At 35.9% G+C, this 72,089-nt stretch overlaps 1 long non-coding RNA gene across 1 annotated transcript; it reads right to left on the minus strand.

Moving 5' to 3' along the window:
* Positions 1-13,103: 13,103 nt before the first annotated feature.
* On the minus strand, positions 13,104-35,641 carry LOC114671070 (uncharacterized). Its single transcript, XR_013400691.1, has 3 exons — positions 35,545-35,641; positions 27,269-27,433; positions 13,104-14,322 (listed from the first exon to the last, which is right to left on the minus strand). It is a non-coding gene; the product is annotated as an uncharacterized LOC114671070 (long non-coding RNA).
* Between the last annotated feature and the right edge of the window lie 36,448 nt (positions 35,642-72,089).

Genomic DNA, 72,089 nt, shown 5'->3' on the forward strand with positions numbered 1-72,089 from the left:
GTTGGCCAGAGGCCTTCCTCAGTCCACTGCCATGTGGCCTCCCCAAAAGGAAGCTCAGCTCTTGAAAAATGACTTCCATCAGATTAGGCAAGTGAGAGAGCAACAAAGGACACAACTTAGTTTCTAAATAATCCAATTCTGAGAATATCCCATGCCATATTCTCACTAGAAACAAGTTGCTAGGTCTAGCCCACACTCAAGGAGAGGAGGTTACACAAATGTGAGAATACTGGAGGCAGATGTCAATCACTGGCAGCCATCTTACAGTCTGCCTACCACACTTGCTATTGTAAGCTTCTACCCCTAGGGAAATATAAGCATACAGAGAAAATAAGAACAATCTGAGGAGTTCAACGGAAGAGAAAGCCAACAAACTGAAGAGCTTATATCACAAGAAAAGCAATAGATCAGAGAAAACAAGGATTTAAAATAAACTTAATATCTTTAAATGACTAAGAGTAGACATTGGTAAATATGAAGCAGGAAACAAACATTTATAAAAATGATCAATTGGTTTGGAAAAATATGAGATTTGAAAGAATCCAATATATGGGATTTATATCAAAATGGATACAGCTGAAAATGAATGTATAGGCTTCACGAATTGATGGGCATACCTATCCAAATGGCATTATGGAATGACAGAAATGGAAAATATAAGAGAAGACTTGATAGGTTAAAAAAGTATTCATACTTGAATAATAGGAATCACAGGAGGAAAAATGTATAAATAGATGGAAATAAGTGTTTGAAGAAACAATGAATAAGAATTTCCCTGAATTATTTCTAAAAATGTAATTCAAGTGTTTCCTCAGTCCTCCTAGTGATCCATAAAACATTTAGAACTCTGTCATTAACTGAAACTAGCTAAAGAGAATTTTGTTCTTAGTAAACAAATGCTGGATAACATTATGATAACTGCCAGTAGAATACAAGATAATACATAACTTTAAGATTAGCATAAGAAGAGTTAATCTACCCAATGAAAGGCAGAAAATGAGAAAAAGATTGAAAATAGAAAACACAAAATAAAAGAAACATAGCACTCTTTAAATAACAGTAAATATGATGAATATAAACTTGTATCATTATGAAGAGCTGTGTAGCAATATTAAGTGAAAAGAATTGTGCATGCACCTTGTCACTAGCAGTCCTACTTCTTGGAATATATCCCAAATAAATTTTCACATTGAGTGACAGAGAAGCATGTGTAACTGTATGGTTTGTGGTTCTAAAGATATGGAAATATGTGGTGACTGTAATTTTAGCACAATGAATTAGATTCTTGGAACCAAAGAACTAGATTTTCCAAGAGCAACATGGATATATCTTTACAAGGGAGTAGAATTTTTAAAAAAGTAGACCTGAAGAGTAATACCTATATTGATGCAAATTAAAAAGAACTCATGGATAAAAGTAGACATATACAACTACCTTATATAGCAGTCAGAAAATATAAGCTAGCAATACTTGAAGTATCATGTTGTCATGGTTATCTGTTGCTGAGTAGCAAACTACCCCCAAAGCTTAGTGACTTAAAACAACGATTTATTATCTCACAGTTTTGTGGGTTAGGGATTTGGGAAGGACCCCCCTAGATGATGCCTTTACTCAACATAGTATTAAATGGGGTCACTACCTGGTATTTAATAGTGGAAAGGTTGGTCTGCAGCACACAAGACAGCTTCACTCACATGCCTGGTGCCTTGGCAGAGATGGCTACAAGATTAGACCCAACTGGGGCTGTCAACTGGAATGCCTACATGTGACCTCCCCAGCATTGCCATTTCAGGTTAGGTAAACTTCTTACGTAAATGGTATTTCAGGACTCCCAGAGAGGACAATCTAAGGCAGTAGAAAATGCCAGTTTCTTAAGGCCCAGGTTCTGAAACACACACAGTGTCATTTCTGCCATATTCTATTAGCCAAAGCTCTCACAGAGCCCACCCAGAACTGAGGTGTGGAACTTGCATCTATCTCTTTGTGGGAGAAGTGTCCATGAATTTGTGGCCACTTTTGATCTGCCACACATCAGCTAAGACACACAATGTTGATTAAGGAAGAGAGAAGGTCTGTATTACAAAAACTTCCCCAGCGTATGTGTGTTTCAATATGTCCAAGGCCACATATTAGATGCACTAGGGTGGAAGCCTATAAATATGAAGGAAAAATATTGAGGTTAGAGGACACAGAAGAAAATAAGATAATATAAAGCTAGAGGGGCTTGTATATATCAATTATAATACCAATGATAATATATTCTATGGATTTCAGAGCGTTCATGTGGAGGGAAAGAAAAAAATAAGAAAAAAAAGCATGGTAATTCCTTTCTTAAATCAGTTAGTGGACTATATCTTTGGACTCTGCCACTCTAGCACTCATTAATTTAATTGCATTTAAAATTATGTTCTTTTATAAATTTATTTATATACTTAAATTTGTTGTTATGAGAATTTTCCTTAGTATCTTTGAAGATAATGTGATCTCTCTTATCATATTCATTTTTCCTTTTGAAAATTTGAATCACTTAGAAGGCAGAGGAAGTGTGGGGGATGAATGTGTGTATATGTGTGTGAGAGCTGTGCATGAATGTGTGTATAGTGTGTGTTGGAGCTGTGGCAGTATTTATTATTTCTTCCTCCTTAATTGTAGACTTGGCATAAAAATTTGCCAAGACTTCTTCGGGGTGAGGCTCTACCAGCTGTTGAAAGACAAGAAAATCCTCCTATTTCTAATTTGATTTTCACATAATGTTTTGGCATTTGGCTACTAAATTCAATGCTTCTCACTTCCCTACCTCCAAAGTAGTAACTCTTGTATTTCAAAAATAAATTTTAAGGCTCCAAATGTTAAATGTGAAGAAGTTTATCAAGCAAGAAACATTAATTTCTATTGTTTGGATGTTGTTCATATCTAAGAAAAAAATCATAACTATATAGACCATCTTTAAGTATTTTAAATTTAACAGTGAACAACACAGTAAGTGAATATCTGAATAGAATTTGTTCATCAATAATTTATCAGTTATTTCTGACTCAGTCCCGTAAGCACCTGAAAATAAGGGAAATGAGATTGCTCAGAGTCAAGCAGTTAGAAACACATCAGGAGGATATGAAGACACTGCAAAGAAGAAAAAATGACTTATACATCTGCAAAATTTGACAATTATTGAAGACGTTAGCATAGTAAAAAGGACATGTCAACTGGGAGCTGGTCAGGTACAAAAGCATAGAAAAAGGAGACTCTCAAAGGCACACATTAGCACATAATGAAAGAGAAACACAAAAATTAATGATGAATAGGACGTATTTAACACACATATACTTGACGACTAAAATCTATGACATACGGTTTAAAAATCTTAGTCATGGTTGGACGCAGTGGCTCATGTCTGTAATCTCAGCACTTTGGGAGGCCGAGGTGGGCGGATCACAAGGTCAAGAGATCAAGACCGTCATGGTCAGCATGGTGAAACTCCGTCTCTACTAACAATATAAAAATTAGCCGGACATGACTGGCGCGTGACTGTAGTCCCAGCTACGCGGGAAGCTGAGGCAGGAGAATCGCTTGAACCGGGAGGTGGAGGTTGCAGTGAGCCGAGATCGCCCATTGCACTCCAGCCTGGTAACACAGTGAGACTCCGTCTCAAAAACAAAAACAAACACAAAAACAAAAACAAACAAACAAAATCTTAATTATGTTTTAAGACAAAAATAATGAAACCATGGATGTGTAGAGTTAGGAAGAACTCCAAGGGCATCTCGTCTACCTTCTCCTTCATACATCATAATAATTTCTTTTCGGAAGTATCCAAAATATTTTTTTAGCACCTTCAATTTTTGCCTCATAAGTTAACCATTCCCCCCGGGATCCAAGGTACCAATGTGCCGTCGATTCTGTTAGTTAATTCTGGCCCACTGTAAAAGTAGCACACACAAAACCAATATATATTAACTAGTTAGATGAATTGTTTTCTAAAATAAATGGGACAATGGTTCATGTAAATAAATATTGAAAATGGGAATTATTTGCAGACACTAATCTAGAGTTCTGGATTTGGATAGCACCCCGGGGAGAATGGATGCATTCTCTACCGCTGACTCTAGATAATTTAGGGCTTCATTCCCTGGGCTAATAGTGGTGGCAGTTACTTCAGACTGAGTATAGGAAGGCACTGGTGTTGATGAAAAGTGAAGGATTTATCACATCATAAAAAGCTATATCAGCCTACTTATCACTTGTTTGCCATTACTTTTGTGAGAAACATGGTGCTACTTGTTTTTCATAACTATCTCATCCAGTTTCTGTAATATGCCTTGGGGATATCTCAATTTTACAATTAGACAGCCTTGGAGATGTCGAGGAACTTGTCCATATTTGTCATATGGAACTTGAATTTGAACACAGTTCTACTGTTTCCAAATGTCAGGGAACACATTGGTTCTCCTGTCAGCATTCTCATTCTCAGGCTCCTATCACTAATGTTAGCCTCTCCCCTTATTCTCCACCTGCATGCCTTCCCTACTCGCACAATCTCCTGCCTCTTTTCTTGTTATAAGGTCTATTACAATTCGTGTTAATTTTTTTAAGTCATGTATTCATTGTATATCCACTGTAAAAAAAATTAGTAAATACAGAAAAACAAAAAACTGCCAATAAAGTAAAACAAAGAGAAATGCTTGAATCGTAATTCTACTACCCAGAAATAATCATTATTGGCATTTGCAATATTTATGTGACATGGAGTTACTCCTATTTTACTGAACATATTAATAAGGGATATTATATTATAAAACTGCTTTTTATCTTGCATTTTATCATCTTTCCATTTCTGCAAGCAGACATCTTCATTATTATGCATATTTGGATTTTTAAAAGCTGTTACGTTAATTGAATTTTATATCAAGTGCCCCTTAATTTACTACTTTTAAAAATTATTTGTTTCTGAGTATAGAATATTTGCTCATTACAAAAAAATAATTAATTATAATAAATATAACATATCTCAATGAAAGGCTTACTTACAGTTTGGTGAATATATATCTAATTCTTTATTCGTTTCTTTCAGGTGAAAGAGAAACCACAGCTTGGTGATAACTATACAAAGATATGAGGCAGAAGGATATAAAAAAACTTGGAGAATATGCCAGTATCCAGAATTCACTTAATTTTTATTCCAGCACAAAAAACAGAAGACTGTGAATTTTAGTTGGAGGGTAATGGGGAAGTGAAAATTCTGCTTTATTATAGATCTTATGATTGCTTTGATAGAATTTATCATTTTTTTTTTACCACTTATCTACCAAAATGATGGGACATTCTTAAAGCATGCCTTTAACTTATCTTCGTATCCTTTTTACGTAGTATATTTGGAAATAAATAAATAACAGTAGTAATTAATATTAATATGTAGCCATCTTCTTTCTTGAAAAATAAAATAATGGACACAAATATCACACAGTAAAAAAATGATCTGACTTCCAAGAATTAAAAATTTTTAAAACAGAGAGAGACACAAATACACATTCAAACACAGGGAAGAGTAAGCAACATGAGAATAATGCTTCAAAATATTCCTTCCCTAAGAAACACATATTCTCCAGAGAGAAGAAAAACAGTTCAATTGAGAAATGTTTTAAATCAAGCTATGCAAGAAGTCAGTGTTCTGATATTAAAAAATCTACAGAGGAGCCAGACTGAATTGGTTGACTTAGGCAGTCCTTTACTATCTTTAAATAAGATTTTAAAAAATTGAAAACTATCTAAATAAATACACCTCTTATTAAATGCAAAGCAATCTTTTCTGAGCCTTGAGTTTAACACAATCAAATAAGTCATTAAAGTTTTGTTTCATGTTTTGTGAAACCAAAATAGTACAACATCGACATTAATGAGAGCACTCTCCTTAGCAGAGAAGTTCAGGCATATTTATTTACTATATATCAAGATGTTTATCCATAACAAACATTAATCTGCTTATTTAGCTCATTAAGAAAAATATAATTTGATTTTTATCCTGCATACATTAAGATTGTTTCTCCCACTTTTTTCAGATGATGAAAGATGTTTACTGGCTGGATGAACAAGATGAATTTTCCATTGTTATGCTTTATAGTTACAATTTTATGATTAGAGAAAGAAAAAGAAACACAAAAATACCCAAAACACTAGATCTTGCAGAACTCAAAGGGGAAACAGCAGAACTCTTCAAAGCCAGGAACAGAAAAATTTTAGAACAAAATGCTAAAATAAATTGTAAGCAATTTAAAAAGTATTGTAAATATTTACAAATTATTTATAAAATAGTGCTTTTTTGCTGGTAAGGAGAGTTACATTTAGCAGTTTTTTATTCCTCCTCTCTCTGATCTACATGACTACACATACCAAAGATACCTGCAGCTTGCAAAAAAACCTTTTATGAGTAGTTCTGCTTAAAATATTACTTCAAGTTGTACAAAATACAATTTTAAATTTGGAATACACAGTATTCTATGGAACAATGCTGTCATTAAATACTCTGAGAAAAAAAGGATTGCATGGTCAATTTTTCAGAAAATGCTACATGTATTTTACTCTTAGAGATTTACTATTGGATTTTTCTTATTAAGGTTTCAAAAAATCTGGCAGCAAAGATTCCCATAAATCTGGCAATAAAGACTTTGTATAACCTAACATTTTTCAAATTTGTTTAAACAGGAAGCCCTTTTTAAATTTAACATCTTGTAGAACTACTGTTTAAGGAAAAAATAATATATTTGAGAAAATGCTACTGTAGATCCATAATATTCACATCAATTACAACTCTAGACCTTTGAGAATTCCCAAATTTATAAAACCCAGAAATTAAACTAAGAAACAGATGTTTGGAGATTAACTAGGCTCGCTAAGTTACTTGCTTTTTCAAAACCAAGATCACAACCCATAAGATTCATTCATGCTAGATTCCCTCATTATGATATTTTTATTTCTACAGATGTTTATATCTCAACATATGGCAATAATATCTTTGTTCTCATTATAATTGACTATTATGGATTTTTTATGGTCACTGATAAGTAGTTGAAACACAAATGATAAATCTATGATGGTTAAAAATTCAAGATATAGTATAGTGTCTAATTAGCTCTATGACCTAGTTATTTAACATCTCCGTGACTCAGTTTCCACATCTACAATTTGGGATAATGGTAGTTCCTACCTTGTAGAGTTTTTATAATATGTAAATGGATTGATGCTTGTTAAGTTATTGGAACAGTCCCTGTCATAGAGTAAGCACTGCTTAAGTGTTGCTAAATTAAATATACAATGTTTTCTCCATCAGTCTTATGCCATAACATAGATGTCATAGATTTGGATTTTGTTGACTGTGAATAGCCATCCTCTCTCCCCACGTGTTGTATGAAGATGGAAAGGAAAAGAAAGAGAGAAAGAAAGAATACTTGTTCTGCCTACTATAGCAAACACATCAATTGCTCCATATCCACAAATTTGAGAGAGTTTTTTATTTTTCACATTTGTTAAATTTGGTTTGTTTGTTTAAATGCAGGTTATCTTGGGACCACATACATCAGAAAGTAAAGTTGGAATTCTTAGGTGCCATTTAGATTACTAGAATCAGAATCTGAACGTATGAGGGTGTTGTTCAGAAATGTCTGCTTCTTCCAGACTGTTCAGGTTTACTCCATCAGTTTTCCCAAGTAACACAAATCTGAAAACAAGTGGCTTAACTAAGGAACCTTTCCTCTGGTCATGAGAAGTCTCAGATGGACAGTGTAGGGCTGGTAGGCAGAGCTACTCCATGTTATCTCAGGGCTGCAGTCTCCTTGCGTCTTTCTGCTCGACACTTCTGAGAGTGTGCTTGTTGCTATATGGTCACAGGGCATTGTTCTTCCTCTGGGCATCGTGTTTATATCACATGCAGGAAGAACAGAAGGCCAAAGCACAAAGGGCAAAAGGTTCAGTCCAGGTGAGCCTCCTCCTTTTTTAAGGAGTTTGCTGGGAAGCCTCACTATACAACTACCAATTATAATTCATTAACCAAGCCTGGGGCACATTGCCACTGTTCACCCTTATCTGTAAGGAAGGACAGGAATTGCCGTCTTGTAGCTGGGCACATTTGTATGCCCAACAAAACTGAAGTAGGCTCTTTGGCATACTCTATTTCAAGTTTTAAGAAACTTTGCTTGCTCAAGCCTCCACTCCTTTGTACAGTTCATTTGGATAAGACTGCCTTTTCCCACTTAACTATTTCATGTGCTTCTACTCCTTCAACATTCAGTGCAAGTTATTTACTTATCTGAAAAGTATTCCCATCCGACCCTGGGCAGACTCAATCTCCTTCCCTTATTTCATATTGTATTACCCTATTATAGCATTATCATATGTATGACTCAGTAGGCAGATCTCTTTGAAGGCCAATATAGATGGTTTATGTCTAGAGGCCAACTATAGCAGTGGACTCAGTCATTGCTTAATAAATGTTTATGGAATGAATGAATGAATAAATGAACATGTAAAAATTAGAATGAACAACTAAGCACATAAATGAAAAGTGGAACCATTACTCTTTTGGATAAAATAGTTATCCAAAAGGTAACTATGAGACTTAGACTCTGCTATTCATTTCTAATCATCACTTCAGAGAAATATCTGCCACAGATTTGGGAAACTATTATATTATGAAATTAAACAAAAGTAAGGAGGAAGATAGTACAGAAAACACTTGGTATACAAAAGTACGTGAGCTCCTCTGGTTGAGGACCCATATTTACTATTTCTGTTGCTTTATCCATGAAAGGCTTGGTTCAAAGCAGCTTTTTAAGAAATACTGAATGAATATTGTATTAAAAAGAAAAGAGAGAGTACGAAAGAATTAGCAGGCTGTCTTTATCTGGTAAAATTCCAAGCAGTATACTATTAATGTCATGGTTGTGAGTAAATAATCTTAAGGTACAATAGATAAGTAATAAACTGTAGTAATAATTATTGCTCAGAACGATGTTATGTAGGAAGCTGGTATTTTTAACTTATTTTAAGATATGTGGGGTATCTGCGATGATCATTGATGCTTAAGCTTTGCATTTTTATAGCCATACATATAATATATGACTGTAGAATTGTAAGAAATAATTTTATAAATACATACTATTAGGATCTAATTATGAAAGCCAATGCCTTCACTCAGGAGTATATTTTGTGAGAAATTTTTTCCATCAATGAAAAAGAAGAGGTATTCCATTGACTTTGTATATAATCAAGATATTTATTTTTTAAATAACATTATGGTGTTAATTTGCGCTGTTAAATCTGGTTTGGGGCAGGAGGATGCTGGGACTTGGTCTCCTTGTAAGACAATTGCAATGAAAGGCTGGCTTTATGTGCAGGGAGGTTACGTTCTCTTTAAACACATCCAGGCCCCAGACCTGGGGACTCCAGCTCCTAGAGTGCCTAGTCCACTGCTAAACCAGGAAGAAGGAGTATAGATAGAGAAAAAAAAGCTTACTTTATTTTTCTCCTGTTCAGAGGTTAATAGAGAAAAGAAAATGGTAGTCAGAAGTAGAAAATCAAGGTTTCCTTTCTTTCTTGAATAGAAATCAAAGAAAAAGGCAGGTCCTAGAAGTTGAGGGAAACAGTAAGGCAGTGTGACTTTCCCTGTAACCTACATAGGTATACTGGAACAGAGCCAGGTTGTGATGGCCTTGTAATGACATGGGATTGTGGCTCCCACTTTCCTCAGGTTTAAAACTTCTGACCCACCATGTATCACCATGTATCACAAGTTCCATGGATCACAGATGATGAATCAAGGACCAAGGTGACCAGGCAAGAAAGGCTGAGGGTAAACAGCCAGGCCAGTAAACCAAGTGGAGAACCCAGTAGACTCAGTTTCCAGCATTGGCCATGTGTGTTCACTGGGCCAAGAGGACCATGGAAGGGGACAAAGGAAGAGGCAGAGAACATCACATCCAAGTACTGCTATTTTATACCACCTATAAACCCCTCACCTCCCATCTCCTCTTTTAAGAGGACACTAGCTAATGAAGTATATCAGGTAACCAATCAAGAGACAGAACACTCCTTCAGTGCACTGTTTACATTTTTGAATCACATTAAGTACACCAGTTTGAATCCTTAATCCCCCTCCCCGAATTAATCAGCAAGAGGGCTTCAGGAGGAATATTACTCATGGCCTCTGAAGATCTATGTTGTAGTGGGAATTACATTTGCATTACATTTGAATTAAATTCACCATCCCCTCCACCCTAAACATACAGGTTTACATAAGGCATCACATTCAAGCTTAAAGATAGAAATATATAAAAGCACAGGGAACAACACCAGATTTACATTTTACCAGGAATAATCCTGGTCAGGAAATTTTTGTATATGAATCCATTATGCATAAGAAAGAAAACTCTGTGGCCATCTGAGAATGATTCTGCTGAATTGGGTAAAGACTTTGAAGACTCAGAACAGTAATACCTCACATCTTGGAATGTATTTGTTTCACTTAGTAAGGGGAGGATACCATTACTTTATGATTTATAGGGTAGATACTTGTGAAATGAAAACAGATGCTTAATTTTTTTGTCTTCTTTTGCTTTTTAGAACTGGTCAAGGGCAAATTAGGCAGGAGTGGAATAAGAAGAGATTCAGGCATCTGTGATGTCAGCTACTGGGTAGGCTGAGGTGGGAAGACTGATTGAGTCTGGGAGGTGGAGGTCGCAGTGAGCTGAAATTACCCCACTGCACTTCAGCGTGGGCAACAGAGCCACAGCCCGTCTCAAAAAAAGAGAAGAGATTTTGATGGGAAAGACACATCTCTCATCATATATTCAAAACACCTGTATGTGAATGACATATGACACCCCTATTCTGTCTCCTCAAGGAATTAACAATCTAGTTTAAAGAGAAATTGTTTAAGAAAATAAACCTGAAATCATGGTAGCAAAAGAAAACAGGAACTCAAAAGCTTAGTGGCTTGTCAAAGATTCAATGTAAGGTTATTAAGAAGTTCAAAGAAGGGTTCAGTATCAGGGAAGGCTCTAAAGATTATACAGTAACTAGATTAGGAAAAAATAAAATAAAAGGGCATGGTATAGATGTGGATAATCAGTACTTGCAAAAGCAATAATAAATAAATAAAAAGGAAGGAAGGAAGGAAGGAAGGAAGGAAGGAAGGAAGGAAGGAAGGAAGAGTATTTATGGAAAATCCTGAAAATCCAGTGCTGTAGTTGAGAACAGGAGAAAATAACAACAGGTAGGTAGAGGCAGATCAAGCTGGTCCTAAAGAGCCAGAAAGAAAAGTTTATTTATTTATTTATTTTTACTTTTTTTGAGACAGGGTCTCATTCTGTTGCCCAGGCTGGAGTGCAGTGGTGCAATCCTGGTTCACCACAGCTTTGACATCCTGAGCTCAAGCGATCCTCCCGCCTCAGCCTCTCAAGTAGCTGGGACTACAAGTACACACCACCATACCTGGCTAATTAAAAAAAATTTTTTTTGGTAAAGACAAGATCTCACTAGATTGCCCAGGCTAGTCTCAAACTTTTGGACTCAAGTAGTCCCCCCACCTTGGCCTCCCAACGTGCTGGGATTACCGGTGTGAGCCAAATGCGCCCAGCTGAAAAGTTCATTGTTTTAGGGAAAAATATAGAAGACCCATTGTAGGTTCTTTAACAAGAGAGTAACACTCAAAATAGAGTTTTAGGTACATTTTCCTGTGTCAGGATGAAATGAAAGGAGAGGGACGGATGACTAGCAAGAAAGAACAGAGGGTGCAATTGAACTCAGTGTGGGGACTGATACAGAAGCGATGAGAGAAAAAGGAGAAAAATTCAGATAATTTAAAAAAGGAATTGACAGAATACAATGACGGAGAAATCAAATAGCGTAACTGTTAGTCCTGTTTCCCTAGGATCATCCAATTTATATCTGTTGTCCCAGAAGAATTATTGATAACACTCCTTTCACTTGGATGATAAATTATTTAGTCATCTTATATGTATTGGAGAATACTTTCAGCTCAGGCAGCTGTGATGATGGAACTGCCTTGAAGTGCCTCCAACAAATATACAGAAGATAGGCATTCAGAATGAAGTAGAATTTCATTGTAGACCTGATTAGGGGGAAGAGTAGCAGGGTTTCAGTGTAAGTGCCCAACAGACAGTTGAAAAAAATGACAAGCAGATGAACATTCCAGAAACTGTGATTTTGCAGTCATCTGCATCTTTTGTAAAAGCCAGTTTGTACCGATCTCTACATTTTGATTCTGAATATGAGGCAATGAATCAAACAAGGGCATTGATGACATGCAGCACATTCTACCAAAGTCAGTATACCATCAGAAACCTGGAGAAGAAGTGGAAGACTACCATTCAGGGGAAATTTTCAATAAAGGTCCAACTGAAGGAGTCCGAAGCTTTCTTCAGCCTATCATTCCAGCCCATTTTCCACTATTCTCCCTCATAAATGTTTGATTATATCCAGATTGATATAGTCACTGCCTGGTATTACTGGTGGATTCCGCCTCCTCCTTGCCCTGGAGTCTTACTGTAACCTCCCTCCACGTCTCCCTCTCCCCTTCTGAAAACCCATCCCTTCCTTCTCCCTCTGCCCATTTCCACCTTCTACTTTAATGCCACTTAATTTCTCATTTCCCCATGAAGCCTTCTTGACCACACCAACACACATGCACTCTGTAGCCTATGACCTCATAGCATTTAATGTCTTTACTACTAATTAGATTTTAATTTAATCATACATTTGCACCTTGACATCCATTTTCTGTGGTTTTATATGTCCTATAACTCCTTATTCAACCACTCGATTATTTAACTGTTAATGCACGTATTATCTAATCTCCTTAAGGTTATATGCCCTTTGAAGGGGGGCTGCTATTTTTCTCTGTATCGTATAACTCTTGACTTGGTGCTAGTCCTTATTTCTCAAAAACAAAACAAAATATTTTAATGCTTTTTATTTATGAGTGAATTCAAATCCTATTACTAATGCATTTTCAGAATATTACTTTAACATTTATTATAAACTATGTCAATTGTATCCTTTTTCATACTAATAAGAATCACAACAATATCAAGAAGTTATGGTGTTTGGAGACATTTAATACAACATATAAATTCCTTCACTTGTTTGGAAGACTTTTTTTAACTGGAAATATAATATTAGTAGTTTTTATATTAAACATCATACTTGCTTAATCTGCTCTTTAATGTCATATAATACAATGTAATGAAGTAAACAGAAAATATTCAGTTTCTAAATTTAGAGTTTGTATTTCACCAAATTAATAAGGATACCAATGAATTCACACACCCAAGGTGGCAACAGCACTGAGTCAGGGTGTTATTTCCTCCCCTATTCTTTGTGAACATATTGATGGTGCTTATCACTTAATCATCAGACAAATGCAAGATCTTTTGTCTGTCTCCGGAGTCTACTGCTGCAACAAATGAATTTACCACTAGCAGCCTCATAAGTTCTTACACAGAATAACACCTCTTTGTAATAACACAGGAAATGTGAAAAAGGATTGCTACCAGCTTTACAGAGAAATTCTGCTTTAAGGTGAACGTTTATAATGAATGAAATGGCAGGATTTGGACCACAGTATGTCTGACATGTGTGATTTAGAAATTTATTACAAAGGATTCCATTGAATTTTCAAAGGAACTTCTCAAATTCTGAATGTAGGTGTTTCTTGCATCATCTGTTTAATCTAAGCTTCAGAATATAGACGGTCATGGGAGTCAGCCAGTGTAGATAAATAAAGAAATTAAACTTCATAAGCTTCATCAACAGCAGCTTCCATAGGAGTAGGTGTAATTTACTGAACATCCATCCATCTTTACTTCCAGAAACATGAGTAATGTCCTTCGGGTTTTAATTTGCACTTAGTCTATATGTTAAAAAGCTTGTGTAAGTAGCTAGAAATTAAATGAGCAGACATGTATGCTTTAAATTCAAATAGTGGCATGGGAAAATATTTTTACTATAATAAATGCATCTCTGATGTCTGCAGGGGAAATTGAATAGTATTTTATTGACTAAGATCAAACAATCCCTAATTACCACCCAGAGGCACAAAGTAAAATTCCAGCAAGTAGAGGCAGCATTAGGTTGCATCACACAGGCAGGCACTATTCTGGTATATGCCCAGGCATTTCCTTGAGGAGTTAACATAAGGTTTACCAGAAAGTCCATCTCACCAAGGCATTGTATGGCGAGGTCTCAGTTGCTTTTCTCTGCCCTCTGTGAGTTTGTTTTTTGTTACAGTTGAGGTCTTCAATCAATCTCAAACAACTGGAAAACAGAAAATGAAAATAGGCAGGTCTGGTTAATTGAAAGGCATAGTTTTTTTTTCTTTCCAACTTTTTATGAAATATTTGTAAAATCTGTCAATCCATTATCTACATTCATAACTACAATATTACAACTACAAATGAATCTTTTTTTTTTTTTTTTTTTTTTTGAGACGGAGTCTCGCTCTGTTGCCCAGGCTGGAGTGCAGTGGCGCGATCTCGGCTCACTGCAAGCTCCGCCTCCCGGGTTCACGCCATTCTCCTGCCTCAGCCTCCCGAGTAGCTGGGACTACAGGCGCCCACAACCGCGCCCGGCTAATTTTTTGTATTTTTAGTAGAGACGGGGTTTCACCGTGGTCTCGATCTCCTGACCTTGTGATCCGCCCGCCTCGGCCTCCCAAAGTGCTGGAATTACAGGCGTGAGCCACCGCGCCCGGCCCAAATGAATCTTTTTAGCATGATTCTTACGTTCTGAACATATAATCTATCAAAGTGACCTCATTCCCTGGTGGATTAACTATACAAGTCTTACTCCAAGACAGACGGGGCTTCCTTCAGGATCTGACTCTAGCCTACATTTCCTGTGACTCCTCACAGCAGGCTCTAAGCTCTAGCCTTATAAATTATCTTCATTTGCTGAGTATTTTGTGTCTTTCTCATCCTTGTGGCTTTTCCCATAGTCAGAGTGGTTTTTCAGACTACAAATTTCATGATTCCACTTCTCTCTCTTTTTCAATCCTACAATGCCTTCATTGATGTTGCCCCCAAAGTCTTCCATGAACTGGCCCCACTTGTCTCTCTAGTGCCAGCTTCAGTAACGTTCATCCCCATTGTTTATGTTCAACCCAAGATCATCTTTATATGCAGCAGATCACACCTCAGAGCATTAGACATGGCATGGCCTTTGCCTCTTTATATTCTTCGCTCTCAATATGAATAACGTGTGTCCTGGATTTAGTTGAAGCTTTGTCATTAAGTGACCAAAGAAAAAATGGTAAACTCTCTGAGATTTAGTTTCTTTATTTATAAAACAAGGAGGGGGTCAGTGATGATTTCTGAAATTTCTTCTTGGTACTTAAGAATTGTAATTAAAATAGAAAATGTAAAAAGTGTAAGATATAAGACCAATGCAAAATATGTGGTGAACTTAAGCTTTCACAAATAAATTTCTAATAGTACTTGGTTTAATTTTAAAATGCTTTTTCTCCTAAAAGAAAATTTGGAAATATATTAATTAGTTGGAATTTGAGGATTCACTAAACAAAAAAAATGTCAGATAGCAAAACTCCCTCAATTTAGTACAATTCATATACACTGAAATTCTGGACTAACCCCCTGGATTAAAAAAAATAATAAGGACTCCTAGTTTATAGTTTGGCATGTAAAAACTTAGAAGTTTCCACTCCTTCCTAACAACAAATAAGAGGCTGAAAAAAAATGAAAAATCAATAACCTTTCTTAGATTCATAGAGAAGTAAGGTTACAGGTCAAACTGCTACCCGAACACATATAGAGAATCACAACTTACCTGAGCAGAAACTAATGAAGAAAACCTAAAGTATAATTGATGAATTGCCAGAAGTTTCATGTGGATGGGTCTGAGAGCTAACGGCTTCTGGGGGACTCAGTCTTAGGAAAGACCTCATGCTTTTATGGGTTTTACTTCCTAGATCCTTATCAAGTTCTCACAGTGATTACAGGAGAAAAGATTCCTTTGTGCTTGTGACAGAGGAAAGGGAAGGAACTTTTTTGAAATATACCAGTACATTCTGTTCTTAATAAGTTCTGTCCCCAGGGGAAACCATTTAACTAGTTGCTGAAAATTAAAATTGCTAGAGTTTTATCAGAAACTAACTGACCTGGGGAAAGAGGTGTACCCAACCCTATCTGGTCTTCCATGTAGAAGAAGGAAAACACCCAACTTCAGCTCAGTCTAGTTATGTTGTCCCATCTGAGTTGAGGGGATGTGACTGAGAAGCATGTGTGAAGTTCACAGCCCAGAGACATAGGCTTAGTAAAGACTGAGACCTATTCATAAGATTACAAAACACTTATTTTCCCCCACACCTTACCACCACATTCATAAAGGCCTATTTATAGCAGTTTCTTTTACTCAAGGCATCATGTTCAGCTATCAAGAAAAAATTACAAGGCATACTAAAGGCAAAAACTACAGTTTGCAGAGACAGACCAAGAATCAAAATCAGACTTAAGATATGGCAGGAATGTTGCAATTATCAGACTGAGAATTTAAAACCACTTTTATTAATATGTTAAGGGCTGTAGTGAATGAAGTAGACAGCATGCAAGAATAGATGGGCAATATAAGTAGAGAAATAGGGATTTTCTAAGGAAGAACCCCCAAAATGCTAGAGATCAACAAAAACAAAAACAAACAAACAAACAAAAAACAACAACAGAAATGAATAATTCCTTCAATGGCTTTAGTAGACTGGACAAAGCTAAGGAAAGAGTCTCTGAGCTTGAGAACATGTCAACAGACATCTAACTGAAAAGCAAAGAGAACAAAGACTGGAAAAGAAAGAAAGGACGTAATATCCAAAAACTGTAGAACAATTCCAGAAGCATAAATACACATAATGGGGATATCAGGAGGAGAATAAAGATAAAGAAAAACAGAGGAAATACTTGAAACAATAATGATTGAGGATTTCCCCCAAATTAATGTCTGACACTAAATCACAAATCCAGGAAGTACAGAGAACACTGGGCAGGATGAATGTGAAAAAATCTCTATACCTAGGCATATCATCTTCAAACTACAGAAAATCAAAGATAAAATTTTGAAAGAAGTTGGGGGGTTGGGTAGGGGTGGAACAACAACAACAACATGAGAAGACAGAGGTGAAAAATCTCACCTTATCTATAGAGGAGAAAAATAAGAATTTCATTTGCATCTGAATTCTCCCTAGAAACAAGAAAAGCAGGCCGGGTGTGGTGGCTGACAGCTGTAATCCCAGCACTTTGGGAGACCGAGGTGGGTAGATCACCTGATATCAGGAGTCCAAGACTAGCCTGGCCAACATAGCAAAAACCCATGTCTACTAAAAAAAAACAAAAAACAATTAGTTGGGCATGGTTGTGTGCACCTGTGATCCCAGCTACTCAGGAGGCTGAGACAGGAGAATCATTTGAACACAGGAGGTGGAGATTTCAGTGAGCCGAGATCACACCATTTCACTCCAGCCTGGGTGACAAGAGCAAAATTCCATCTCAAAAGAAAACAAAGAAGAAAGAAAGAAAAAAAGAAACAAGGAAAACAAGAAGAGAGAACAGTGAAATATTTAAAGTTTTGGGAGATTAAAAACCCCACTGACCTATCGACCTATAATCTTATACCCTGTAAAACTGTCCTCTAAAAATGAGCGAGAAATGAAGACTTCCTCAGCAAAACAAAAATTAGAATTTGTTGTGCCTTACAAGAAATGTTTTAAAAAGCTCTTCAGCAAGAAGAAAAGCGATGTAGGTCACAAACTTGGATCTACATGAGGAAGAGCATTGGAGAAGGAATAAGTGAAGGTAAAATAAAAAAACCTCTTATTTTTCTCATACCTAATTGATCTAACAGATAACAGTTTGTTAAAAATAACAATAGCATAATTGTATTCAATTGTATGTATACATGTGTCTCTGTGTGTGTGTTACACACACACATACAAGGATATATATATGAAGTATCTATATAAAGTGTGTGTGTGTATATATATATACACATATATATATACTTATATATGCTTATATATAAGTGAAATAAATGATAGCAATGATACAAGAGACTTGAGGGAGGGCTTAGAACTATTTTGTCATTATAAGGTATTTATACTACCTGTGAAGTGGTATAGCATTATTTGAAAGTGCACTTGGAGTAATGGTAAAAGTACACTGTAAATTCTGAGATAACCACTAAAAATGTTTTGTTTTTGAAAAAGGTATAAGTGATATGTTAAGAAAGGAGAGAAAATAAAATTACATCAAATGCTCAGTTAAAACCACAAAAGGCAAAAATAAGTGGAGGACAAAAATGGAATCAAATAACAAACAGAAAATAAAAACCAGTAACAAATATGGTAGATTCTAATAAAACTGTATCGATAATCACTTTGAATGTTTATTGTCTAAATGCACCAATTAAAAGACAAAGATTGTCATAGTGGATAAAAAATTAAAACCCAACTATATGTTGTCTACAAGAAATCTACTTTAAATATAAAGAGATGTAGATTAAAAGTAAATGGATGAAGAAAATTATACCATTCTAATACTAACCAAATGAAAGTGGAAATTGATATATCAATTTCAGGCAGAGCAGGCTTCAGAGCAAGGAATGTCATCAGGGATAAAGAAGTGCATTACATGGGTAAGCACAGGCACAGAGTTAAAAAAAAATATCAGAAGGGCATTACATAATGACAAAAGGATTAATTCTTCAAGAAGACATAATTCTTAATTTGTATGTAACTAATAATAGAGAATCAAAATATATGAAGCAAAAACTGATAGAACTGCAATGAGAAATAGATGAATATACTATTATAGTTGGAGACTTCAATGCCCTCTGTCAGAAATGAACAGATTCAGCAGGCAGAAAATCAATATGGACATAGTTGAACTCCATAACATCACCAAACAATTGGACATAATGGACATCGATAGACTACTTTATGCAACATCAACAGAATACACGTTTTTCTCCACCTCACATGGAACACTGACCAAGACAGACCATGTTCTTGACAATAAAATACACCTTGACAAATTTTTAAAAACACAACACATACAATATCTGCTGTCAGGCAACAATGGAATTAAACTAGAGAGGAATAGTAGAAAGGTAGAAAGCTGAAAAATACCAAACTATGTGGAGATTAAGCAATATACTCATGGGTCCAAGAAAAAAAGCTCATGAGAAATTAAACTAAGTGAAATTTAAAACATGGCTTATTAAAACTTGTTGAATGCAGTAAGTGCAGTGATTAGAGGGAATTTTATAGCACTAAATGTGTATAATAGAAAAAAAGAAATGTCTAAAATCAATTATAGATCAACCAGTTTACAACACTGAAAAAGAAAAAGCAAATAAAATACAAAGTAAGTAGAAAAAAAAAAAGAAATAAAAGCTGGGACACAAATAAATGAAACTGAAAACAAAAAGTCAGTAGAGAAAATTAATGAAACTAATGAAAAGTTCAATCCATAAGCTTCTAGTCAGGGTAACTGGAAAAAAAAAGCAAAAGAGAGAGAACACAAGTTACTCATATCAGAAAGGAAAGAAAAGAAATTACTACAGCTCCCATGGATGTTAAAATGATAACAAAGGAATGCTATGGTCCCGGCTTGATGGCTTATGCCTGCAACCCCAGCCCTTGGGAGGTCAAGGCAGGAGGATAAATTAAGGCCAGGATTTGAGACTAACCTAGGCAAAATAGAACTTATCTCTAAAAAAATAATTTAATGAAATATCTGGGTATGGTGGTGCACACTTGAAATCCTAGCTACTCAGGTGACTGACGTGGGAAGATTCCTCGAGCCCAAGAGTTTGAGGCTGCAATGAGATACAATCATGCCACAGCACGTCGGTCTGAGCAACAGAGCAAGACACTCTTTGAAAAGTTTTAAAAAAGTTAAAAAAAAATACTACAAACAATTCTAATCTCACATGCTAGCCTAGGTGAAATGAACCCATGTCCTGAAAGACATAATCTGCCAAAACTCACACAAGAAAAAATAGACCATCTGAATAGACTCATATTTATTTAAAAAATTGAATCAATAGTTGATAACATTCCAAAACAAAAAGGATCCGGTGCAGATGGGTTCACCATGAATTTGACCAAACATTTAAGAAAGAAATCATGCTAATTTTCTGCAATGTTTTTTAGACGACAGAAAGTGAATGAATACTTTCTAATTCATTCTCTGAGGCCCAGCACTATCCTCATACAAAATCAGAAAGGCATTACAAGAAAAGAAAACTAGAAATCAATATCTCTAATTAACATAGATACAAAAATTCTCAACAAAATAGCAAATCAAGTCCAGCAATGTATAAAACAAAGTGTATCTCACTACCAAGGTGATTTATCACAGGTATATAAGGCTGGTTCAACTTCTGAAAATCAATCAATATAATTGATTCACATTAACAAGCTAAAGAAGAAAAGTCACATGATTATATCAATAAATGCAAAGAAAGCATTTGACAAAACTCAACACTCATTCATGTTAATAACTTTCAGTAAATTTGGTCTAAAGCAAAAATTCCTTAATCTATAAAGAATATTTACAAAAGCTCTACAACTAACATTACATTTGACAATGAGAAATTTGAGGTTTTCCACTAACATCAAAAGGAAAGCAAGAATGTCCCCTTTCACTACTACTTTTCAATATTTTACTGGAAGTGCTAGCTAATGTAACAAGGAAAGAAAATGAAGTGTATACAGATTGGAAAGGAATAAGCAAAACTCTCTTTGTTTGCAACTGTCATGATCATCTGTATTAGTCTGTTCTCACACTGCTATGAAGACATACCTGAGAGTTGGTAATTTATGAAGAAAAGAGGTTTTATTGACACACAGTTCCATAGGCTGTACAGGTAACATTGCTGGGGAGGCCTCAGGAAACTTACAATTATGGTGCAAGGTGAAGGGGAAGCAAGCCCATCTTTCAATGGTGGAGAAGGAGAGAAAGAGAGGGTAGGAGGAAGTGATACACACTTTTGAATAACCAGATGTCATGAGAACTCACTCATGAGACAGGAGTAGGGAGATGGTGCTAAACTATTCAAAACTACTCCCATGATCCAATCACTTCCCACCAGGTTGCTCCCCTGACACTGAGGATTACAATTCAACATGGCCCCTCCCAAATCTCTGTAATTTTCTGTTTTAAAACCAATCATGACTTTCCAACAGTCCCACCGCATCTTAACTCATTCCAGCATTAACCCAAATGTCCAAGCCCAAAGTCCCAACTGAAACAAGGCTAGTCATTTCTGCCTATGAGCCTGTAAGATCAAAAACAAGTTAGTAACTTCCGAGATACAATGGGGTTACAGGCATTGGGTAAATGCTACCATTCCAAAAGGGAGAAATTGGCCAAACAAAAGGGACTACAGGCCCCATGCAAGTCCAAAACCCAGCAGAAAAGTCATTAAATCTTAAAGCTCTGAAATAATCTCCTTTGACTCCATGTCTCACAACCAGGTAGTGCTGGAACATCCCATGGCCCATCCCATGGTCTTGGGCAATTCTGCTCCTGTAACTCTGTAGGGTACAGCCCCTTCAGCTGCTTTCACAGGCTGGTGTTGACTGACAGTGGCTTTTCCAGGTGCATGGTGCAAGCTGTCAGTGGATCTATCATTCCGGAGGCTGGAGGATGATGGCCTTCTACTCACAGCTCCACTAGGCAGTGTTGCAGTGGGGACCTGTGTGGGGGTTCCAACCCCACAATTCTCCTCCACACTGCTAGTAGAGGTTCTCCATGAGGGCTGCTACTCTACAGCAGACTTCTGCCTGAACATCCTGGCATTTCCATATATCCTCTGAAATCTAGGTGGAGGTTACCAAAGCTTAACTCTTGTCTTCTGCACACCTGCAATCCTGACACCATGTGGAGGCTGCCAAGGCTTAGGCTTGCAAACTCTGAAGCAGTGGCCTAAGCTGTACCTTGGCCCCTTTTAGCCACAGCTAGAGCCAGAGCAGCTGCGATGCAGGATGCCATGTCTCAAGGTTGCACAGAGCAGTGGGGACCCACAAAACCATTTTTCCCTCCTAGGCCTCTGGGCCTGTGATAGGAGGGGCTGCTGTGAATGTATCTGAAATGCCCTGGAGACATTTTCCCCATTATCTTAGCAGTTAACATTCAGCTCTTCTTTACTTATGCAAATTTCTGCAGCTTTTAATTTCTCCCCAGAAAATGGGTTTTTCTTTTCTACTGCATGGTCAGGTTGCAAATTTTTACATTTTTATGCTCTGCTTCCCTTTTAAATATGTTTCTGTTTCAGATCATTTCTTTCTTTATGTAAATGAGCATAGGCTTTTAGAAGCAATAGGTCCCATCTTGAACACAGTGCCTTAGAAATTTATTCTGCCAGATACTATAAACCATCTCTCTCAAGTTCAAAGTTCCACAGATCTCTAGAGCAGAGGCAAAATGCTGCCAGTCTCTTTGCTAAAGCATAGCAAGAGTGACTTTTACTCCAGTTCGCAACAAGTTTCTCATCTCCATCTGAGATCATCTCAGCCAGAACTTCGTTGTCCATATCACTATAAGCATTTTGGTTACAACCATTCAACAAGTCTCCAGGAAGTTCCAAACCTTCCTGTATCTTTCTTTCTTCTTCTGAGCCCTCCAAACTGTTCCAACCTCTGCCCATTACCCAGTTCCAAAGTTGCATCTACGTTTTCATGTATCTTTATAACAATACCTCATTTCACACCAATTTTCTGTATTAGTTTGTTCTCACACTGCTATAAAGACATACCTGATACTGGGTAATTCATGAAGAGGTTTAATTGACTCACAGTTCAACAGGCTGTATGGGTAGCATGGTTAGGGAGGCATCAGAAAACTTACAATCATTGCAGAAGGCACTGGGGAAGCAAGCAGATCTTACCATTGTTGAGCAGGAGAGAGAGGGACAAGGGATGTGCTACATACCTCTAAACAACCAGATCTAATGAGAATTCTGTCATGAGACAGCACTAGGGGGATGGTGCTAAACCATTAGAAACCACCCCCATTGATACAGTTTAGCTATGTGCCCACCCAAATCTCATCTTGAATTGTAATTCCCATAACCCCTATGTGTGGTGGGAGGCACCCAGTGGGAGGTAATTGAATCATGGGGGCAGTTTCCCCCATGCTATTCTCATGATAGTAAATAGTCACGAGATCTGATGGTTTTATAAGGAGCTTCACCATTTGCTCATTTCTTATTCTTCTCTTTCCTGCTGCCATGTGAAGAAGGATTTATTTGCTTCTCCTTCCACCATGATTCTAAATTTCTTGTGGCCTCCCATCCCTGCAGAACTGTGGGTCAATTAAACCTCTTTCCTTTATAAATTACCCAGTCTCCAGTATTTCTTCAGAGCAGAGTGAGAAGAAACTAGTACAGGAAATTCGTACTACAGAGAGTAGGATGCTGCTGTAAAAGATACCCAAAAATGTGGAAGCAATTTTGGAACTGGGTAATATAGGCAGAGGTTGGAAGAGTTTGGGGGACTCAGAAGAGGACAGAAAAATGTGGGAAAGTTTGCAACCACCTAGAGACTTGTTGAATGGCTTTGACCAAATTGCTGATAGTGATATGGACAATGAAGTCCAGGCTGAGGTAGTATCAGATGGAGATGAGAAACTGGTTAGGAACTGGAGTAAAGGTCACTGTTGCTATGCTTTAGCAAAGACTGGCATCCTTCCCCTCTGCCCTAGAGATCAGTGGAAATTTGAACTTGAGAGAGATGATTTATGTTATCTGGCAGAAAAAAATTCTAAGTGGCAAAACATTCAAGAGGAAGCAGAGCATAAAGGCTTGCAAAAATTGCAGACTGACGATGTGATGGAAAAGAAAAACCTGTTTTTTGGGGAAAAGTTGAAGTTAGCTGCAGAAATTGGCATAAGTAACAAGGAGCCAAATGTTAATCACCAAGACAATGGGGAAAATGTCCCCAGTTAAGTCAGAGACCTTCATGGCAGTCTCTCCCATCACAGGCCCAGAAGTCTAGGTGGGAAAAACTCACCCTGGGGCCCATAATAACTGCTCAGCATGTGAGTGACCCATCTTAAAAGCAGATCCTGCACACCTCAATTTAGTTGGAATTGGGTAGGGTAGGACCCAGCCCAAACTGCAGATTCATGAGAGAAATAAATGATTTTTATTGATTTAAGTCACTAAATTTTGGTATGAAGCAAAAGACAACTGGAGCATATTTAAATCAAGCAATACGTATAATGTACTTAATACAGTATGTGATATAAACTTTCTTACCTTAAGGTGGCTATTATATTAGGAATATTATAAAGTAGAGGTTAAGATCACAGATGTGGGAGTCAGACTGCTTGAGTCTGAATCCTAGATCTGCTACTTTTTTAGCTATGTAACATAAAGTAAGTTACTTAACCTCTCTATAATTCAGTCTCTCATTTTAAATGGAGATAATGATTGTATCCACTTCATAGGGTTGTGGTCAGAGTTAAATGAGTTGCAGTTCCCCAAATGGGTCATAATATTCATCATAACCAAGCCTTTGTAGTAGATGTTCCTGCACCTCACCACTCCTTCATTTAGGTCTCAGGTTAGCTAGTCCATTCTCTAAGGAATTTTGATCAGATATGCCTTTTCTTTTCTTTTCTTTTTTCTTTTCTTTTCTTTTCTTTTTTTCTTTCATTTTCCTTCCTCCCTTCTTTTCTCCCTCCCTCTTTTCCTTCCTTCCTTCCTTCCTTCCTTCCTTCCTTTCTTTCTTTCTTTTCTTTCTTCTTTTTGTGCATTCATGTATGCATGCACTTTCTTGAAGAAGACCTAAAGAAATGTTACTTATGACTCAACATCATACCAAGATTCTGAGAAATTACCCTTTCACGTTTAACATTCACGTTTGAGGATTAGGTGAATCTTTGGGAACTAGTCTGGCACATAATTAGAAAGGGCAGCCTGGGTGCAGTAGCTCATGTCTATAATCCCAGCACTTTGGGAGGCCTAGACAAGAGGGTCACTTGAACCCAGAAGTTCAAGACCAGCCTGGGCAACATAACAACATCTCTACAAAAAATAAAACACACTAGCTGGGCATGGTGGTGCACGCCTGTGGTCCCAGCTATTTGGGAGGCTGAGGCAAGAGGATCACTTAAGACCAGAAATTTGAGGCTACTGTGAGCTATTATCATGCCACTGCATTCCAGCCTGGACATCAGAGTGAGACCCTGTCTCAAACAAACAAACAAAAACTCAGAAAGGGCAAATTCCCTGCTGTCTTCAATGTCCCCTCTCCTCTCTGGTAACCAAAACTCTGCTATCGGCCTAAACTTGTTTCCCAGATTCTTTTTTCTCAAGACGGATTAACTCCTGAGGGCTTTGCAGATTCTTCATGGAAACAGATTTCTGGAGAATATACCCCAGCATTTCACTGAAAATCACTAACCTGGTCTAGATCTCAATAGATGCATCCTAAATTAAAGCTGGGATTGCCATTTTATTAACATAAGAAAAAAATCTTCCCTACATATTCTGTGGACTCTGCATGTGTGTTTCTTTTGCGGTTGGGATGCTTTTTAATCTCTTACATTGTGATAATATCTATCCTTGCTTTTGAGCCAAGTTAAGTGCAGCTTCAAGTGCTGGAGGCATATAAGTCTGTGGTAAAATAAAGAAGACATGAAAAGAGAAGTTGGAGCAGAAGCTCACAAAGACATCAGGAAGAGGGAATAATATACTGCCCAGAATGGTTCCAGTAAAAGTCAGGAAATGATCCTCAAGTCAACATAAGTTTAGAGTTACTGACACTTGTAAGACTTTAATATTTAATATAACCCCTCCAGTTTGATCAAAAGTATCTTACATTTTCTGGCATTTGAGTAAAAATAATTTCTGGCTTCATTACATTTTAAAAATTCAGCTAAAAGTCATAAAGTAGCACAAAATTTGTAATGTAAATATTAAACAGCAGTACAGTGTTCAACACAATTCACTTTCATTCTCACCGTTATCCATGGCCATGAGTCCCTTCATTTTCATTCATTTATTTATTCACTAGATATTTATTGAGGAGTTACCTTGCACAAGTCAAAAGAAGAATCACAATTGACTCATAAGGGAAAAAGAACTGAAATACAGTGAAGGGAAACAGTAGATGAATATACAAGATATATTAGAGGAAAAATGTTTAATACAGTTGACTTAATGAAAATTTTTTATGCGCCCGGCACTATTCCAAACACTTTATTAACTATTTTGATCCTCACAGAGTCCCCAAGAGATGGACACTTTTATTGTCTCCATTATACAGCTGAGGAAATTAAGGTGAAGTCAAGTTTTATACTCACATTTTTTAAATACTTTTTCTGTTATTTGCTTTGGATGGTAGTTAAGGTAACTGTTTTGCTCCAAGAATATTTTTCCAGGGGAGGGGGCTTATAAGGAGCATATTGGGAAGATTAGATTTAAGCAGAGGTGAGCAACCTTTTTTTTTTGCAGAAAACCAGACAGTAAATATTTCAGTTTTGAGGGCTGAGTGGTCTCTGTCGTTTAGCTTTGCCATTGTAGTGCAAAAGCAGCTGTAGGCAATATGTAAACAAATGAGTGTGGGTGTGCTCTAAAAATATTCCACTTATGGTCATTGAAATTTAAATGTGTATTAATTTTTACATATCACAAAATATTCTTCTTTTAATTTTATTTCAATCTCTACTAAAGGTAAACGATTTTTAATTCACAGGTCATACAGGCAGAGAGTTGGATTTGTCTCATGAACTGTAGCTGGCCTCTGGTTTAGAAAATATACAATATGAGTCCCATTAAAGGATGAATGGGAGTTTTCCAGGCAGACAAAGACATTCCAAATGAAGAAAATAGCAGCTGGCACAGACATAAGTAGGTGAGCAGGCCTGACTGTTTTGAAGATCTATAAACAGCATCATTGTCACTAAGTGTTGGAGTGGGTGGAAGACACAGAGAAGAGAATGGAAGAATCTCTTGTGGGAATTTGACCTTTACTGTGTAGTCAGTGGGAAACCATTGTGGATTTCGTGGCATAATGAGGTTTGCATTTTTGAAAGTCTCTCTGGAAGCAAAGTGAAAAACTGATGCTACTAGTCCAAGGCAGAAGAAAAAGAAAACATTTAAACAATTTTGGTAGTACAGCAAAAGACCATATAGATGCAAGCTGCTCATCTCTTAGTTTCTGGGAATTTTCTGTTTTCTTCACACATACCATGTCCTTTCCTGACTCACAACCATTGTAGACGATATTTTTCCTTCTTGGAATTTTTTTTTCTTCTTTTATATCACTTAACTCCTTTTCATCCTTGAGGTTTCAGTTTTATTGTCACTTCTCAGGAAAGCCTTCATGGACCCCACTTAGATCAGGATTCACAGCCTTTTGAGACACAAAAATAGGACTTGTACTTGTCTTTAGCTACAATCGCGTAACATTTGCTCAGGATCTGTCTCCTGTTCTAGACTGTAAGCCACCCGTCTGCCACTGTATCCCAGGGTCTTTCACAGTGTCTACTTCAGAGTACATGCTCAATGAATACTTGTAGTGACATGGGGTTGAAAGAAAGGATACTTACCAAGCAGCATTGACTTGAATTTTGTGATTTAATGGTTGAATAAGGTATAAAATAGGGCTAAGGATAATTCCTAGATTTGGGTGACAAAATAGTTGGTGGGACACACAGAGAGAATGCAGGATGGAAGTTAAATCTGAGGCACTTATGGAAATGTTGATTTTGAATTGCCTCTGGGACATCTGAGGAGACATGTTAAGAGATGTTTAGTCTCCTCCTCACTGGGCTAGGATGATAATTTTATATTTGATCCTGATTAAAACCTGATTCATCATAATTCAGTCCTAATTCAGACTTAGAAATGCATATCTTCATAATTTAATTTAAAATATTCATTTAAAAATAAAATTTATTATTAGTAAACTCACAGTGAAACCATCAGCTACCAGATAGAAGCTTTGGATTGCAAGTAGATTCTTGTCTATCAGCTACCAATTAGACATTGTGAAAGGCATATTATTAAACGATGATGTGTCAAAGATTTGTAGTTTTAAAAACAATATTGTTAGGCTGCAAAATTTACAAAATTATCAAACAAGTCGTTACTCAAATAAATAGTCTTTTTTTTTTTCTTTGTTCTGAGATGGAGTCTCGCTCTGTCACCCAGGCTGGAGTACAATGGTGCGATTGCAGATCACTGCAACCTCCTCCTCCCAGATTCAAGCAATTCTCACGCCTCAGCCTTCCAAGTTGCTAGGACTACAGGTACACACCACTAAGCCCAGCTAATGTTGTTTGTATTTTTAGAAGAGACAGGATTTCACCATGTTGGCCAGGCTGGTCTTGAACTCCTGGCCTCAGATGATCCGCCTGCCTCAGTCTCCCAAAGTGCTGGGATTACAGACGTGAGCCACCCACATCTGGCCTTAATAGTCAATTATTTCTTATTGATTACAACTTTGTTTGAAGGTGGCAAGAGGTATAATGTTGCCACCAACAGTAAAGAAGGTACCGTATTCAGTTTCTCAGAATTTTCACTGAAGTTTCTAGGGATGTGTTGTTCTTAAAAATATTCCCAAATATTTCTGTATCTCTTTCTTTCCCTTTCTTTCTGTTTTTCTGTGGGGAGATGGATTGTCTAGAGAGCCTGCTTTTTTGTATTAAATGATGGGGAGAATTTTAAAACCCTCTTGGGAGTAGATTCTTTGTGCCATCTATGTGAAAAGACTTGATTATTCTGTTCACAAAATACCCAGTTAAAAATTGAATCAATAGTTGATAACATTCCAAAACAGAAAGGATCAGGTGCAGATGAGTTCCCCATGAATTTGACCAAATATTTAAGAGAGAAATTATATTAATTTTCAGCAATGATTTTTAGAAGACAGAAAAAGAATGAATACTTTCTAACTCAATCTATGAGACCCAACATTGTCCTCATACCAAAACCAGCAAAGATACTACAAGAAAACTAGAATCGATATCTCTAATTAACATAGATATAAACATTCTCAACAAAATTGCAAATCGAGTCCAGCAATGTATAAAACAATTGATATGCCACTACTAAGTTGACTTATCACAGGTATATAAGGCTGGTTCAACTTTTCAGAAAATCAATCAATATAATTGATTCACATTAACAAGCTAAAGAAGAAAAATCACATGATTATGTCAATAAATGCAAAAAAAGCATTTGACAAAACTCAACACTGATTCATGTTAATGACTTCCAGTAAATTTGCGACAACTCATGCCCTGTTGATTCTGGTTCCTGTTCCAAACTCCTCCCGTCTAATATATGCTAAGATTTAGAGTTCCCTTCCAAAAACTTCACTTCCATTATGTTATTCCCCTTGCTCCAAAAATTGGTAAAAAGATGCTTCAAAGGTCACATTTTCTCAACCTGGAGTTCAAGCCACCTTCGGTTATTTTTCTTTCCCTATTTTGTCTTGTTTCTTATGATTCTCCAACATGAATCTTCCCTGATCAGACTGGTGATCTCATCTTACTCCAACTTTCACCATTCTCTTTCCTGTCTTTGTTTGTTCTTCCCCTCTGTTTGGAATTCTCTTTTTGGCTAATTTAAAGCTCATCTTCGCTAAAGGCCAATTTAATTTGTATCCCTTCTTTGATGGCTTCATAGACAGATTAAATATACACTGCTCTCCCTTCTCCAAGTTGACCTAACTCATATGGAGTCCTGTTCCTGTAATAATAATGCTTTTCCTAGTTGGGGAAGTTTGACTAAGTCTCTCAGGTGATTTCATTTGATCCATGCAACAGTTCTTCCAATGTAGTAAAATAATCTGTAATATTAAGATTATGAAACTTGGAAATTTAATTTTAATTTCACCAAAGAATCAAAATTGGTAAGTAGTAGTTCCAGGTTTGACTCTCTATGAAATCCACAGTCTGCTATGTTGTAATGGAAGAAAGTTTCTTAATTTAGGCTTATGAGAGGTGAGAGTCTCATAAGAGATTTTTTTTTTTTCAGAGAGTCAATTTAATATGATGGGCTCTGGACTCAGAAGTCCAGCATTTGGATTGCTCTTTCCTAGGGGAGTGACCTTGGGGAAGTCATGGAGCTTTCTTTGATCCTTGTCTACTCACCTGAAAAATAAAAACTCAGATTGTGTCAAGGAAAAGGGAAAGAAGAATATATGATAACATTTTGACAATTGTGAAGCAGCAGCCATTATACAAGTATTGCAGTTGTTATTCAAAGAGGTATTGGGTAGAATTTCAGTGCAAATTAAAAGGTTAAAACTCCTACATAAAAGAAAGCTGAAGACCATAAGATATTGTCAGCAGGAGCAGTAACCAAATAAAGTAATTTAGGTATTGACTGAGGTTTAGCAATGTGAAGAGCAATGAACTGGATGGAGTGAATGATTTAAAAAGTAAATGCTCATGGTCCATGCCCAAGAACATTTCTTTCCTAAGGCAAATACTGTGTATGTATATTATGTATATGCAATTATGTATATGCATATTTGCAATATACATAATTAAAATGTTGTGTATTATATGTACATATAATTTGCTTAATTCTCTACATTTGACAGTTTTCAACTTTTGCTCTCGTAGAACTTGGTAGAGAATTGATTGTATTTTAACATATCTCCTTAAATAGGTGTCTTCCTCTATTCATCATTGTAGTCCTGGCATCTAACATAGAACCGTGCATGTCAGTAACTAATTTATGTGGAAAGAAGGGAGAGAGGGAGGGATGAAGGGAAGGAGGACATGAAGAAGGGTGGGAAGGAAGAGCAGCAGGAGGAAGAAAGAATCCAGTTTACTATGTGAATCCTTGAATTATCCTTGGAAATATTCTCAACTCGGGACAGTTTTCAAATTCTAGAGTCACAGTGATTATCTGTCTATTGTATTCCACTTATAGCTATTATTCCCTTATCTTTTTTCTTGTGGCTTTTCTTCTAGTTCCTTTCTTTGTTTAGCCCATATCCTTGCTGATGCGTCATCTAAAATTACCATAATTTTTGTTTTTATTTTTATTTTATTTTATTATATTTTTGAGACAAGACCTTGCTCTGCCACCCAGACTGAAGTGCAGTGGCATAGTCATGACTCACTGAAGCCTCCACCTCCCAGGCTCAATTGATCCTCCTGCCTTAGCCTCCAGAGCACCTGGGACTACAGGCATGTGCCACCACAGCCATCTAATTTTTCTAGATATTGTAGACATGAGCTCTCAGTATGTTGCCCTGGCTGGTCTAGAACTCCTGTGCTCAAGCAATCCTCCCACCTCAGCCCCACAAACTGCTGGGATTACAAGTAGTAATCACAGTGAGCCACTGTTACTGGCTTAAGATTTTTATTTGATCAAAAGTCAAATAATGATATATTGAACAAATAAATCATAGAAACCACGAGAACACCATACTAGCAAGTAAAATTTCAAGATATGCTTCCCTGACTGAAGACTTTCAGTAAGGCTTGTCAGGAAACCCCTAAACATGTGGTCTAGTAAAAAAGCTGATTTGTGGAGTCAAAGAGTCTCAGTTTAGACAAGCCCTTTCCTATTTTCTAGATCTGTGGCTTTAGATATGTCATTCAGTGTCCATGAGTCTCAGTGTCTCATTATAAAGTGCTGGTAATATTTCCTACCAATAAGAGATTTTGGAGATTAGGAATGGTGTACATCAAACATTTAGCATAATACCTGGCTCTTGGGAGGAAATAAAAAAATATGTAAAATGCAAGACTTTTGGTCAAATGAATATTACAGATATTACAGGTAATAATTGCTTAGTAATTTAGAAGAGAGACATACAATTAGCTACTACCAGTGCCTGAGAATATGCTAAGAACAGTAAATATTAACCAATTGCTTGAATACTAGCTATTGAATGTATTCCCAAAACATATGAAATAAGTAATTGCTATGACTTCATAATGATATTTCTATTGGTCAGATTTTCACATCTGATTTATCCCACTGGGTGGGGGAGTGTACTAATCCATTCTCATGCTGTTAATAAAGACATACCCAAGATTGGGTAATTTATAGAAGAAAGAGGTTTAATTGACTTACAGTTCAGCATGGCTGGGGAACCCTCAGGAAACTTACAATCATGGTGGAAGAAAAAGCAAACATGTCCTTCTATACATGGTGGCAGGAGGGAGAAATGCTGAGCAAAGGATAAAGTCCCCTATAAAACCATCAAATCTTATGAGAACTCATTCACTATCACAAGAACAGCATGAGGGTAAGCTCCCCCATGATTAAATTACTTCCCCCCATGATTAAATTACTTCCCACCAGGTCCCTCCCATGAGGGAGGGACCTGTTTACATGTTACCCACAGAATCCCCATGTGGGGATTCTGGGAACTACAGTTCAACATGAGATTTGGGTGGGGACACAGCCAAAGCATATCAGGAAGTGACATAAAACATGGCCAACCATACTATTAAACAAATAAACAAAAAACTAGTCTGAAGATCTTAGAAAAATGCTACAAACAATTAAACCTAATGAACATTAGCAACAGCAAGTTGTTGGGAAATTCTCTTATTATGTAGAACAAATTGGGCTATTGTAAAATGGCATAAGTTCTGTGATGGTTCAACCTTATAAGGCTTGAACGAAACCAAAAGGATGCCATGTATGGATCAGCTAAAGTACATGCATACTGGAAAGGAACATATGGATGAGGTGTTAAGGCAGCACTGCTCAACCTGTCCTCACATGAATTTCACTTAAGGTCGAAGGGCTAATAGTAGCCTTTCTCTTAGAAAATTCTCCCCAGCTCCCCAGAGAGAAAAACTCATATTTTCTATTTGCCTGTTTAGTGTGTATATTTATTTTACTACTGAATTCCTGAACACAGTCTGAAAGATAGTGATTCTGAGCTCATAATGAATTCTAGAAATTATCTTTTATTCGTAAAATTACTATCATGAAAACACTTTAAGGAATTCCTAAAGCACGTTCACTTATCACGCAGACAATGGGTTTATCTACTCTCTCGAATCTTGAAACTCTTATTTATCTTTTACAGCACTCATAAAGCCTGATGCTGTCCCTGTGTGAAAGTGTGCTTGTGCATGATTGTTTGCCTAGCATCTCTTCCACTTTTGTATGTTGGTTTTTTCTTAGCTCACTGGCTGTGGTCATTACAATTTTCCCCTATCACCTCACAAGCTATAGGACAGCTGAGCTTAAAATCCTGATTTTAACTGGAAGCCTAAACCTTTCAGCACTCTTTTTGCTACTCTGAACAGGGCTGAATTACAGAAATGGAATAAAACTGATCTTATTGCATTTATTGACTGCACTTCTTAGTTAGGTGCAGAACCCTCCAAATCCAACCACAGAGAGTGAATGAGCAGAGCAGCATCCAAGCACATTTGTAAGAACCAGGGCTTAGGCCACCTGAAAGTATCTGATATCTCTCTTCAGTGAGTTTGCATAATTTCTTACAAACAGAGCTACTTCTAATCCCTTTCTGCTCTACAATGAGTACATATCAGGACAGAACAGATATTCCTTACTCAATGCCAGACCTTTTCAGAGACTTTAAGGGTTGAGCATGCTTACCTTGTTCATAGGACTGACGGCATCAAACGTTATTCGAAGATTGATTTGTATTTATGTAAGCTCTGGTGTGAAAACTTAAATATTTAAACCAATCCAAATGAAATTTTTTTCCCCTCAGGGCTATAATGCTTATGACCTGTAATGCCACATTGGGACATAAAGAATCTCTAGTCACTCTGTAAGCCTGGAATGTGTCCTTGATCATGTTGTTTTTCTAGAAGTCTCAAAGGTTTAGTTAAACTCTGTTAATTGGTTTGTAATTTCTACCTCCCTGCTCTTCTTTCCCTTTCTAACTTCCTCGTCTCAAATGACACTTGCACTGGTTAATAATCAGGAATGTTTGCGTTATAAAATGACTTCCAGTTTTTCGGTTTTTCTAACAAATGCTCTATTGTGTGTAGTGCTATTCTCATATATCTTTTAAGGTTTATGGGGAAAAGAAATGTTATATAGGAACTAAGAATTTTAGAAAGAGTGACAAACAATGAAACAAAGAAAAGAAAAAAGAAATATGAGAATCACCTACTTCAGTCACTTGCCTGAAAGTTTTATGAGAGGCCTTGTCAACCACACCAGAAATAAAGCAGTGGCCTATTGTCACTGTCAGTGGTCCGTGTGTCTGCCCTCTGTTGATGGCCAAGTCATGCAGACATAGGCAGATGACTTGTCCCAGCTCTATTACCACCTGAGAAGGTTGGCACTGTGATAGACTTTTGGGTGCCAGGGCTATAACATGAAGGAAAAATCATAGGAAACATTAAATTTGAAATCTAAATGCTTTCTAAGAATCCAAAGCATTTGCTGGTAACCATGAGTGTGATATGCCTTGGAACTAAAATAAAGCAAACAAATTGATAATAAAAACAGTGACCTTTTAACAATAATAGTAATAATGACAATAATGACACTGAGTAAAACTGGCAAGCTTACTCTTTGCTAGTCACTGAGCTCAGTGCTTTACACATTTTATGTCTTCTCTTTCAATCCTCACATCAACCTTATGAGATATTTCCATTTTGCAGATAAAGAAGCTGAAGAATTGAACTGCTAACTAATAGTAGTAATAGTAGTCACAGTGACAACAGTGATAATAACAAACATTGTTTTAAAGATTTTACATGTTACCCAATTTAATTCTCAATGACAAGCCAATTATATAGGTTATAGAATTAGAAACTACACACAAGAAAACTGAGGCATACAGAGGTTAATTTAATTTTCCAAGATTACTAAGCAAATACATGGTAGTGCTGGAATTTGGACTCAGGCATTTTGGCCTTAGGGTCAAGGTTACTAAGGATTATGCCCAAGGATAAAGTATAAGGTCACCAAGGTCACCAAGCATTATGGATCAAGGTCACCAAGCATCATGCTCTACCATCTCCCCAGAAGCAAAGTATAAATAAATGTAGATGGCGTACATCAAAACACAACTCACAACAGTTTCTTATTTACTCTATTTCAGTGATGGAACTCAGCTGATGTTAGGACAAATATGAAAGTATACTTCTGGTTGCTTAAGCTCTTCAAATATGCCATGTATGGATCAGCTAAAGAGACCAGCTTATCCTGATTTGTTCAGGACTTTCCCAGTTTTAGCACTGACTGTACCACCTCCCAGGAAACCTTTCAGTTCTGAATAAACTGAGAACGTTGGTAACAGAAGCGTGGAATATGAATATTGCTTAATTGATAACCCTAGTCCAACCCCAATGTTATTTCCAGTTGTACATTACCAAGAAGAGAATTGAGACATTTATTGTAGGAAGCCCAGCAAATATACCCTCTCCCTTTTTGGCACTTAGCAACTTTGCAACTTTCAATTACTCCAACATTCATGCCTAGGAAAGACTCAGTGAAACCGGATTGCGATTAAATAATTCATTGCTGCTAAGAAAGAAATCCACTTACATGTACCTTTCAGTTCTTCCTGATGGTTTTCCCTCTCTACCATACTCCAGCAAACTCAGCCCCCAGCTCATCTGGGCAGACAGGCCAGATCCTAAAGGCTGTGACCTTCACTAAGATTACAAGCTAAGAGTCAACAGGGTTTTCTGCCAAGGGACCTCTTATCTCTGGACAGCTTCAGAGAACAGCATCCCGAATTAAGTTTTTTGTGTTCCATGGGCATTTACAAAAATAATTCTTTCCAGTCTTTGAAACAGCCAGTCTTGCCAGCAAATGCTGGAAAACACAAACATTTAGTAGCACATCTGCATCTGGTAAATTTTGACAGAAAATAGAATAAATATATTTAGCAATATCAGTGACCATTCTTTAGTAAACAAAGCCTTGCTATCTTGAAAAAGAAAACTGAAACAATATGAAAATCCATATTATGTTAAAAGCAAATCCGACCTGCTCAGTAGAGTCACACATTCTCACACAGCATTTCTCGAGTGCCAATTATATGCTGCACACTAGTAGCGTGGAATAGTATAATTCAGTAAGACAAAATATAAAATAAAAAATACTAAAAAGACTGTGTTCAAAGTGCCATACAACAGATTACCTCTGACATGGAAGGCTTGGAGTCGGAAATGAGCGTGCCAAGCAGACTAGGAAGTGAAGAGCCTTCCAAGCCAGCAAAGTTATGTACAAAGGAAAGAAGCTTAGATGGGCTTAATGTTCTGGAGGAATCTCAAATCATTTTCTGTGGCTGGGGTATAGCATGAGAGACAGGGGCTGTAGGTAATACTAGAAAAACAAGTAGCTTTTAAAATTACTTTTGATAGCAGGTTTTCATATTTGTGTCAAGAATACAGTGGACACACAGTAATAATTTTATTAATGGTGATGCTAATTGGTAACATTTATTGAGCACAGACTATTTTCTAGGTGCTGTGCTATAAGCCTTACTTGGATTTTCTCGGGTTAGAATAATTAACCTATGACTATGAAAAATATGTTTTTTAAAACAAAAATGAAAATATTATTGAGAAGAGTGGCAATATTTATATTCTTGCAAATCTCTCTAATACATGTCTTAAATATAGCTGGCTCTAATATCTATGGCTGCCTTAAAAATGTGATGCTTTGCTTGAGGTTTATCTATTTGTCAGGTATCAGGCTATATGCTGGACAGCAGAAATATGATGATGAAGAAACAGATATGATCCCTCTGTTCATGGAGCCTGCAGTCTACTGAAAGATGAAGTCCATCAACCACAATTGTACCAATAACTTCTTAACTGTTACTGCAATAACAGCTAGAAAGGAAAAGTAGAGTGTGCAGTCAGAATGTCTGACCAACGGGAAATGATCTAGGATGAGGAATCTGGAACTGGGTGATTTGCAGATATAAATACAATACAAACTTCAGAAAAAAGGAAACACATATCTTCATATTTTAATTTAAAATATTAATTATAAAACAAAATTTATGATTAGTAAACTCACATTGAAACCATCAGCTACCTGACGGAAGCTTTGGATTTCAACTAGATTCTGGTCTATCAGCTAGCAATTACACATTGTGAAAGGCAAATTCTTAAACCACGACATGTCAAAGATTTGCGGTTTTAAAAGCAATACAATCAGGCTGCAAAATTTACAAAATTGTTTAGTTTTGTATTACTTCCTTTATATGTCCCCAAAAAGCAAGATTTGGAAATTTTTTCATGTTAGTTATTGCAGTCATGGGAGAAAATTTTTTAAATTACACACATTTTTAGCTTCTTAAATTTACATTAGATTTTTTCAAGTGGACTGAAGTTTATTAGCATATTCTCTTTTGGGGATCAAATGTTCTGTTTTCTGAGTAGCAACAGTGACAATAAAAGGGGTATGCTGAGATTTTGGAAATGTCAACACTCCTTCTGGATTCTGAACCAGGAGCCAGAGATAAATGAGCAACTCTATAATGTTAGACTGGTGAGCACAAAGCAAACAGATGAGTTAAAATGTGCCTCTGTTGCTTCCACTCTCAAATCCAGGCCTAGAAGTCTTTAGACTTTCAGAGCTTAACTATCGTCCTATTGACCACATGGAAAACCCCAGCCTGCCTCTGTAGAGCAAGGAGCAGAGCAGAATGAGGGAGGTCTAGGTAGAGGAAGATCTTGAGAAGCCAGACAGGGTCTGGGCCTTGCAAGCAAGGTCTGGGGCCCTTTTTTTACTCTCACCAGTGGGTATGTTTCTCATCCTCCTCCTCTTCCTCTTCCTCCCATAGGAAGAGGCTAGTGGACAACGAGAGAAAGGACTGAGGGAGGAAGGTAGGAAAAGGAAGAAAACATTTGCTCTCTACAAATAAGATGAAAATTAAAATCAGGATCTAGGAATAAATAGGAATAGGAATAGTTTAACTTTCTTACTTTCTCTGTGGCTAACAATTTAGAAGCAGAAGAATACAAAGGAAGCTCTCCAAAGAACTGAACTTTTCTGAAACACGGTTTCCTTATGTATACAATTGGGGTGGAGGGTGGTTAAAGTAATATTAGCTCAAAACCAAACAAATCAATTGAGAGAATACATGCATATACACTATTCAAACAAATCATTACCTAAATAAGTAAATAAGTATTCTTTTTTTTTTTTTTTTTTTTTTGGAGACAGTCTCTCTCTGTCACCCAGGCTGGAGCTCAATGGTGCAATCTTGGATCACTGCAACCTCCTCCTCCTGTGTTCAAGCAATTCTCATGCTCCAGTCTCTGGAGTAGCTAGAACTACAGGCACATGCCACTAAGCCCAGCTAATGTTTTTTATATTTTTAGTAGATACAGGGTTTCGCCATGTTGGCCAGGCTGGTCTTGAACTCCTGGCCTCAGGTGATCCGCCTGCCTCAGCCTCCCAAAGTGCTAGGATTACAGGTGTGAGCCACCACACCTAGCCTTAATAATCAATTATTTCTTATTGATTACAACTTTGATTGAAGGTGGCAAGAGGAACAATGTTGCCATCAACAGTAAAGAATGCACCGTATTCCGTTTCTCAGAATTTTCACTAAAGTTTTTAGGGATGAGAAGTTCTTTAAAATATTCCCAAATATCTCTGTATGTATCTCTCTCTTTCCCTTTCTTTCTGTTTTTCTGTGGAGATATGGATTTTCTGAAGAGCCTGCTTTTTTGTATTAAATGATGGGTAGAATTTTAAAACTCCCTTGGGAGTGGATTCTTTGTGCCATCTACGTGAAAAGACTTTATTGCTCTGTTTACAAAATCCCCAATTAAAACCTGATTCATCATAATTCAGCCCTAACATCAGATTTAGAAATGCATGAAGTAATCTATGTACTTGCAATTTAGGGCTTAACGAAATTACTAATAGAACTCTGAATTGAGGACTTTTTACAATCCAACTAATTTGTTATACCCCAGATATCACTACAAGGATTGCATATATTATATAAAGTAAACTCCAGTTTGAGGTTCTCAGGTAATTATTTTAATAAGTGCCATAGTTTCCACATACACACACACACAGATAAAATTAGCTGCTCATCATTATTTTAGACTTATATTTTTATGGTTTTAAAAAAATTGTGGTTTTCTTTAAAATATAACCATATGACTTTAATGCACTACCAGTTTATTAAAACTTTTTCACAATTTCCTTAGTGTATTTTAATTGCATTTAAGACACCCTACCGCACTGCCTTTTTTTCTTCTCTTATTTTTTTCTTTTCTCTTCACTTTTCTGAATCTTAGACTATACATTTTCCTCAAACACATTTTTGGCAAGAGTGTGTTAAGTATATTAAATAATAGAAAAAACAATGAGCCTATGAAGAGATCAAAAGTCAGTGTAGGTCTGGGTTAATTGGGGATGAATTTCCCCATTTTGCCTCAAATACATACTCTCTTTTGATTTTTATTTCCATGGATATCAAAGAGACTATTTATAAATGTCCATATAGTGCATCCATCCTCAAGAAGAAAAACTGCTCATTTTTTCAATTTTTTTTTTTTTTTTTTTTTTTTTTTTTTGAGACAGCGTCCCACTTTGTCACCCAGACTGGAGTTCAGTGGTGCAGTATTGGCTCAATGCAGCCTCAACATCCCAGGTAAAAGTCATCCTCCTGCCTCAGCCCCCCAAGTAGCTGGAACTACAGGCATGCACCACCATGAGCAGCTAATTTTTGTATTTTTAGTAGAGACAGGGTTTTGAAATCACGAGCTCAAGCAATCTGCTCTCCTTGGCCTCCCAAAGTGCAAGGATTACAGGTGTGAGCCTTGGTATCTGGCTGGCTCATTTTTCAGTTTTAATTATTGATCTTAGAGCCCATTGCATCATTGATTCACCTGCTGTATATCTGCAGAGATTAGGTAGAATTTCTGCCACAAAATATTTGTTTAGTGATTTACTGTGTAAAACAGAGGTTTCATATAGTCTAAAGCTGTGTTGGTTGGGGAATTCTACTTTTTGATCTACTCAGAAAATCTTTCTATCTCAATTACCAATATAATTGAATTTCAGCATATATAGCACCAATTAGTGCATTCAATATGGTCATACTGCTTTCTTCCATCCCTTCCTTCCAATTCCCTTCCGTCTCCATATCAGAGACAGGCAGATATTTCCAGATTCTTGTTGTGTATCACAGCTGTGTTAAAAGGCCTCAGCAAATAACTAGTTTGGCTATTTTGGCTCCACAGTTTATGTTTTGCTATCATTGTTGTGCTCCAAACACAATTTGGGCAATAGTTCTGCCAAATTCCTTGTGGGGGTTGGGGGGAGGGCCTCTCTGTTTGTTTGTTTTAATTAATGAATTAAAAAACCTCTTAGTAATATTAAGTCTAATTCTCAAACATGTTTGTGAAAAGATTGTTTACAGATGTTAAAGGATCTAGTGTACTGATGTCATCTAGCAAATATTACAACAGAGCAGCATGGCATGCTTATGTGATTTAAATTCAATTATACATATGTAGGAGACAGACAGAAAGAGGTATCATTTGATTTTGTCCTCTGTCCTCAGGATTAATTTATGGCTGTGAGTGAACATGAAATGAAAAACGTGAATCTGTTGTTTCCCAAGTTATCTAAGTTCTCAACTGCCTAAGTGAGAGTATCTTGCTACGGTGAGTGTGATCTTCATTCATAAATATGCAGTACATATTTTTTTTTTTTTACAGTATGGTCCTTAAGTGCCTTCCATGCAAGCCAGCTATCACCTGGTGCTTAACTAAAGAAACAGAGCTCTATTCTAAGACTGGAGGAACAATTGTATTGAACTTATTAAAAGACAGTACCATACTGTATTTGAAGGTCATTTTCAAGGGCATTATTTATTCCATTTTAATTAAACTTAAATTTGTTTGTAAATACAGGGTTGCATTCTACAACCTGGACTACAGTTGGCACTATCATGGCTCACTGCCGACTGGACTTCCTGGGCTCAAGCAATCCTTCTGCCTTGGGCTTCTGAGTAGCTGGGACTAGAAGTACACCACCACACCGAGACAATTTTTGTGTATGTATGTGTAGAGATGAGATCTTGCTTTGTTGCCCAGGCTGGTCTCAAATTTCTGGCCTCAAGTGATTCTCCTACCGCAGCTTCCCAAAATGCTAGCATTACACCACATTCGATCCTTTATTTTTATTTTAAGCACTGAGATTAAAATTTATTCCCATGTGAGATGCTACTATGCTATAAATCCATCAATTAGCAGTCTAAGCCATAATTTATCTTAGTATAATCTGCAGTTTTGTGATATAGATTAGAAAAAAATTACAGTGGAATGGGGATAAAAGGGCAAAAAAGTCCAGGACCAGACAGATTCATGGCCGAATTCTACCAGAGATACAAAGAGGAGCTGGAACCATTCCTTCTGAAACTATTCCAAACAATAGAAAAAGAGGGAATCCTCCCTAACTCATTTTATGAGGCCAGCATCATCATGATATCAAAATGTGACAAACACAACCAAAAAAGATAATTTCAGGCCAATATCCTTGATGAACATTGATGTGAAAATCCTCAATAAAATACTGGCAAACCAAATCCAGCAGCACATCAAAAAGCTTATCCAGCCTGATCAAGTCAGCTTCATCCCTAAGATGCAAGACTGGTTCAACATATGGAAATCAATAAATATACTCCAACACATAAACAGAACCAATGACAAAAACCACATGATTATCTCAATAAATGAAGAAAAGGCCTTTGATACAATCCAACACACCTTTATGCTAAAGACCCTCAACAAATTAGGAATTGATGGAATGTATCTCAAAATAAGAGTTATTTATGGCAAACCCACAGTCAATATCATACAGAATGGGCAAAAAATGGAAGCATTCCCTTTGAAAACCAGCACAAGACAAGGATGCCCTCTCTCACCACTCCTATTCAACATAGTATTGGAAGTTCTGTCTAGGGCAATCAGGCAAGAGAAAGAAATAAAGTGTATTCAAATAGGAAGAGAGGAAGTCAAATTGTATCTGTTTGCAGATGGTATGATTGTATATCTAGAAAACCACATCATCTCAGCCCAAAATCTCTTTAAGCTGATATGCAACTTCAGGAATATCTCAGGATACAAAATCAATGTGCAAAAACCACAAGCATTCCTATACAACAATAATAGACAAACAGAGGGCCAAATCATGAGCAAAGTCCCATTCACAATTGCTACAAAGAGAATAAAATACCTAGGAATACAACTTACAAGGGATGTGAAGGACCTCTTCAAGGAGAACTACAAACAACTGCCCAATGAAATAAAAGAGGACACAAACAAATGGAAGAACATTCCATGCTCATGGATAGGAAGAATCAATATTGTGAAAATGGCCATACTGCCCAAGGTAATTTATAGATTCAATGCCATCCCCATTAAGCTACCAATGACTTTCTTCACAGAATTGGAAAAAACTACTTTAAACATTCTATGTTCATGGATAGGAAGAATTAATATCATGAAAATGGCCATACTACCCAAAGTAATTTATAGTTTCAATGCTATCCCCATCAAGCTGTCATTGACTTTCTTCACAGAACTAGAAAAAAGTACTTTCAGTTTCATATGGTACCAAAAAAGAGCCCTCATAGCCAGGACAATCCTAAGCAGAAAGAATAAAGCTGGAGACATCATGCCATCACGCTACCTGATTTCAAACTGTACTATAAGGCTACAGTAACCAAAACAGCATGGTACTGGTACCAAAATAAATATACAGACCAATGGAACAGAACAGAGGCCTCAGAAATAACGCCACACATCTACAACCATCTGATCTTTCATAGACCTGAGAAAAACAAGCAATGGGGAAAGGATTCCCTTTTTAATAAATGGTGTTGGGAAAACCTACCAGCCATATGCAGAAAACTGAAAATGTACCCCTTCCTTACACCTTATACAAAAATTAATTCAAGATGGATTAAAGACTTAAATGTAAGACCTAAAACCATAAAAGCCCTAGGAGAAAGCCTAGGTAATACCATTCAGGACATAGGCATGGGCAAAGACTTCATGACTAAAACATCAAACGCAATGGCAACAAGGCCAAAATTGACAAATGGGATCTAATTAACTAAAGAGCTTCTCACAGCAAAAGAAACTATCAGCAGAGTGAACAGGTAACCTACAGAATGGGAGAAAATTTTTACAACCTATGCATCTGACAAAGGGCTAAAACCCAGAATCTACAAAGAACTTAAACAAATTTACAAGAAAAAAATCAAACAACCCCATCAAAAATTGGGCAAACGATATGAACAGACACTTCTCAAAAGAAGACATTTATGCAGTCAACAAACAGAAAAAAAGCTCATCACCACTGGTCATTAGGGAACTGCAAATCAAAACCACAATGAGATACCATCTCACACCATTTAGAATGGCGATCATTAAAAAGTCAGGAAACAACAGATGCTGGAGAGGAAGTGGAGAAATAGGAACACTTTTACATTGTTGGTGGGAGTGTAAATTAGTTCAACCATTGTGGAAAACAGTGTGGTGATTCCTCAAGGATTTAGAACCAGAAATAACATTTGACCCAGCAATCCCATTACTGGGTATATACCCAAAGGATTATAAATCATTCTACTATAAAGATACATGCACACATATGTTTATTGCAGCACTGTTCACAATAGCAAAGACTTGGAACCAACCCAAATGCCCATCAATGATAGACTGGATAAAGAAAATGTGTCACATATACACCATGGAATACTGTGGAGCCATAAAGAAGGATGAGTTCATTTCCTTTGCAGGGACATGGACGAAGTTGGAAACCATCATTCTCAGCAAACTAACACAAGAACAGGAAACCAAACTCTGCATGTTCTCACTCATAAGTGGGAGGTGAAAAGTGAGAACACATGGATACAGGGAGAGGAACATCACACACTGGAGCCTGTCGGGGGTTGGGAGGCTAGGGGAGGGACAGCATTAGGAGAAATACCTAATGTAGATGATGGGTTGATGGGTGCAGCCAACCACCATAGCACGTGTATACCTGTGTAACAAACCTGTACATTCTGCACATGTATTCCAGAACCTAAAGTACAATAAAAATAAAAATAAAAGCAATTAATGTGATAACTATTTTAGTCTTGACTACATCTTTTGTTGTTGTTATCGTGAGGAATAGTGAGAGTTGGTCTTATCTGCTTCACTGTTAGACACCAGGCTTGCATGGCAAGAGTGCAGAGGCAGTGTTCAAAGGGACAAAAGGACAAAAGGAGGTCCAGTCACCACTTATTCATCAGCTGCAACTGTGGATCTAACCAGCATCCTGGTGCTCATTCTTCTTCACAATCAAAATAGTTATCTATACCCTCAGCCTCCACCACTTCATCAATGTTTCATTCGTAGCATTCCATTATGTCTTCACAACGGAAGTCAGGACCACAGTCCTGAGACTTCTTTACCAAGGTCACAGATCATCATTTTGTTGCTAAAGTAAGTGAATATTTTACATTCTTTCCCCAGTTAACCTAGAACCATCATTAGCTATAATAAATATTTCCTTTTTATTGAATATATTCTCCTGTTGTTTTTTCTTTCAATCATCATAATTTCCTATTACCTTCTTGGCCTTTTTTCTTAGTTTTTCAACTCTCGTCTTATGTATGTATAGGTTACATGCCTGCAAGGGACATTTTCATACCTTCAATCTCACCACAGAGGTTGAATTAGAAATCTCCATCTGACCCAAACCTGGTCAATTAAACTATTCCAGGATTTATGTTGGTAGCAGCCATCAATGAAGAATTATGTCTTTTCTGCTGGCAGTGAGAATAATGTTAGCACCATACTGCTGGGGTTCAGAAAAATGAGACCACCTCAGTGAAAAGTAGACGAAGACTCAGTCCCGATGAATTCACTAAGTCCCTGTATATAGGTGGATCTGAAGCCTGAAGTATACTTCTGCATTTTTTCATAACATGAACCAGTACATTTTCTTGATTGTTTGAGGGAGGTTTTATTTCATTTGCAAATGAAAGTGTCTTTGATGATAGAATACCTCCCTCCCACCTACCCAGCCATCCTCACATATGTGCTCATATACGTATCTCCACACCCCTCACCCTTTGGGGTTTTATTTCATTTGCAAATAAAAGAGTCTTTGATGATAGAATACTTCCCTCCCACCTACTCACCCATTCCCACATATGTGCTTATATATGTATCTCCACACCCCTCACCCTTTGTTTGGACTGCAGGCTCCGTAGAAATAATTTTCTCTTAGAGATCTTAGTTTAGATGTCCACTAGCATCACACATTAAACATGTCCGCTTTTTATTCACCCAATTTCCCAACTCAAAACTTGAGCATGATCTTTGACTCTTTCCTCTCCTTAGCCCACCCTCATATCCACATCAATCATCCAATCCTATTAATCTACTCCTAGATTGCTCCTTGTGCCAACTAATTGTCTTCATTCTCACTGCCCAATAGAGGGTACACCACTATTTCTTCACTGGATTACTCTTTCAGTGCAACTGCCTTCAGGCTATCCTTTGTGTTAGAGCCATAGTCATTTGTCCAAAGTACAAATCTCGCTATCGCATTCTGTTTAAGACTTTATATGCTTCTCCACAGGCCACAGAGAACCATGAACCCAAATTCTCTAATGTGGCTCAGAGGTTTTTTTATCATCTGCTGTCTCCTCACCTCTAACCTTAAATTCTGTTATTGCCTCCACCTACACAATCATCTTACACACATCATGCTACTTTTAGTCCCTTAAATGGGCCATGCTTTCTCTGTCCTCGGAGACTGTTATGCTATTTCCTCTGCTTTAGAATACTCTTCTCCACTGCTACACCTGCTGGGATTCTACACATCCATAGGAAAATTTCTTCTCCCTGAGTTTTCACTCTTGTAGGACAACTTCCATGACTGAATTGTGCCAAGACCAGCTCGGTCAGGGAGACCCTAATGCAGTGGCACTAGAGGAATTAAAGACACACACAGAGAAATATAGAGGTGTAAAGTGGGAAATCAGGGGTCTCACAGCCTTCAGAGCTGAGAGCCCCGAACAAAGATTTACCCACGTATTTATTAACAGCAAGCCACTCATTAGCATTGCTTCTATAGATATTAAATTAACTAAAAGTATCCCTTATGGGAAATGGAGGGATGGGCCAAAATGAATAGTTGGGTTGGGCTAGTTATCTGCAGCAGAAGCATGTCCGTAAGGCACAGATGGCTCATGCTGTCGTTTGTGGTTTAAGAATGCCTTTAAGCGGTTTTCTGAGGGCAGGCCAGGTGTTCTTTGCCCTCATTCCGGAAAACCCACAACCTTCCAGCATGGGCGTTATGGCCATCATGAACATGTCACAGTGCTGCAGAGATTTGGTTTATGGCCAGTTTTGGGGCCAGTTTAAGGCCAGATTTTGGGGGGCCTGTTCCCAACAGAAATGAATGTCTTCTCTGTGTGTCTTTAGCTCCTGAACTACCTTTACACGTTGCTATTTTAATTGCCTGTTTATGTTATCGTTATTGATTTCTCTCACCTACTCTGAATGCAAACCACTTTAGAACAAGGATCTCAGTGCCTACAATGGTGCTGCTTCAAAACTACTTGTGTAAATGAGTAAATGAACAGTGATTGAATAATCAGTTATGCCATAAAATTGGCATAGATTGAGTTTTTTGTTTACATAACTATATAAGCCTCTCTCTGATATTATAAGCAGCTCAGGCATGAACAAAAGTAAAATAAAAAAAATAATAATAGAGTGTTTTGATAGAGGAATTTTAGCTCTTTCTTGAAACTTTTTCACTTTCCCAAACTCATTTGATTGATGTTACATGTGAAATTAGGGAAAGGTTTATATCAAGAAAAATGAGGGCATGCCTTTAACTTTCCAAATATATTTTATTATCAAAACACAGACCTTTTGACCCCAGTTTACATATTCATTTTTAATCTTAAAATAATAAAATTACACAAGAGCTAGGTTGATAGTTCATGAAGAAACTTATGCTGCTCTATGATAACTGACTAGGTGCTTTACACAAGATATCACAGTGGAGAAGCTGACCCGATAAGCCCTGATGTGAGAAGAAAAGGAAACAGAGCAAGAGGAGAAATAAAGGACACTCTGGAAAGAATCGAGGTTTCACAGTAAAATAAGACAGTCTCCTTGCTTTTCCTGACCTCTCCTCACCCCACCACCAACATACATGGCCTGTTGTTAAAATATTACTGCTTGGTTACCAAGTATGGTTTCAGTAATTGGGTTTCTTGGCAAAATAAAGTATCAGACATAAGGAAGAGAAAATGTAGCAACAAATCAGCAAATTGCTAAAGCCTATCTTCTGTGAATCTGCTTTTTCTCTCTGCCAATCCATTTTTCCTAAGAAAGTCAAAGGAATATTTTAAGAATTCATAACTGATCAGATTGTACGTCAAACCTTTTAACATCTTCCCATTACCGTTGGGATAAGGCCCTAAATCCACAATATGCCTATTAGTCCTACACAACCTACCTTCTGCTGGCTGCTCTGTGTCGATCAAATATCCCTTCCCTGGTCTCTTTCCATATTCTGGCCAATATGGAAAAATTTCACTTTTTTGAAGGCACCACGCTCTTTCCTGGCTGAAACCTTTTGTACATGCTCTGATTTCTACCTAAAGCAGTTTGACACCAACCTCCCTATTTGCTTAATTGAATCTTACCTACCCATTACATCTCAGCTCATCTCACTTTCTCAAAGTCTCTTCTAAGCTGTCAGAGTGGCTTATGTCACTTTCACCTTGGTTACTCCCTTCCAATGACCTTGACCCTTTTGGGGAATGCTTATCACTCTTAACAATTTCCTTATTAGATTATAAACTCCATGAAGACAGAGTGTGTCTGCTCATTTTCATTGCAGCTCTGTTGACTAGCACAGTGCCTTACAACTACTGGTGGTTAATAAATGTTTGTTGAATCAATAAGTGCATCATTGGGAGGAAGGGAATTAGACACGTATGTAATTCACATATTAGCTAAGCCTGCTGAGCCTCAGTAATGTTTTGTCATCAATTGCTTTGGCACTAACCAAGCCAAATTTCCTAATCTGTGTTCCAATACATCTTGTCTCATGGCTCACTAAAAATGTTATTTAAATTTTACATATCCTTATAAATGTCTTTTAACAGCTTTTCTTCTATGTTACTAAATATTCTTTAGCTACCAAAATGCATGCACTGACAACTTTAAGACCATGTAAAATCACTAGCCCTGGATGCTCAAAACCTTTTATAATTGTGGCCACATAGCCCATCTCAAAGGTACGTCCTCTTCCATTTTATTGGCACACTTTTTAAGCACAATTTAAAATCATCCTGTATATTTCTGCTCCATCATTCTGTGTAATAGCTCTAGTTTCTGATAGCATATAGCCTCAAACAAAGATATCAAGGCTCACTTGAAAACCAGCCTCACCAGAGAAGTTTAGAAAAAGAGTGTTGTCTTGCCAGGCGGGGTGGCTCGTGCCTGTAATCCCAGCACTTTGGGAGGCCAAGGCGGGAGAATCACCTGAGGTTAGGAGTTCGAGACCAGGCTGGTCAACATGGTGAAACCCCATCTCTACTAAAAATAGAAAAAAAGTAGCCGGATGTGTTGGCAGGTGCCTGTAGTCCCAGCTACTCAGGAGGCTGAGGCAGGAGACCTGCTGGAACCCAGGAGGAGGAGGTTGCAGTGGGCCAAGATTGCGCCACTGCATTCTAGCCTGGGCAACAGAGCGAGGCTGCATCGCAAAAAAAAAAAAAAAAGAAAAAAAGAAAAGAAAAAAATCTTGTCTCTGCAGATGTGTCAAAGTAGTAACTTTAATCAATTACCTCATGCCTGCTACACACCCTCTTCCCTTCAGGAAGGAGTCCAGTTTCTTAAGAATTTGCAAATCTGGTTGGGTTAATCCCCAATTTCCAGCCTGGTCCTTTTACTTTTAATTTTTAAAAACTACTTACATAATTTTAAAAAGTATAATAAGGCTTATATAGAAAATTTGGTTTATCTGTTCTTTCTAATAACCTACCTCTTTGTTTTTTCCAGGATATTTTTGTTCAAATTTATCTTCCAACTACTCTTTTAGGTTTTTTTATTCATGGTTCTTTATTTTTTAATTTCCAAGTGCTAGCTTTTGTTGTATGAATCTTCCTTATTAATTCCTATTTTTATGTAATATAATTTCTTTTTGTTTCTCTTCAATTACATTTTTCACAAAAAGTTTTCTTCTGTTCATTACTTTTGTTTAAATTTCATACTTTTTTTTTGTCTTTTTCATGTTTGTTTGTTTGTTTGTTTGTTTTGAGATGGAGTCTTGCTCTGTCACCCAGGCTGGAGTGCAGTGGTGTGATCTTGGCTCACTGCAACCTCCATCTCCTGGGTTCAAGTGAGTCTCCTACCTCAGCCTCCCAAAGTGCTGGGATTACAGGCGTGAGCCACCATTCCCGGCCCCATACTGTTTATTTTTATCTTTACTTTGCTAGAGAGTTTCCTCTGATGTTTGGTGATCATTGGCTGTCCATTCATCTTTAAGAATGGCTGAAAAGCTGACTGGGAGTTTAATGTCTAAAGGCAGACTTGTTTACTCTGGGCTTCATCATAGTGTGATCTGGATGGGCTGTTTCTTTGAAGAACAGACACAAAGACTGTTGATATCTGCAGATTCCTCTTCATATGCTGGACAGTTATTCAGGGAGGAGTCATACAATGTCCTGCCTGGAGGGAATAAGAGACTGTCTATTAGCTACACATTCATAACTAAATAAGTCAAAGAAGTCCACTGTTTATATTAGAGTTTTACTTTGTTTGCCTATATCTATTGTGATATCTTTGTCTTCATCTTTATATGATGCCACTAGTTTTTGACCTTTATAGAAAATAAATTAATCCTTTACCGGAATATAGGGGGTAATTTCCTTAGTGTGAGGACTATAGGAGTGAATCTAGGGTTTGAGCTGCTGTTTATATAGGTTCTTGAACAATCTTCCTCTTTTCAGATCCAGTTGTATCCTGCCCCATGTCAGTGTAACTGTTATTTCCAGTTCCTGAGCTTTGCTGGTCTTCCTCATTATGACTAGCTTACTTTAGAGGTTTCCACTGGCTAAACTTCAGCTTTCTCTGGTCTGTTACATCTGTCATCTCTTGTCCATTTCACTTCAGCTTTTTCCTGTGTACATTGCCATTGCTGGCTTGTGGCATTTCTGAGATCCTTTTATGGCCACTTTAGTATGGTTTTAGAGAAAATACAGGAGTTTGTGGTCAATCTAGCATAGTAATCAGAACTTTGTAACTTGATTCATTACAGGAGAGTTCCTTAGACTCATACCAATACATTTACTTAATTCTGATTAAACCAGTTTTACTTAAAATATTCTGATTCCAAAAAGTCAACCAAGGACAATCTCATAGTTATTTTTAATATTTTCCTCTAAGCAATGGTATTCATAGCACCACCATAGCTTGTCCAGGTCAGAATATGCTTTCCAACATCATGACTAAAATACTTGGATATAAACACACTTCTAAATAATCCACGGGTCAAAAAGGCATTCTCAAGGGGAATTTTTTAAAAATACATTGAACTGAATGAAAATGAAAGTAAAACATATTATACTTTGTGGGATGGTGTTAAAACAACGCTGGGAGGAAAATTTATAGCACTGGAGTCTCACATTGGAAAAGAAGAAAAGTTTCAAATTAACAATAAGCCCCCACCTTAGGAAACTAAAAAAAGAAGAGCTAGATAATCCAAATCAGGCAGATGAAAGAGCGTAATAAATATAACAGTAGAAAGTAACAAAATTAAAAGTATAAAAGATAGAAAAAATCACTGAAACAAAAAGCTGTCTCATTGAAAAGATTAATAAAATTGTCAAAACTCTAGCAAGACTAACCAAAAAAAAAAAAAAGAGGGACACAAATTGCCAATTTCAGGAATAAAATACGGGTTATTACTACAGACCCTGATGACATCAAAAAATAAAGAAATTCTACAAATAGCTCTACCCATATATATTTGAGTACCTATGTTCGTCTAAATACACAGATTACCACAATTTGCCAATATGAATTACACTATTTAAGTATCTCTATAACTGCAAAGAAATTGTATTTGTGATTTTAAAATGTCCCAAAAAGAAATCTCTAGGCTCAGGAGGTTTCACTAGAGAATTTTACCAAACATTTAAAGACATAACACTGACACCATGCCTTCCAAAAAATAGAGTAAGAGAAAATACTGATAATTATTTTATGATGCCAGTATTACTCTGACAGCAAATCCAAAGATAGTACAAGAATAACAAAAAAGAACAAAGACTAGAGATCAATATTCCTCATGATACAGATTTTTTTAAATCCCCAAATGAAATATTAGTTTGGCAAATTAGCAAACCAAATCCAACAGTGTGTATAAAAATTATACAACATGACTAATAGAATTTATTTTAAGCAAAAAAGCTACTTCAATATCCAAAATTAAGTTATTGTAATCAACTATGTAAACAAACTAAGGAAAAAATTCACATGACCATATCAATTGACGCCTAAAAGAATGCTTGAAAATGTTCAACACTCACTCATAGTAAAAACTCTTAGAAAACTAGAAATAGTATATTAGCTTGCTAGAGCTGCCATAGCAAAGTACCATAGTGAGAGGCTTAAACAACTAAAATGTATTGTCTTCACATTTCTGGAAGCTAAAATTCTACGATCAAGGTATTAGCAGAGTTGGTTTGTTTGGAGGGCTGTAACGAAGAATCTGTTGTGTGTCTCTCACCTAGCTTCTGGTAGTTTGCTGGCAATCTTTGCTATTCGTTGGCACATAGAGGTATCTCCCTGATCTCTGCCTTTATTGTCACACAGTGTTCTCCCTGTGTGTCTTTCTCCAAATGTCCCCTTCTTATAAGGACACTAATCATATTGGATTAAGGGCCTACATTGGATCAGGGGTCCCTAATTCAGTATGACCTCTCCTATTTTAGCCAATTCAATCTAAAATGCTCTGTTTTCAAATAAGATAACATTCTGAGATACTGGGAGTTAGGAGTATGAAAATTTTTTGAGGACACAATTCAATCTATAACGGAAGGAAACTTTTTCAACTTGTGAAGACACATCTACAAAACCTAGAGCTGTCATCGTACTTAATCATTGAAAGACTGAATACTTTCTCTCTGAGTGACAACAAGACAAAAATGTTTGTTCTTACAACTACTATTCAATATAGTACTATAAATTGTATTCAATATTAAAAATCAATAAAAGGAGATAGTAGGCATGCAAATTGTCCCTATTTATAGATGACATGGTCATCTACATTTTCAAAACCCTCCTTGTTCAGCAAGGTCAAGGTCAGAGGATGCAAGATCAATATACAACAAAACTCAATTGTATTACTGTATATCAGGAATGAACATGTTGAAACTGAAATTAAAAATATGATATTATGTAAAGTTGCTCAGAAAATGAAATACTCAGGTGTATATCTAAGATAACATATATAGGACTTGTACACTGAGGAAAAACACAAAATGTTGATGATAGAAATAAAGAATATTTAAATAAGTGGAGAGATATACTATGGTTATGAATTGTGAGACTCAATATAATAAAGATGTCAATTGACCTCAATTATAACTTGTTTCATTTATAACATACTCATACTCATGTACGGTAATACATTTGATTTATGTTGTGTAATGATCTTGCCTCCTGTGACCTTGCTGAACTCACTAATTAAATTTTGGAGTTTCCTTTTTTATGTAGATGATCATGTCATATATAAATAGGGACAGATTAGTATTGAAGATAGCTGAAAATTGTTATTTAATGTAATTTCTATCAAAATTCCAGCAAAATTTCTTAATAGACATGGACAAGATTTTTGTAAAATTAATATGAAAAGAGAAAGGAAGTGGAATAGCTACATCAGTTTTATAATTTGAAATAAGAGGATTGACTCTTATTTTAAGATCTCCAATTTAAGATCAGTTGTATTGCTGCAATAATCAAATCTGTGTGGATATAATGTGTACTGAAAGATGGTTAGAAACATAGATCATTGGAACAGGTCAGTGCACTCAGCAATATCCCACACAAGTGCAGCCAACAGATTTTTGACTAAGGTGCAAAAACAATATAATGGAGAAAGGATAGCCTTTTCAGCAAATGGTGCAGGAGCAATCAAATATACATGTAACCGAAATCTAAACTTAACCTAAATCTAAACCTCACACCTTACACAAAAATTAATTCAAAGTAGATCATAGATTTAAATGTATAATGTAAAACTTTAAAATGTTTTTAAAGAGAGAACTTTGGAGAAAATCTTTAGGACCTAGACTTGGTAAAGAGTTCTTAGATACAAAAAGCATGATACATTAAAAAAAAGACAAATTGGACTTCATCAAAAATTTAAAACTTCTATTCTATGAAAGACCATGTGAAAAGAGTGTGAATACCACCCACAGAGTGGGAGAAAACAGTTGCAAACCACGTGTCTTACAAAAGACTCATATCTATAATGTATTAAAAAACTCTAAAAACTTGAAAATAAAAAACACAAACGGTCCAATTAGAAAGTGGACATGAAAAAACATCTTACCAAAAAGCATATACAGGTGTCAAATAAGCACAGAAAAATATTCAACATCAATAGCCATCATAGAAATACAAATTAAGAACATGAGCACCATTACACACTTACCAATGCAGCTAAAATTAAAACTAATGACAATGCCAAATGCTGGTGAGGATCCAGACAGGTTGAATCTATCATATATTGCTGACTGTAACACAAACTGTATAGTCACTATGAAAATTATTTTGTCAGTTCCTATTACTAATATTAATTTATTGTTATTAATTATATATTATTAATATTTTTTCAATTAAACATATACAAATAATGTGCCTTAGTGATTGCATTGTTGAGCTTTTTAGCCCATCAAAAAAAAAAAAACTTATATTGATAGCTACTTTATTTGTAATAGCCAAAAACTGTAAAAACAAAAATGTCCCCAAATTGGCAAACAGATAAACAAACTATGGTACATCCATACCATGGAATACTACTCTGCAATCAAAAGGAACAAATTATTGAACACACAACAAATTGTGTTACTGAAACACTAGGGGTTTAGTTTAGGTTCTGCTGCTCACCACATGGAAAGCCAACCACTGAGACAATTATTGCCAAGACAGAAGGCTTTAATCAGGTGCTGCAGCTAAGGAGACAGATCAGTCTCAAATCCATCTCCCTGACTAACTAAAATTAGGGGTTTATAAAGCTGGGAATAAATATAACTATGTGTGAGAAAACAGGAACTTGGGAGGGTTAAGAAAGCAATCATGATGAATGAGGTGCCTAGGGTCTCATTTTCTGGATGTGATGTTCTAGTGAGTTTCAGTTCTTTGATACTTTTTGAGAGGCCTGGGAGTCCTGTCCTGAAGAAGGGACTCAGGTAAGACAAATATATGTTTTACACTTTAAGACCAGAAGGGTCAGTTTCTATGTTTATACAAAAAGACCTGTCTTTGGGACTATTGGGTTGATTTTCATTTGAATGAGTTTCAAGGGCATTATATTGGGTGATAAAAGACAGTCTCAAAAAGTCACATACTGTACAATTCCACATATATAACACTCTTAAAATTATGTAACTATAAAGATTAAATTAGTGGTGTTCAAGGATTTGAAATTGTAGTAAGGAAGATGATGAGTGGGAGTATACAAGGATAAAATAATACTGTGCTTTTATTTGCAGTGGTAGCTAAAGAAATACAACACACAATTAAAACAAACAGACTGAAGACAGACATGAAACTCTATACATACATTGTACTAATGTCAATCTCCTGAGTTTAATATTTTACTTTGATTATATAAGATGTTTATATAAGATGTAAACATTGTGAAAACCTGGGTGAAAGGTACATGGGTCCTCCCCATACTAGCTTTATAATTTCCTATGAATCTATCATTATTTCAAAATAAAATGTTAAAAAATATATGATAACTGAGGAGGGGGTATGTGGGGATATGGATAAAATAAGACTGACCTTGGGCTGGGTGTGGTAGCTCACACCAGTAATCTCAGCATTTAGGGAGGCTGAAGGGGGAGGATCGCTTGAGCCCAGGAGTTTGAGACCAGTCTAGGCAACATAGCAAGACCCTATCTCTCAAAAATAATAATAAAGAATAATAATAATAATTTAAAAGACTGCTTTCAAGTTAATTATTATTAATGCAGACAGATAGATACAAGGGGGTTCATTATATATTATTCTATTTAATTTTGCATATATTTAGAATTCTTCAAACTAAAAAGTTAAAAAACAAAAATTTTTTAAAAGCAGGAACTATTTATTTATTTGTGTGCCCTTAAGAAACCAGGATAAAATCTTCATATGGTAGGTCCTTAAAAGTATTTGTTGAATAAAATCAGCCTTTTCAGTCTGATTTTCTTCTTTAAAAAGAAAAATTTTTTTTATCACCCAGGGTCATTGTAAGAGTTAAAAATCAATATGTATTAGTATCACACACACACACACAATAAACAAGGCACCAATGAGTTGTGAGACAACTTCTAATGAACTAATCTACATGTATTTAGGATGTTTAAGAGAAGGAAGGACAGAAAAAAATTTTTTAAAAATAATGACCTAGGTTTTTGAAATTTAATGGAAACTCTAAAATGATACTTCAAAGAGGCTCAGCAAGCTAAAGCATAAGAAATATAAAGAAAAACAAAACAAGGTTCTTAACAGTCATATATCTCAAAGCTAGTGATAAAAATAAAATATTAAAAGCAGCCAGAAACAAATGACATGTTACCTACAAAGGAATAAAAATAAGATTGTCACAAATAGAAATAATGCAACCAAGAGGACAGTGGAGCAATATTTTTAAAGTAGTAAAAGGAAAAAAACACAAATTTGTCCACCTAGAATTCATATGTATTGAAAATATCTTTCCAAAATGAAGATGACATACAAAATCTGAATAGATTTATCACCAAAGACCCACACTACCAGAAATGTTAAAGGAATGCCTGTAGACAGAATAAAAATGATATGAGCTGGAAAAACTAACGTACACAAAGGAATAAAGAGCACCAGAAGTGGTAACTATACAAGTCAACATATAGTTTTCATACTATTTAAAGTCTTTAAAAGATAATTGACTGACTTATTAAACAAATATAAAACAATGCATCATGGGTTGATAATGTGTGTATTATCAGATACATGTGTATCATTGCCAGATTGGATAAAAAAGCAAGACCTAGTCATATGCTGTCAACAAGAGACCTGCTTTAAATATAAAGACACAGAGAAGTGAAACAAGAAAGAATAAGAAAAAAATCACATCATGAAACTCTAATCGAATCTATGCTGAAGTAGCTATATTAATACGAAGGCAAATATTTCAGGACAAAGAATATTACCAAGATAAAAGAGGGACACATTATCATTATAATTAGATGGATTCATCAAGGGAATATATCAATCCCAAAAGTATATACAGCTAATAATATAGTTGAAAAGTACTTGAAGCAAAACTGATTGATCAAAGGATAAATGGAAAAATTTATCATTATAGTTGGAGATTACAACATTGCTCTCTTAGCAACTGTTAGAAAGAGGAAACAGAAAATCAGTATGTACATTAAAAACTTGAATAGCACAATCAAACCAACCTGACCTGATTGAGATTTATAGAACACACCACCCAATGACAACAGCCTATATTATTTTTTTCAAGTAGACATGTAACCTTCACCAAGATAGTTCATATTACGGGCTATGACTTAAGACTAAATATATTTAATAATATTAAAAGCATAAAAAACTGCAATTGCTACTAAAAATTAATAACTGGAAGTATCAAAAATTTCCCTAATATTTAGAAAGCTAACACACATAAGAGAAATTGGAACACACAAATTTAAATGGTAATAAATATACAACATATCACAATTTTGGGGAAGTTACAAAAGACCAACTTATAAGAAAATCAATGGCCTTAAAGGTTGTATTTTTTTTAAAAAAAGAAGAAAGTTGAAAATTAATTAATTAAATGTTTACTTTTAGAAACTAGGTCAAATTTTTTTTTAAACAGCAGTTGAAATCCAACATATTCAGAAGGAAGGAAATTATAGAGATAAGAGCAGAAAAACACTGATTAAAAAACTTTATGAATTTAAAATTAAAGAAAGAAAAACAACAACAAAAACTATAGAGAAAATTAATAAAACTGAAAAGTAATTTTTAGAACAGATTGATAAGTGGGTCAACAGTAGGCTGGTAAGAAAAAAGAGAGAAAACACGAACTACCATTATTAGAAATGATTACACATCCTAAAGATATTAAAAGATAATAAGTGAATGCTTTGAACTTTATGATGACATATACGATAACTTAGGGCAAATTCCTGAAAGATACAGCTATCAGAGTTCATCCAAAAAGAAACGTATCAACTGAATAGACTGATAACTCTTTTTTTTGAGATGAAGTTGCCTAGACTGGAGTGTAGGAGTGTGGTGACTCCATCTTGACTCACTGCAACCTCTGCCTCCCAGGTTCAAGCAATTCTCCTGTCTCAGCCTCCCCAGTAGCTGAGACTACAGGAAGACACCACCACACCTGGCTAATGTTTGTATTATTAGTAGAGCCAGGGTTTCAAAATGTTGGCCAGGCTGGTCTCAAACTCCTGACCTCATGTGATCTGCCCACATCAGCCTCCCAAAATGCTAGGATTACAGGCATGAGCAATTGTACCCAGCCTAGACCTGTAACTCTTAAAGTTTAGCAATATTACATAACCTAGTAATATATCAAAGGGAAAATATATATAACCAAGTGTTATTTACCCAAGCAATACAATGTTGTTTCAACATTGGAAAACTAGTTAATGTAATTCACTTATTAATCATCTGTACAGATGCAGAAAAACCATTTGACAAAATTCAATATTCATTCATGATTTAAAAAAAAAAAAAAAACTCTTGCTAAATAGAGAGTAGATAAGAAATTATTCCACATGACAAAGGGCTTTTTGAGAAACCTACAACTAGCATCATACCTAATGTGGAAAGAGAATATTTTCCCCTTGATTAGTAAAGATAGTAAATATGCCCCCTTTACTCCACTTCTTTCCTACATTTTACTGAAAGACATACCCAGGGTAATAAGAAAAACAAAATGCATATACATTGTAATAGAAGGATAAAGTCTTTATTTGCTGAAGATGTGTTTGATTATGTAAAATATCCTAAGGAGTCTATAAAAGGGCAAAAAATGTTTAAGTAAATTTAACAATTTACTTCTAGATTCAAAATCAATATTCAAAATCAATTGTTTTTCTATCTGTTAGCAAGGCATAACTGAAAATGATGTTTAGAAAATAATACTGCTTAAAATAGCATAAAAATATGAAATACTTAGGGACACATATAACAAAATATATTCAAATCCTATACATTAAATACTAGAAAACATGGCTGACATTAGTTTAAAAGGACAAAAATAACTGAGAAATACTGGTTTTTTTGGAGGTTTAGTATAGTTCATATTCTAATTTTTTTTCTAAAATGGTCTATAGAATAAATGCTATTTCAATTTTAAAAATCTATCAGAATTTTTTCTTGCAGAATTTTACAAGGTTATTCTGAAATTTATATGAAAATTCTAAAAAAGTAGAATAGCTTAAATGATTCTGTAAAATAATACAATTGGAAAATCTGTATGACATAATTCCAAGGTTACTATAAAACTTTAGTAATTAAAACAGCATGATACTGGCATTAGGATCAATATATAAATCAATGAAATAAAAGAGAAATCAAAAATCTCAACAAAGGAGCCAGAGTAGTTAATGGGCAAAGGACATCTTTTTTCAACAAATAGTGCTGAAAAAATTGAATATTTCCATGCAAAGAAAAAAAAAAACCTTGACCCTTATTTCATATCAGATATACAAATAACTCAGGATGACTTTAGGCCTAAATATACAAATTAAAACTAAGAATTCTAGAATAAAACAAGGACAAAATCTTTGTGACCTTAGGTTATGCAAAAATTTTTTAGATGTGCTACAAAATATATAAATCATGGAAGAAAAAAATGTTAAATTGAACTTTATTAAAATTACAAATTTTGCTTTTCAAAAAACAATGTTAAAGAAACTGGAAAGGTAAACCAAAGGCTAGTAGAAAGTATATGTGAAACATATGCCTGGAAAATATTTGTGTCTAGATAATAAATAACTACTACAACTCAACACCTAAAAGACAAAAGTATGAAAAAAATACATAAAGATTTTAACAGACATTTCTCAGACAAAGGCATATGAAGGCAAATAAGCACCAAACAAAATTGTTCAATATCAATAGTCTAAAATTAAAAAGAGTAACAATACCAAATGTTGGTAAGGATATGGAACAACTGGAACACCCATACATTGGTGGTGGGAATGCAAAATGGCACAGCCACTTTGGAATACAGTAATCTTATTTTTTACATATTTACCTGAGAGAAATGAAAGCATACATTCTCATAAATATTTATATTTGTATTATCTGAAAATTGGAAACAATTCAAATGCCCAATAACTAGTGAATGGATAAGCAAATTGTAATAGAGCCATACTTTGGAATAACTACTCAGTAACAAATAGGAACAATCTACTGATGTATGCAACAGTATTGATGGAACTCAGAAGCATTATACTTGGTGAAAGAAGCCAGATGTAAATACTGCATGATGTATATTTCCATTTATTTGAATTCCAAATAATACTGTGCTTTTAATCTGTGTTGTTTGTCTTTGTATAGTCTGCAGATGCAGTTCTTGACTCCTGTGAGAAGTAGCTCACCATGACAAAGCTCCCCTTGCTTTTATCTCTTTGCAAATCAGAGAAGGGGGACATGTTGGGAGCAAGCCCCCCAAAATCTGGCCTTAAACTGACCCCAAGACTGGCCATAAACAAAATCTCTGCAGCACTGTAACATGTTCATAATGACCTTAATGCCCATGCTGGAAGGTTATAGATTTATGGGAATGAGGGCAAGGAACACCTGGCCCGCCCAGGGTGGAAAACGGCTTAAAGGCATTCTTAAGCCACAAACAATAGCATGAACAATCTGTGCCTTAAGGGCATGTTCCTGCTGCAGTTAACTAGCCCAACCTATTCCTTTAATTTGGCCCATACCCTTGTTTCCCATAAGGGATACTTTTAGTTAATTTAATATCTGTAGAAACAATGCTAATGACTAGTTTGCTGTTAATAAACATGTAGGTAAATCTCTGTTTGGGGCTCTCAGCTCTGAAGGCTGTGAGAACCCTGATTTCCCACTTCACGCCTCTGTATTTCTGTGTGTGTGTCTTTAATTCCTCTAGTGCCACTAGGTTAAGGTCTCCCCAACCGAGCTGGTCTCAGCATCCCATGACTACAGATATATATATCTGTATGCTTATATATTACATATGCATATAATATATACATCAAATTTGCAGTGTCCAGAGGCTGAAGATTAGGAGATAGGACAAATTGCAAATTGCAAAGGCGCATGAGGAAACCTTTTCAAGTGATGGAAACTTTCTATACCATGATGGTCCTGGTGTTACATAACTGTATACAGTTTCAAAATTCATCAAATTGTACACTAAATATAGATTAATTGTATTACATTTAAATTATACTTCAATTACATACACACACTAAACATATTTATATTTACACTTCTTGGTAGCAGTGCATAGGATGGATGGGATTGGAATAAAGACTAATGGTAGAGAAGTCACTTAGGTCATTGCAGAAGTCAAGGTATTCTGGTGATCCTGAAATAAAGCAGTTGTAGAGAGAATGGGAGTAAAGAACATGAATCTGATGTTAAAGATGTTTCGGAATTTAAACTATTCCACAGAATTTGCCAGCCCCTTCTCTCTCTCTTTTCTCTTTCTCATGATAATAAGAAATCCCTCAGCTCGGTCTCAGACCATTGATCACATACCGTGGTGACATTTATAAGGAATGGACAAGAAAGAAAGAGTTTGGATACCTATGAGCCTAACATAGCCATTTTCAGTTGAAAGTAGTGAAGGATGAAGGTTGGGCACAATCACCCGTAAGCTTTTTTCATTTTATGGTTATTTGATTAGTTCCATGCATCAGGGAATTCTGGCACAGATTATGTGGAAAGAGGTTGGTTTGAAAACATCCATACATGACTTTGATTCAACCTCCCTTCCCTAACAACTTCAACTTCTGTTTTCAAAATTCAAGTTAAGAACCATTGGTATAAAATCCTGATAAGATATTCCCAGGTGAAATAGTAAGATCAGTTTTTAGATTGGTGAGTTCTTATAGGTTGCAAAGAATTCCAGTTGGCGTGTCTGCCAGGAAATAAAGATACAGAGCTCAGGAAATTGATTAGGGCTAATGATGTTAAAATGGAAGTCTTCAATGTGCAGACAATATTTTAAGTCCCAGAAGTTGAAGAGATCATCAAGGAGATTATTAAGACTAGAGATAAGGATTGAATGCAGTAAATTATCTACAATCAAAGAGCAAGAGAGGGGTTAGCAAAGGAAACAAGTAATAGTGATAAGAGAAGTAGGGGAGAACCACAACAGTGTGATAACATATTTAATCAAAGACAGGAGCTAAAGTGTAAGCCAAAGAGGATTAAATTCACATGTACTTGATTTACCAAAAAAGGATTCCTCTACCAACATCTCTTCTGTATTAATGATGAAGGTGAAAGATCTTTTGAGTTTTTTAAAGGACCACATACATTATTTGGAAAGAGTTGAATGTGTAATAAAGAAGAATAGTAATGATATTTAAAAGGGAGATTTAAACTAAGGTATTTATGCACTCAGTTTCATGTCTGTAATTTATTTCCCAAAATACTATTGATCACTGTGCTTTCAAACAGAGAAAGAACAAAATGCTGTCAATTACATTTACAGATATCTCAATTTGAACTTCATTTTAATTGTAAAATGTTGTGTCATTTGTAAACTAGTTTCAAAAAACATTTACTTTGACATAATTATATAATGACTGCTATCAGTCACCTCTTTTACAATTGTTCAATCTCAAACTTAATGTACTATAACAATCAGTAGCCTATGCATCTAAGATTCTTTATTCTTTTTTTCTCTTCCTTTTTTTTTTTTTTTTTTTTTTCCAAGAGAAATGGGGTCTCACTCTGGTGACCAGGCTGGCCTTCAACTCCTGGCCTCAAGTGATCCTCCTACCTCTGCCTCCTGAGTTGCAGGGATCACATGCATGACTCTATGTTGATATTTTTAGGTCATACTATCAAAAGTAAATAATCTCCAGAAATATCGGTAATTGTGCATATATACATAGAGGCCAAATGGTTTCCATTGTAATCTTTAGTCAAAAGAACAAACCTGCATGATCTACATAGCAACACTGAAAGCATTAACAATTAAGTTCTGTCCAAGTAAAGGTTATTTAACATCTAAATGATGCCAGGCACTGTTCTTGCCTTAAAAAGAAAAAGAAGGAATGAATAAAAGGTTGTCTCTTTCATCAAGTAGCTCACAAAATAGTGAGTAAAGCAAATAACTCACCAACTTCATAATTTGAAAGCTATTTCCATGTGTTTATACTTATTTAGTATTTATGAATTTCAAACAATACATTTTTAAGTTTCTTGGTACAGCTGATTTAAGATGGAAAGCAAAAATAAAATTAAAATGCATTTAAAAAATTAACAGGTATAAAATATAGATAATGAAATTTTCAAACTTTTTCAAATTGGTAAAATTTATTTATTTGTTTTGAGGCATGGTCTCTTTCTGTCACCCAGGTGGAAGTGCAATGGTATCATCTTGGCTCACTGCAACCTCTCTGCCTCCTTGACTCAAATGATCCTCCTACCTCAGCCTCCCCAGTAGCTGGGACTATAGGTTCCATGCCACCATGCTTAGCTAATTTTTAATTTTTTTTTTTTTTTTTTTTTTTTTTGTGGAGACAAGTTCTCACTATATTGCATAGGGTGATTTCAAACTCAAGTGATTCCCCTCCTTGGCCTGCCAAAGTGCTGGGATTACAGGTATGAGCCACCACACCTTGCTAAATTGGTAACATATTTCTGAACTTATTAAAGCTTAAGGAAAAGAGGAAGTCAAACTGTCTCTGTTGGCAGATGACATGATTGTATATTTAGAAAACCCCATTGTCTCAGCCCAAAATCTCTTTAAGCTGATAAGCAACTTCAGCAAAGTCTCAGGATACAAAGTCAATGTGCAAAAATCACAAGCATTCCTATACAACAATAACAGACAAACAGAGCCAAATCATGAGTGAACTCCCATACACTATTGCTACAAAGAGAATAAAACACCTAGGGATCCAACTTACAAGGGATGTGAAGGACCTCTTCAACGAGAACTACAAATCACTGCTCAATGAAATAAAAGAGGACACAAACAAACAAATGGAAGAACATTCCATGCTCTTGGATAGGAAGAATCAATATCGTGAAAATGGCCATACTGCCCAAGGTAGTTTATAGATTCAATGCCATCCCCATCAAGCTACCATTGACTTTCTTTACAGAACTAGAAAAAACTACTTTAAAGTTCATGTGGAACCAAAAAAGAGCCCACATAGCCAAGGCAGGCCTAAGCAAAAAGAACAAAGCTGGAGGCATCACACTACCTGACTTCAAATTATACTACAAGGCTACAGTAACCAAAATAGCATGGTACTGGTACCAAAACAGAGATATAGGCCAATGGAACAGAACAGAGCCCTCAGAAATAATACCACACATCTATAACCATCTGATCTTTGACAAACTTACAAAAACAAGAAATGGGAAAAGGATTCCCTATTTAATAAATGGTGCTAGGAAAACTGGCTAGCCTTAGGTAGAAAACTGAAACTGGATCCTTTCCTTACAGCTTATACAAAATTAATTCAAGATGGATTAAAGACTTAAATGTTAGACCCAGAACCATAAAAAATCCCAGAAGAAAACCTAGGCAATACCATTCAGGCCATAGGCATGGGCAAGGACTTCATGACTAAAACACCAAAGCAATGGCAACAGAAGCCAAAATAGACAAATGGGGTACAATAAAACTAAAAAGCTTCTGCACAACAAAAGAAACTACAATCAGGGTGAACGGGCAACCTACAGAATGGGAGAAAATTTTTACAGTCTACCCATCTGACAAAGGGCTAATATCTAGAATCTATGAAGAACTTAAATTTACAAGAAAAAATCAAACAACCCCATCAAAAAGTGGGCAAAGGATATGACAGACACTTCTCAAAAGAAGACATTTATGCAGCCAACAGATACATGAAAAAATGCTCATCATCACTGGCCATCAGAGAAATGCAAATCAAAACCACAATGAGATACCATCTCACACCAGTTAGAATGGCGATCATTAAAAAGTCAGGAAACAACAGATGCTGGAGAGGATGTGGAGAAATACGAACACTTTTACACTTTTGGTGGGACTGTAAACTAGTTCGACCATTGTGGAAGGCAGTGTGGTGATTCCTCAAGGATCTAGAACTAGAAATACCATTTGACCCAGTCTTCCCATTACTGGGTATATACCCAAAGGATTATAAATCATGCTGCTATAAAAACACATATACACGTATGCTTATTACGGCACTATTCACAATAGCAAAGACTTGGAACCAACCCAAATGTCCATCAATGAGAGACTGGATTAAGAAAATGTGGCACATATACACCATGGAATACTATGCAGCCATAAAAAGGATGAGTTCATGTCCTTTGTAGGGACATGGATGAAGCTGAAACCACCATTCTGGCAAACTATCTCAAGGACAGAAAATCAAACACCACATGTTCTCACTCATAGTGGGAATTGAGCAATGAGAACACTTGGACACAGGGTGGGGAACATCAAACACCGGGGCTTGTCGTGGGTTGTGGGGAGAGAGGAGGGATAGCATTACGATAAATACCTAATGTAAATGATGAGTTAATGGGTGCAGCACACCAACGTGGCACATGTATACATATGTAACCAACATGCACGTTGTGCACATGTACTCTAGAACTTAAAGTATAATAAAAATAAAATAAAATAAAATAAAATAAAGCTTAAAAGTGCACTAATTTTTTTGAAACAGCCAGTGTACCTTGGGATATTTTTCCAGACTCTTTTTGTATCAGTCTAAGTTATGCTGCAGTACTAAAATCTTAGTGCCATGACACAACAAAAGTTTATTTCTTGCTCATATAAGTGCAACATGGATCACCAGGGACTCAGCTGATTATGGTTGCTCAGGGTCCCAAGCTAATGGAAACTCCTTCTTGAAACACGTCCCCTACAGTTGACCAAACAGGACAAATAGGAGTGTAGTAAATTAAACACTAAGTTCTAAAGCATTTACACTTCACATTCCAATGCCCCGAGCCAGTCACATGCCCATCCCTGTCAAAGGAAATGAGGACAGCAATTGTGCCATATTCCTGGAAAATCAGAATATATGTGAATAGCCCTAACAGCTTCCAAACAACTCCTTTTCTCTTCTTCAAAAATAGCCCTCTTGCATGTGTTATATCTCCTAAGTTATCTTCTCTGATATTCCTCATATATATGTTTTTCATTATATTTGGTGATATTTTCTCTAACCTATTCTCCATATTTCTGACTTTTTCTGTTGCACTTATTCCATTTTTTTTGGTTGTTTCTAGAATGTTTCTCGTCATAATGATATTTTTGCCTCCCTCTAATTTCATAAGTTTTATAAGAATTATTTTCATTTTTTTACATGGTCTCATGATCACTTTTTGTACACTTACATGATTCTTTTGAATTTTTTTTCATTTCTTTCTTTTAAGATAAAAACTGTTCTTTACAATTTAGTACTATAGAACTGTATGATTTAACTATTCTTGTGTTATCTAGCTGTCTTTTGCTCATGTACCTTCCCTCTGTTCTTGCTTGCTTTCAGTCTGTTTTTTTTCTCTATTGCTTTTCAGATGTAGGTCCCATGATAGTATCTTTCTGAACATTCCTGAACTTTTACGTTGAAAAGTTTGGGGATTTATTTCAAACACTACTCTCATCAAGTAAGTTATTTCCTTCACCCTAGGAGCAAATGCTCTCTTAGATTGTTAAGTGTAGCAACCTGGATCTAATAGTCTTTTAAAACTTCTTCAATCCTCCTTCCCACTGGGCTATATCCTTTGGCAGAGAAGCTTCACCATGGACAATAGATGTGGCATGTGCACCACCATGGTTTTTCCTTTCAGTGCTCCCTGTTTTATGATTCTGGGGTCTCAAAATTGATCTAATGGAGCATTTTAATTTTAAAAATGTTGTTTATGTCGAATATAATTTGGGGGGACTTATTTCTGCATGTTCTTTTTTTCAGTCTAGGTGTGCTTCATAACATGAGGTCAGGAATTATAGCAATGTCTTGGTATTAGTGAAGATTTTTTTAATTTGTCATTATTTATTATTTTAATAGGTTTTGAAGTAGGAGGGTGGAGTAAAATTGCCTATAACCCATGGCCTTAATTACACATTTTCATATGTGTGTGTGTATGTGTTTATATATCTTCTTCACAGGACAAGTGACCTATTGAAGGCAGAGCTATTCCTTATCTTTTTCTCTCCAGCACTGAACATAGTGGGTGCTCAATAAATATTTTTTAATCAAAATGAATTTAATTTCTATATATTTTATTGTCTACTTTTGGTCACAAGGGGGATCAAGTCATTATGGAAACTTGTGTATTTCAAGATATCACCACTATTAGAAAGCCACATCAATCCATTTTGCGTTATTTTTGGAAGAGAATCATCATTTCTTATTGCTGAAAGTCAACAGATTTATGTTTCAAGTCAATTTCTAGCGCTTATAAAAAATTTATTTCACTTCTACTAGGCAACTGAAAAACAGAAGCATTCCAAGGGGTATTATCAATCACAATATTAAATGAAAGCCTATCACTTCTAGTCAATAGCTATAGGGATTCAATTTGCCATGTATACCTATACCTATACTTGTATCAGCACTTCTTATGGTGATTATACAAGTGGTACAGACACACTGACGGCCAAGTATGGAAGAAGTTGGAGAGTTTCTTTCCTCTGATATATTAGAGTACTCCAGAGAAGTACAACCAATAGCATGGTTCTGCTACATACATACATGTGTGTGTATGTGTGTGTATATATATATATATATAGAGAGAGAGAGAGAGAGAAACAAGACAGGGAGAGAGGTGGAGGTGGGCAACAACTTCAAAGTATGCAGGGCCCACTGGAGGCTGGAGACCCAGGGAAGTATTGTTGTTACAGTCTCAAGTCTGAAGATAATCTAGAGGTGGAGCTTCCTCTTCCTTGGGTGACTCTAGTCTTTTCTCTTTGGCCTTCAACTGATTATATGAGGATTCTCTTATTATGGCGGGTAATCTGCTTTTCTCAAAGTTTATCTATTTAAGTGTTAATCACATCTAAGAAATACCTTCACCACTACAATTAGGCTGGTGTTTAACCAAAAACTGAGTACCACAGGCTAACCAAATCAACACAGAAAATTAGGCACCACATCTGGCATGCTTAGGAGAATTACAGAATGGCATCAATAGATCTGGCTTGAAATTCAAGTGCTGCTGAGTCACATTAAGTAAACAAGAGGATTCTGTGCTATTTTATACTATATAAATTGTCCCCTGGAGAGAAATGCAGAGGCCAAAGTCTCAAGTGGTAGTCTTTGTTGTGGTATCCAGATTTATTATGCTTAATAAATATGTTATTGTAAAAAATTCTTGATAGCTTAAGACATTCAGAAAGTAGCACATTTATGGAAAATGGCAACATCATTATTGGAGCTGAGCCTGCCTTTATCATCTTCACTCCCTCACTTTAGATGATAGATAATTTAGAACTCACTCTTGCGTATGCTTTGGTTAAATGTTGACACTTATAATGTTTCATAATCAGCCTGCAAAATGAGTCTCAATTTCACATAAGCTGAATGAGGACTAAAAATCAAGTGACAAATATTAGAATTATCCTTCCATTACACCCCCTTTGAAAAATGACACTTTGCTGCCATATGAAAGGTTCTCTAAGCTTTAATACTGAACAGAGATTTAAAAGGATTAACATCAACCACCTTCCAGTAAACACACAAAATGCATTTCAACATCTAGTATTTCATCTTTATTTGAGTACTTTCAAATTGTAATGCTCTAGTCATGTAGAAAGACTGGCTAGCATTGTCTATTACCATTCCTTCTAAGTTATTCACAGTTCCACAGTGAACTTTTTTCAGCAAGTTTTTCAGGTCCTTTGTTTCAGCTGCTGTTTTTGTCTTGCTTACATTAGTTAGTCAGATTTATGGTGCTGTATGCAGGGGTTCCCACCATGCATGTCATTATTACTAATGTGTCTCCCTTTAGCAAACTATGTTTATAACTTAGCCAATTAGTTGCTTTGCCCAACTCTTTGAATTCCTAGGCCTTACACTTCACTGAAATAGCACTTCTTATTGCCAAGGCACTTTGTAAAACACTTGACTGTATTTTCATGTATACCTATTTTTAGAGCCCACAGTGGAATTGAACAGACCTGTTTCTTGATTGTTTATTTTGCCCAGACATTTATTTGGAAGATGTTCATTCTTTTTGGGCTTCCACAGATGCCCCATTTGTTCATTCACCATCTTCCAGTGCACCAAATATGGACATGACGAGCTCGCTCACAGATGAAATAAAAGTTAACACTTTATTATCATGAAAATAGTTGTGATGTTGGTCCTGTTAATACATAAACTTTTGCTTTTAGTTTCCTCCAACTATGTGGAGTACTATCCTTCCCCTTCAATGACAAGGTATTTCTAATAATAACTTTCACATGAGTAATAATGACTCACTTTTGCAAAGGCAAAAAATGAAATGATTTTATTATCTTTAAAATAAACGATGATTGATGACAATGATGATACCATAACCCAGTTTCTTTAGGATGTCACAGATATAGTAAAATTTGAGGGATTCTGAAAACCTGCTTGCTTCAACATGTCTCCCCATTAACCTGGTCAATGCCTCATATATTGTCTTGGGTTATTTGACATGTAAAAAAGTATATTCAGAAACTACAATGGGTTAATATTCTCATCCATGAATGTATTGTGTCACAACTTCATGAAGCGTTCTATGATGTCTTCAGACAAAGTATAACTTCTTGGAACTTTTTGAGTGTTACCTAAATCTACTGTTTTGTGGAACTCATTACATAATTCAAGTTTTTGTATTTAATTGTATTACGTCTGTCTTATTCAATTTGACTGTAAAGTCCTTAAGGGTAAGGTAGATGTCTGAAGTTTTCTTTAATATGCTCCACAGTAAATAGTAAAGTATTGTGCATATTGTGGTTGCTCAAAAATCTGTTGAATAACTAGAAAAAAAGACATATTAATGTTGATTATCTTATTAGTTTAGCTAGACAATAGAGATATAGGTATAGAGATAAACATAATATGATGGTTAAAAAAAATTTAGATTGCTGTTATGAATGTTAGTCTCCAGGCAAAGTGATAAAAATAATTGATTGAAGTAGAACTTCCTGAATGGCAGAGTAAGGACCTTGCTAAATCCTCTCCATTAAAAACAAAGAAAATTTTATCAAAATTATCAAAATTAACCATTTCGAAACTCTAGAAATTAACCAAAGGCATACAACAAAGTAGAAAATGCTTAGCAAAATGATTAGATTTTTATAACAAAAATAGAGTTGTGGCATTTTATTTTGGGGATACTTACATCCCAAACCCAGGTCCATGGCATGGTAGCTCTCCTAACCATCAGCCTTGTACCCACTGGATGGAGCTGATCCATTCTGGAGCTCTGCAAATGATACCATTCCCCAGAGTGTTATCCGTGTTTGACTATACTTAAAGTTCTCTAGAAAAGTCCCATTTCCAGGGCATTGTTGCTATTTAGCCTGACTTGGGGGGTAGCTCAACAGAAAAGCCTCATTTTCAGGTCATTGTCAAAAACAAGTACAATTATCTGCAATAATTAATATTACAACTGCTTAAGTTTGCAGTATCAGTTGGCCAAGAATTTGCAAGGAAGATCTAAGCAATGACACAACCCTAAAGGGTTTTGAAAAGCCTCAATCCATTACTAGAGATCTAGAAGTCCTAGTACTTGTATGCCTGTGTACATGCTCAGGAAAGACTGAATGGAGCACTATTTATTTATTTGTATTGGGTAACTTTGGTGAACTGTGCAAACAGCAAGTGAAAGCTAATGCAGACGTGTAAACCGATTAAACTTTGAAGGTGTGCCCTCATGTACACAGATCCCTTAGAATACTGTGTAAGATTTAGTGGCTCAAGGAAATCTTTTTCCCAATCACTGACTGATCACTAGGCTATGCTGATCTGGAGTGAATTCAATAAACACAGATTTTAAAATACAAGCAATGAAGTATATAAATTGATAGAAAAATAAATAAAAAGCAAAGCTTTCATCGGCTACACACTGTAGGGAATATTTACTCTACAGAATTAGTCTTGGAAAGTCAATAAATAAACAAGCAACAGCAGTAACAGCAGCAACAACAAAACAGCACTAATAAAAGGGAGCTTGATTCAAGAACTGCTACAATATACAGACAATTTCCATTATACAGATTTCATACTTTTGAATTTCACTACTTGCTAAAATCTATTTGTAACTCCAAAATCAATACTTGAAGTACTTTCACAGTTGTTCACATGACTGTAAATGTACAGAGTGATGAAAGGTTTGAGTACCCAATGTGCAAGTTCTTTGCTGAGATCAAAGATGACATTCTCTGCATTCTTGTTTTAGCTCTAATACAAAGATGGCCACAGGATTAAGACAGTAGTGGGGCAGCCTCAGGCAAATCACTTAACAATTGTGAACCCTGTTCCTTGTTTTCTCTTTTGCAAATTGTTTTTTAAAAATTCTATCAGGATAAATTGTTTTCTGTTAAAATTTTAATCTATGTGGTATATATAATATGTGCATGTCACACACATATATGTGTATATATGTGTGTGTATATATACACATATACATATATCCCACAGGAGCTATATTTGTATTATTGCCCATATATACATATATAGAACATATCAATATACACATAAAATATATATTTTTATATATAAATATATATGCATATATGTGTAAATATGTGTTTGTATATTTTTATGTGTATATATGTATATATAATAAATATATATAAAATACATTATGTATATATATTTTATGTAGGTATATATACACACACATATATATACACATACATATACCTACATAAAATATATCTACATAATATATTTTATATATATATTTGTGTGTATATATGTGTATATGTATATATATACACACATACACACAAATACACACATACATATATCCCACAGGAGCAATAATATAATATTCTCTAATTCTCTATTCTCTAATTCAGCATTTGCAGTAACTTTATAGAGCATAACTACTGTAAATAAAGAGAATCAACTATATTATCTAAATTCTTGCTTTCAACCAAAAATCAGAACAGGAAAATAAACAAGAAAGTACAGAACATAACAGAAAAAAAAGACAAACAAACAAAGCAGTTCACAGAAACAGTCTTTGAAGGAGTACAGATGCTGCACTAAAAGAAACCATATTAAACCAGGTTCAATTTTAAAAAGTCAGCAAAGAGAGATAAATTATAGAAACACTAACCAATAGATATTTTGGACTTAGAAAATATAAGAACTGCAATGAAAAAATATGTAGAAGGGTTTAGCAGCAGATTTGACCTGGCAGAAGAATCAGTGAACTTGAAGTTAGAAGAAATAATCAGTAAACTTAAATATAAATTAATTAAGATTATTCACTCTTAGGAACAGAAAGAAAAATGAATGCAGGAAAATTAAAGCAACAGAGAACTGTGGGACACTATTAAGTGTTCCAGCATATGCATTAATGGCAGTCCTAGAAGGAAAGGAGTGTGAAAAAGAGATAAAAAGAAAAATCTTTGAA

Source organism: Macaca mulatta, chromosome 11 (assembly GCF_049350105.2).
Source record: "Macaca mulatta isolate MMU2019108-1 chromosome 11, T2T-MMU8v2.0, whole genome shotgun sequence".
NCBI lineage: Eukaryota > Metazoa > Chordata > Mammalia > Primates > Cercopithecidae > Macaca > Macaca mulatta.